Source organism: Cherax quadricarinatus, chromosome 3 (assembly GCF_038502225.1).
Source record: "Cherax quadricarinatus isolate ZL_2023a chromosome 3, ASM3850222v1, whole genome shotgun sequence".
Taxonomy (NCBI): Eukaryota; Metazoa; Arthropoda; class Malacostraca; order Decapoda; family Parastacidae; genus Cherax; species Cherax quadricarinatus.
This window is the reverse complement of record NC_091294.1, coordinates 76,424,878-76,496,966: the sequence shown is the minus strand read 5'-3', so window position 1 is coordinate 76,496,966 and position 72,089 is coordinate 76,424,878. Positions and strand designations below refer to the sequence as shown.

Genomic DNA, 72,089 nt, shown 5'->3' with positions numbered 1-72,089 from the left:
TAGGTTAGGTTAGGTTAGGTTAGGTTAGGTTAGGTTAGGTTAGGTTAGGTTAGGTTAGGTTATGTTAGGTTAGGTTAGGTTAGGTTAGGTTAGGTTAGGTTATGTTATGTTATGTTATGTTAGGTTAGGTTAGGTTAGGTTAGGTTAGGTTAGGTTAGGTTAGGTTAGGTTAGGTTAGGTTAGGTTAGGTTAGGTTAGGTTAGGTTAGGTTAGGTTAGGTTAGGTTAGGTTAGGTTAGGTTAGGTTAGGTTAGGTTAGGTTATGTTATGTTATGTTAGGTTAGGTTATGTTAGGTTAGGTTAGGTTATGTTATGTTAGGTTATGTTAGGTTAGGTTAGGTTAGGTTAGGTTAGGTTATGGTAGGTTAGGTTAGGTTAGGTTAGGTTATGTTATGTTATGTTAGGTTAGGTTAGGTTAGGTTATGTTATGTTATGTTATGTTATGTTATGTTATGTTAGGTTAGGTTAGGTTAGGTTAGGTTAGACTGTGTTAGATTATGTTAGGTTAGATTGTGTTAGATCATATTAGGTTAGGCTAGGTTATGTTATGTTATGTTATGTTATGTTATGTTAGGTTAGGTTAGGTTAGGTTAGGTTAGGTTATGTTAGGTTAGGTTAGGTTAGGTTAGGTTAGGTTAGGTTAGGTTAGGTTAGGTTAAGTTAGGTTAGGTTAGGTTAGGTTAGGTTAGGTTAGGTTAGGTTAGTTAGGTTAGGTTAGGTTAGGTTATGGTTAGGTTAGGTTAGGTTAGTTTATGTTATGTTATGTTAGGTTAGGTTAGGTTAGGTTAGGTTATGTTATGTTATGTTATGTTAGGTTAGGTTAGTTTATGTTATGTTATGTTATGTTATGTTATGTTATGTTAGGTTAGGTTAGGTTAGGTTAGGTTAGTTTATGTTATGTTATGTTATGTTATGTTATGTTAGGTTAGGTTAGGTTAGGTTAGGTTAGGTTAGGTTAGGTTAGGTTAGGTTAGGTTAGGTTAGGTTAGGTTAGGTTAGGTTAGGTTAGGTTAGGTTAGGTTAGGTTAGGTTAGATTATGTTAGGTTAGGTTAGGTTAGGTTAGGTTAGGTTAGGTTAGGTTAGGTTAGGTTAGGTTAGGTTAGGTTAGGTTAGGTTAGGTTAGGTTATGTTAGGTTAGGTTAGGTTAGGTTAGGTTAGGTTAGGTTAGGTTAGGTTAGGTTAGGTTAAGTTAGGTTAGGTTAGGTTAGGTTAGGTTAGGTTAGGTTAGGTTAGGTTAGATTATGTTAGGTTAGGTTAGGTTAGGTTAGGTTAGGTTAGGTTAGGTTAGGTTAGGTTAGATTATGTTAGGTTAGGTTAGGTTAGGTTAGGTTAGGTTAGGTTAGGTCAGGTCAGGTCAGGTCAGGTCAGGTTAGGTTAGGTTAGGTTAGGTTAGGTTAGATCAGGTCAGGTCAGGTCAGGTCATGTCAGGTCAGGTCAGGTTATGTTAGGTTAGGTTAGGTTAGGTTAGGTTAGGTTAAGTTAGGTCAGGTTAGGTTAGGTTAGGTTAGGTCAGGTTAGGTTAGGTTAGGTTAGGCTAGGTTAGGTTAGGTTAGGTTAGGTCAGGTCAGGTTAGGTTAAGTTAGGTTAGGTCAAGTTAGGTTTGGTTAGGTCAAGTTAGATTAGGTTAGGTTAGGTTAGGTTAGGTTAGGTTAGGTTAGGTCAGGTTAGGTTAGGTTAGGTTAGGTCAGTTTAGGTTAGGTTAGGTTAGGTTAGGTTAGGTTAGGTTAGGAAACAGGTCAAGTGTTTCCCGACACTGGTCTTAGACATATAACAACTCACCAATGGAACAATTGGTCGTCTGACCGAGGCCTTACATATCAATTTACATATAAACTTACATATCCACTTACATGTTAACTTACACATTAAAATTTAAGACTCATGTATAACATGTTAGTTGGCCACGGAGACTCCAGAGCCAGGAACAAGAGCACGCTCTCTTCCCTTGACAATACTAATCTGGAGGTACAATACTGTAAATCCACAGTACAAAATCCTCACTCGTGTCAAGGACACAGGAGTCCATAATACATAATTGTCACTCGTGTCAAGGATACAGGAGTCCATAATACATAATTGTCACACGTGTCAAGGATACAGGAGTCCATAATACATAATTGTCACTCGTGTCAAGGATACAGGAGTCCATAATACATAATTGTCACACGTGTCAAGGATACAGGAGTCCATAATACATAATTGTCACTCGTGTCAAGGATACAGGAGTCCATAATACATAATTGTCACACGTGTCAAGGATACAGGAGTCCATAATACATAATGGTCACTCGTGTCAAGGATACAGGAGTCCTTAATACATAATAGTCACACGTGTCAAGGATACGTGTATCGGGGAGCCGGTCAGTGGTCCGACTTGGATCATTTACTGGCTCCCTCACTCTTTTGTGTTAGTGTGACTCTGTAAATGATCCAAGTTGGCTCCCTCACTCTTTTGTGTTAGTGTGACTCTGTAAATTATCCAAGTTGGCTACCTCACTCTTTTGTGTTAGTGTGACTGTAAATGGTCCAAGTTGGCTCCCTCACTCTTTTGTGTTAGTGTTACTTTGTAAATGGTCCAAGTTGGCTACCTCACTCTTTTGTGTTAGTGTTACTTTGTAAATGGTCCAAGTTGGCTCCCTCACTCTTTTGTGTTAGTGTGACTCTGTAAATGATCCAAGTTGGCTACCTCACTCTTTTGTGTTAGTGTGACTTTGTAAATGGTCCAAGTTGGCTACCTCACTCTTTTGTGTTAGTGTGACTCTGTAAATTATCCAAGTTGGCTCCCTCACTCTTTTGTGTTAGTGTGACTCTGTAACTTATCCAAGTTGGCTCCCTCACTCTTTTGTGTTAGTGTGACTCTGTAAATTATCCAAGTTGGCTACCTCACTCTTTTGTGTTAGTGTGACTCTGTAAATTATCCAAGTTGGCTCCCTCACTCTTTTGTGTTAGTGTGACTCTGTAACTTATCCAAGTTGGCTCCCTCACTCTTTTGTGTTAGTGTGACTCTGTAAATTATCCAAGTTGGCTACCTCACTCTTTTGTGTTAGTGTGACTCTGTAAATTATCCAAGTTGGCTACCTCACTCTTTTGTGTTAGTGTGACTCTGTAAATTATCCAAGTTGGCTACCTCACTCTTTTGTGTTAGTGTGACTCTGTAAATTATCCAAGTTGGCTCCCTCACTCTTTTGTGTTAGTGTGACTCTGTAAATTATCCAAGTTGGCTACCTCACTCTTTTGTGTTAGTGTGACTCTGTAAATTATCCAAGTTGGCTACCTCACTCTTTTGTGTTAGTGTGACTCTGTAAATTATCCAAGTTGGCTACCTCACTCTTTTGTGTTAGTGTGACTGTAAATGGTCCAAGTTGGCTCCCTCACTCTTTTGTGTTAGTGTGACTCTGTAAATTATCCAAGTTGGCTCCCTCACTCTTTTGTGTTAGTGTGACTCTGTAAATTATCCAAGTTGGCTCCCTCACTCTTTTGTGTTAGTGTGACTCTGTAAATTATCCAAGTTGGCTCCCTCACTCTTTTGTGTTAGTGTGACTCTGTAAATTATCCAAGTTGGCTCCCTCACTCTTTTGTGTTAGTGTGACTCTGTAAATTATCCAAGTTGGCTACCTCACTCTTTTGTGTTAGTGTGACTTTGTAAATAGTCCAAGTTGGCTACCTCACTCTTTTGTGTTAGTGTGACTCTGTAAATGATCCAAGTCGGTCCAAAACGTCGTTATAAGCTCTTCTCTTCCTCATGTGCGGGTTATTTATTGTAGTATCAAGAATATAGGCACCATAGATCACCCTATAAAATTCCAACCTTCCTCAATTATACATTTTGAATATTCATATTAATATGGCAAGTGCTTCCACTTGCCATGTTAATACGAATATTCTACAAGGTATGGCAAAAGTAATAATATTTGTAGTGCTGTGGTGGAGTGTGTTTTGCCAAACGTTGCCCAGGGAATTACCGAACTCTTAGACATTAGGGATCAGTGACCCCAGTGAACAAGTGAAGTGGATTGGGACTGATGCAGGCGACTTGTCTGGCACTGCCCTATTATCCAGATAAGCCGAAGCAGCTTAGAATGAGCTGTTTCCCAAGACGGTAATATATGGAGGCCACCCTATCATGAAGGATGATACACAGGCCGAGGGCCGTGACGCTGGCCAGTGGGGTGCTAACCTTTAGACTAGCGTACTAGAAGGTAGTCTCCCCATAAATGATGATACACAGGCCGAGGGCCGTGACGCTGGCCAGTGGGGTGCTAACCTTTAGACTAGTGTACTAGAAGGTAGTCTCCCCATAAATGATGATACACAGGCCGAGGGCCGTGACGCTGGCCAGTGGGGTGCTAACCTTTAGACTAGCGTACTAGAAGATAGTCTCCCCATAAATGATGATACACAGGCCGAGGGCCATGACGCTGACAAGTGCCACGCCGACCTAAACTACAACGATAAGGTCGAGTTTCTCTTTAAATTCAGGAAAGTGGCAAGCATTTTTATCTTATGTTGCTTGATGATTTCTGCCGCTCATCCCGTAATTGCAGTGTATAAAGTGTTAGGTAGGTACGAGATGATCTCTCCTAAGAGACGAACGTCTGCCTGCATGGAGACGGTAGACTACAACCAGCACGATTAGTATTCTTGGGCAATACACGTTGATGATAGGTGAACTGAAACTAGTATACGGCAAAACAGGCACCTGATGAGTGTACCTAATCCCTACCTGAGGTAAACTAACACTAACGCTTATGGTATCATATAGTGAGAATGATGAGAGGCATTGCCTTATGTAGTGGAAATGATGAGACACATTGCCTTGTATAATGAGGATGATGAGAGGCATTGCCTTATGTAGTGAGAATAATGAGATACACTTCATTAATTTCAGATGAAAGCACAGGAGAATTATATAAATGATATATATAAATGATATATATATATATATATATATATATATATATATATATATATATATATATATATATATATATATATAAATAATGGGGTCCACCTCTGGTGGGACCCACAGCCTCGGAGAAGTGGATAAAAAGGCTTCAAGGAAGAATACTTGGATTTCTTCCTGAAGCCGTAAGTAGAAAGCTGTAAGCTTTTTTTTGAAAGCTGGCGGCCTTGGATCAACGTGTAGCGCAAGCTGCACGCCAAGGTATTGTCCAGTGTGGGTAGATTGGTATAGCACTGCGTACCTTGCTCCAAGGTTCGTAGGTTCGAGTCTCCTTCAGCCAGAGATCAGTGTTTGTGTGTGTGTATATATATATATATATATATATATATATATATATATATATATATATATATATATATATATATATATATATATAGTGAGACAAGATTTATAGCGAGTAGTGTTTATAGTGACTGTTTAACAAACAGGTCTACGGGCCATTATAGTCCTGGATAATAATTATAGTGAATTGTGTAGTGTTGTAATTATAGTGAGGATGTTGTGTTGTAATTATAGTGAAGGTGTTGTGTTGTAATTATAGTGAAGGTGTTGTGTTGTAATTATAGTGAAGGTGTTGTGTTGTAATTATAGTGAAGGTGTTGTGTTGTAATTATAGTGAAGGTGTTGTGTTGTAATTATAGTGAAGGTGTTGTGTTGTAATTATAGTGAAGGTGTTGTGTTGTAATTATAGTGAAGGTGTTGTGTTGTAATTATAGTGAAGGTGTTGTGTTTTAATTATAGTGAAGGTGTTGTGTTGTAATTATAGTGAGGGTGTTGTGTTGTAATTATAGTGAGGATGTTGTGTTGTAATTATAGTGAGGATGTTGTGTTGTAATTATAGTGAGGGTGTTGTGTTGTAATTATAGTGAGGATGTTGTGTTGTAATTATAGTGAAGATGTTGTGTTGTAATTATAGTGAAGGTGTTGTGTTGTAATTATAGTGAGGATGTTGTGCTGTAATTATAGTGAGGGTGTTGTGTTGTAATTATAGTGAGGGTGTTGTGTTGTAATTATAGTGAGGATGTTGTGCTGTAATTATAGTGAGGATGTTGTGTTGTAATTATAGTGAGGATGTGCTGTAATTATAGTGAGGGTGTTGTGTTGTAATTATAGTGAGGGTGTTGTGCTGTAATTATAGTGAGGATGTTGTGTTGTAATTATAGTGAGGATGTTGTGTTGTAATTATAGTGAGGATGTTGTGTTGTAATTATAGTGAGGATGTTGTGTTGTAATTATAGTGAGGATGTTGTGTTGTAATTATAGTGAGGATGTTGTGTTGTAATTATAGTGAAGGTGTTGTGTTGTAATTATAGTGAGGGTGTTGTGTTCTAATTATAGTGAGGATGTTGTGTTGTAATTATAGTGAGGATGTTGTGTTGTAATTATAGTGAGGATGTTGTGTTGTAATTATAGTGAGGATGTTGTGTTGTAATTATAGTGAGGGTGTTGTGTTGTAATTATAGTGAGGGTGTTGTGTTGTAATTATAGTGAGGGTGTTGTGTTGTAATTATAGTGAGGATGTTGTGTTGTAATTATAGTGAGGGTGTTGTGTTGTAATTATAGTGAGGATGTTGTGTTGTAATTATAGTGAGGATGTTGTGTTGTAATTATAGTGAGGATGTTGTGCTGTAATTATAGTGAAGGTGTTGTGTTGTAATTATAGTATATATGTACAGCATGTATATGACTTTAGTGTGAGGATTATGTATATTTTTGGTAAGTTTTATTGGTAACTAGCAGTTATCTGTCATCCTACTCAGAGTTTTAGCAGTCAACGCCCTCTATCATCCCGGGGAAGAACTGCTGGTGTTTACCTACTAGCCAGAGTAGCTAGTAAAGCCACTTTGCTTCCGTCTCTCCTCTCGGTAAGTAGTCCTCGGGATTGATCATTTTAATAATAATAATCTTTAAGTCTACAAGTACATGATACAACTTATAAATACCATAGTTGACATCAATGACATACTACTGTATAAAAAGCCCTTTATTATGCAGAGCATTTCCCGCAAATTAGGTTAATTTTCTCCCCAGAATGCGACCCACACCAGTCAGCTAGCACCCAGGTACCTATTTGCTGCTAGGTGTCTTAAGGAAATACTTTCCCACTGTTTCCTCCCGTTTCGCTTACACAGTAGGCTTCTTCAGTCGAGTACAGAAAAGTTGATAGAAGCAGAAGAGACTTGAAGACGATGTAATCAGTCCACCACCCTTAAAGTTTTGAGGTGGTCAGTCCCTCAGTCTGGAGAAGAGTATTGTTCCATAGTATGGAACAATATGGAGTTGAAGTGACAGGATGGAGCCTTATACAACACCAGGAGGTGAGACGTAGGTCACTAGAACCTGTCGATATTTTATACCATTTTAATGTTCAATCTGTCAGACACTGCAACACAAGGGTATCTTGGTACAGACCTGCAATCAACTTCGACAACCTCTACTAGTGAGAACGGCTGGATTTGAGAGGGACCTGACCTCCCAACATCTGCGTTCTTACTTCTACTAGTGACCTACGTCTCACCTCCTGGCGCTATATAAGGCTCCATCCTGTCACTTCAACTCCATATTGTTTCAGACTATGGAACAATGCTCTTCTCCAGACTGAGGGCCTCTTCAAGGGGGGCTCCTTGGCGTGGTGAAGAGGCTCTTGGTCTGAGGAATTAGCCCTGTCGGTCTTCTTCCTCAGACCGAACCTAATTACCCCCCATTCTCCCCTCCCCTATCCCATCCTCCCCATCCTCCCCTTTTTCCATTCCTCCTCCTCCTCCTCACCCCTCCCTTTTGCCCTTCCTCTTTTTAGCCTTCGTGATTTCTCCCACAGGCGCGCTAGTTCCTAGGTAGGGGAAAGGACACCGGGGTCCATCCCATTCCGTTGAGGTTTCTTGGCGGTGGCGTAGTTTGCCGTGGAATCTGGATTGCCTAGGGATGTCCCGATCCCTCTCCGGTATCCCGGAGTAGCTTTGGGTGTCTTTTGGGCGACGGGTGTATCTCTGGAAGCCACCTTTCGGATTCCGGGGGTGGTGGCTGAAGGAGGTATGCTTTGTGGCGGATATCCGGCCGCCCTCTCTTTTGTCCACCGAGGTAGCTCGGCAGATGTGAGGTTGCTATCCCAGATTGCTGGTTTACTGGCATGAAGGGTAGGGTATGGCACGGGTTCCATGCTGCATCTGCGCTACTAGCGGTGTCGAGTCCTCTTGGGCGCGGAGGGAGATTTCTGGCCCTTTCATTCCTCCTAGGAACTATCCCTCCCCGGTCCCCCCCTTTTTTTTTATTTTTTTTATTTTTATTTTATTTTATTATTTATTTTTTTTTATTAAAAACAAAAAGAAAGAAGTAACCTAAACAAGGCAGCCCTACTCCAAGAACCAGGTACCCCCCGGGCCCCTTCTTGATACCGCACCCCGTTCTGACCCCGCCTCGTCTTTGGACCACTCTTCAGACATTCCTCATGCCTCTGTACCTATTGCCGGTGCTGTTTCCTCACCCGCTTCAGGTACTGAGGCCTCGACTGACTCCTTCGATTTATCAGACCTTCGCTCTCCTCTGACTATGCTTCCGGCCTCTCCCTCTACGGTGCGGCAATTTTCAAATCGCCGACCCGTTCCACGTCGGACCAACTCTGGTCCCACGCCTAAACGTCAACGACAATTACCTGCTGATGATACTTCTCCACCTTCACCTTCTCGTTCTTCTCAGAAACGATTGACACGTCCTTCACTACCTTTCCACGCTCAGTTTCAGACTGAACAGTGGACTAAATTCTTCACTTTACGACCAACTTCCTCTACTGCCTATCTTTCTGACCATAGTATTGGCAAGGCACTCCTACGCCATGTTGGTAAAGATATTTCTTTTCATGCTCTTAAGAGCGGTACGCGCATCATTACCGTACAGAATGCTACCCAGGCTCGTGAGCTCTCTCGTCTTTCCCATATAGATACTGTTCCTGTCACCCTTGAAAAACATCATTCCCTCAATTCTTGTAGTGGTACCGTTATTCTGCCCCATACCATAGTTCAACAAAATTTCCAGACATGTGGCACCGACATTCTCGAACAGCTGGAACTCCAAGATCTCCCAATCCTCAAGGTAGACACTTACGTTCTTCCTGCCCGTGGGCGGAGACGATACCCTAGCAATGTGGCTCGTTTAACTTTTGACAGCCGAGAACTCCCATCCTCCGTTTATATAGCAGGACATCGGTTACAAGTTCGAAAGGTGATCCCTACACCACAACAGTGTAGAAATTGCTGGCGATTTGGCCATCCAGCGAAATATTGCAGATCTATCGCCGAATGCCCAGTCTGTGGTGCCGATGACCATTCTAATACGTCTTGCAATCGATCTCCCTCTTGCCTTAACTGTCATGAGGCTCACCCTTCGTACTCTCGCCGTTGTCAGGTCTATTTAAACGAGCGGGAAATCCGTTACCTCAAAGAGACAGAAGGTCTCCCTTATGCCATGGCAGTTTCTCATCTCCGCCTCCAAGGGAGACTCCCACGTGTTTCTTATTCCCGTGTTTCAAAACGTCCCCCCACTTCTGGTATCCCATCTTCTACACCCACCTCTGTGGTTACCTCTCCCATAATCACTCCTGTATCTAATCCTTTTGCTGTCCTCGGCTCAGACGTCCCTACTTCAACGCCTCAGTCTAATCTCGCTTCTTCGAGTTCTCTCTTACAAGCCTCAGTATCGACGAGACCTCGTACGACACCTCTTCCCAATCGTCCCTCTACTTCTCAAAAGTCAAAAAAAGGTCCGGTAACACCTCCTACCCATCTTCCACCTCCTCATTTTACCCTCCCTGTCTCTGTCCCTAGTTCTTCCCCTCTCACTGGCTCGGTTACAAGTGCAGAGGTTCACCCTCCTCCTCGTAATGTACCTTCCTCCCCTGTTCCCTCCCAAGTTTCTTCCTCTTCTGCCACCTCCCAGGTTCCTGTCTCTTCTGTCCCCTGCCACGCTTCTCCAGTTCCCTCCACCCTTTCGCCCCCCTCTACCTTGGTACAGTCCAATACAGTTCCAATCTTTACTCATCCTCCCCCTACCATTCCCAATATTGTCTCCCATACGACATCTCTGAATTCCGAAACACTTGAAGCAATCTCTGAATATATTGCAGAGACCAAACCATCAATGGACACTGATCCACCTTCCGCTCTTTCTCTCTCCTCTGCTCCATCTGCGCAACTCCTTTCTTCACAGCGCACCGTTCCTTCGCTGCTTGAACATTTTCCACTGCCTCCGCATGTGGACTTTTCTAACCCTTCTAGTCCGTAGGAACCCTTACCTGCGGATTTCAAGTATCTTTATCATTGCCAATCATGGCCTTTTTACAGTGGAATATACGCGGCCTCAGGGGTAATCGGGGTGAGCTTCAGATGTTACTCTCCCAGTTTGCCCCTGTTGGTGTTTGCTTACAGGAACCAAAATTACACTCTGCTGTTATTTCTCACATCTCAGGCTATAATTTGTTGTATTCTTCAGATCCTTTTCCTGATGGGACCTTTAATGAAAGTGCCCTTCTTCTCCGCACTGATATTCCGTACCATCAACTATTTATTCATACTTCGCTGCATTACACAGCAGCCCGTATCCACTTACATAGGTGGTATACGCTCTGTTCTTTATATCTCTCTCCTTCTCGGGCATTATCTATTCCGGATTTTGCCTTCCTTGTTTCGTCATTACCGCCACCGATTCTGTTACTTGGTGATTTTAATGCCCACCATTTCCTCTGGGGAGGGTCTCACTGTGATTCCCGTGGAATTCAGTTAGAGGCTTTTCTTGCCACCCACCCCCTCCATGTTTTAAATACAGGTACTCACACCCATTTTGATCCTCGGACTCATACTCTCTCTTGCATCGATCTCTCAGTTTGCTCTTCCTCCGCCGCATTAGACTTTACTTGGTCTGTTCTCCCGGACTTACATGACAGTGATCATTTCCCAATCATTCTTTCTTCCCCTTCATATTCGCCACCTCTTCGCACCCCACGCTGGCAATTTAATCGGGCAAATTGGAACCTTTACTCACACCTGACTGTTTTTAAAGAGGTTCCTTCTTCGTCCTCCATCGATGAGCTTTTACACCTCTTCTCGTCCTCCGTTTTCACCGCAGCTTCTCATTCTATACCCCAAACTTCGGGCAGGCATTCTCAGAAATGCGTGCCTTGGTGGTCTCCTGCTTGTGCTCGTGCAGTACGTTTGAAACGCGCTGCATGGGGCAGGTACCGGTACAATAGAACCACAGAGCGACTCCTTGATTTTAAACAGAAGCGTGCGATCGCTCGCCGTGTCATCCGTGACGCTAAACGCACTTGCTGGCGAGATTATGTCTCCACCATCACCTCTGCTTCCTCTATGAGTGCAGTCTGGAAAAAAGTACGAAAACTGAGTGGTAAATATTCTCCTGACCCGGCTCCTGTTCTGCGAGTTGCCGGTGTTGATATAGCAAACCCACTAGATGTTGCCAATGAAATTGGCAATCATCTGGTCCGTATTTCTCAGGGACTCCATCTATGCCCCTCATTTCTTTCCTCAAAGTCTGCCAGAGAGTTAGCACCCTTGGACTTTTCTTCTCTCAGAGAAGAACAGTATAATGTGCCTTTTACACTTCAAGAACTGGAGGCAACACTCTCAGCTTGTCGATCATCGGCAGCTGGGCCCGACGACATTCATATTCGTATGCTACAACATTTACATCAGTCAGCCCTTGCAGTCCTATTACGCCTTTACAAACTTATTTGGTCACAAGGAGTTCTTCCACAGCTGTGGAAATCCGCCATTGTTCTCCCTTTCCGCAAACCAGGCACTACGGGACATGAAACCTCCCACTATCGTCCCATTGCTCTTACCAGTGCAGTTTGCAAAGTAATGGAACGTCTAGTAAATAGACGTTTAGTGTGGTATTTAGAGACACACAACAGTCTCTCCACTCGTCAATATGGCTTTCGTAAGGGACGTTCTACCATAGACCCCTTACTGCGCTTGGATACGTATGTTCGTAATGCCTTTGCGAATAACCACTCAGTTATTGCCATATTTTTTGACCTTGAGAAGGCATATGACACAACTTGGAGGTATAATATTTTAGCCCAAGTCCACTCCTTAGGCCTTCGAGGCAATCTACCATCCTTCCTTAAGAACTTTTTAACTGACAGGCATTTCCGTGTTCGGGTTAATAATGTGCTCTCCCCGGACTTTGTCCAAGCTGAAGGTGTCCCCCAGGGATGTGTTCTGAGCACAACACTTTTTCTCCTTGCTATTAATGATTTGGCCTCTAGTCTTCCATCAAATATTTGGTCATCACTCTATGTTGATGACTTCGCTATTGCCTGTGCAGGCGCTGACTGTCACCTCCTTACAGTTTCTCTCCAGCATGCAGTCGACCGTGTTTCCAATTGGGCCACCACACATGGGTTTAAATTTTCCAGCACTAAAACCCACCAAATCACTTTCACTAGACGCTCTGTCATCTCTGATCATCCTTTGTACCTCTATGGCTCACGTATCCCTGAACGTGATACAGTCAAGTTTCTGGGCCTCCTCTTTGATCGTAGGTTATCCTGGAAACCTCACATTACCTCTCTGAAGGCAACTTGTCACAGCCGGCTGAACCTTCTTAAAACCCTTGCTCATCTTTCGTGGGGAGCTGATCGTCGAACCCTCCTTCACCTACATTCCACCCTTATTTTATCGAAACTTGATTATGGTGACCAGATCTATTCAGCGGCATCTCCTGCTACTCTCTCTAGCCTTAACCCCATTCATCACCAAGGATTACGTTTATGCCTTGGTGCTTTTCGCTCTTCCCCTGTCGAAAGCCTCTATGCAGAAGCGAACGTTCCATCCTTATCCGATCGCCGTGATGCCCATTGCCTGCGCTACTATGTACGCTCTCATGATCTCCGCAATCCTTCCATTTATAGAATGGTCACTGATATTAGTAGACATTCTTTATTTGTTCGCCGCCCCTGCTTACTCCGTCCCTTCTCTCTTCGCCTTCATTCGCTCTTGTCTTCTCTTCAACTACCACCTTTCTATGTACATGTAGCATCTCACTTTTCCCTACCCCCCTGGGAAGTTCCAGCTGTTCGAGTCTGTTCTTTCTCCCTCCCTTGCTCGAAAGCCCAACTGTCTACGGTCGCTTCCCGCTCTCTTTTTCTTGACCACTTTCACTCTCATTCTCATGCCATTGCTGTGTACACAGATGGCTCTAAGTCTTCTGACGGCGTAGGATTCGCAGCAGTGTTTCCGGACAGCGTCGTACAAGGGCATTTACTATCTTCAGCTAGTATTTTTACTGCTGAATTATATGCCATCCTTACAGCACTTATCCGTATTGCATCTATGCCTGTGTCATCATTTGTGGTTGTCTCAGACTCCCTTAGTGCTTTACAGGCTATACAAAAATTTGATACACCTCACCCCTTAGTCCTCCGTATCCAACTTTGGCTACGCCGCATCTTTACTAAGCATAAAGATATTGTTTTTTGTTGGGTCCCTGGTCATGTTGACGTACAGGGCAATGAACAGGCAGACACTGCTGCGCGGTCAGCAGTACATGACCTACCAGTTTCTTATAGAGGTATTCCATGTACGGACTATTTTGCTGTAATATCTTCCCACCTTCACACCCGTTGGCAACAACGTTGGTCTACTATGCTCGGCAACAAACTTCAGTCTATTAAACCGAGTATAGGTTACTGGCCGTCTTCTTATCACCAGTGTCGAGGTTGGGAGACTACTCTCTCCCGTCTTCGCATTGGCCATACTCGTCTTACTCATGGATATCTCATGGAGAGGCGTCTTGCTCCTCTCTGTGAGAATTGCCAAGCTCCATTATCAGTCAGCCACATTCTGTTGGACTGCCCACTTTATCAACGAGCACGCAGAATTTACCTCTGTCGTCGTCTTCGCCCCGCTGCTCTCTCTTTACCTTCCCTTCTCGCTGATGGACCCACCTTTCATCCGGACTCTCTCATTGACTTTTTGACAACGACTGACTTACTTCACAAATTCTGATACTTTCAGCCCTTTCTACTTGTATCTCTTGCTACCCTCTACCCCCGTACTATCCCCTGCCCCGCTGTTTTCTGTAACCTGCTGATCATCCCCCCTCCCTTCTGCCATCCAATTCCCTTGCTTCCTTCCCTACCCTGCAGCGCTGTATAGCCCTTGTGGCTTAGCGCTTCTTTTTGATTATAATAATAATAATCCAGACTGAGGGACTGACCACCTCAAAACTTTAAGGGTGATGGACTGATTACATCGTCTTCAAGTATCTTCTGCTTCTATCAACTTTTCTGTACTCGACTGAAGAAGCCTACTGTGTAGGCGAAACGTTTCGAAATAAAGATACGTAACTGTTGCATATGTGTCTAACCTAACAACCTCTGGTTACCTTTGTTCGCTACAAAGTTACCTCTGGTTACCTTTGTTCGCCACAAAGTTACCTCTGGTTACCTTTGTTCGCCACAAAGTTACCCCTGGTTACCTTTGTTCGCCACAAAGTTACCCCTGGTTACCTTTGTTCGCCACAAAGTTACCCTTGGTTACCTTTGTTCGCCACAAAGTTACCCCTGGTTACCTTTGTTCGCCACAAAGTTACCCCTGGTTACCTTTGTTCGCCACAAAGTTACCCCTGGTTACCTTTGTTCGCCACAAAGTTACCCCTGGTTACCTTTGTTCGCCACAAAGTTACCTCTGGTTACCTTTGTCCGCCACAAAGTTACCCCTGGTTACCTTTGTTCGCCACAAAGTTACCCCTGGTTACCTTTGTTCGCCACAAAGTTACCCCTGGTTACCTTTGTTCGCCACAAAGTTACCCCTGGTTACCTTTGTTCGCCACAAAGTTACCCTTTTGTGTTAGTGTGACTTTGTAAATGGTCCAAGTTGGCTCCCTCACTCTTTTGTGTTAGTGTGACTCTGTAAATGATCCAAGTTGGCTACCTCACTCTTTTGTGTTAGTGTGACTCTGTAAATGATCCAAGTTGGCTACCTCACTCTTTTGTGTTAGTGTGACTCTGTAAATGATCCAAGTCGGTCCAAAACGTCGTTATAAGCTCTTCTCTTCCTTATGTGCGGGTTATTTATTGTAGTATCAAGAATATAGGCACCATAGATCACCCTATAAAATTCCAACCTTCCTCAATTATACATTTTGAATATTCATATTAATATGGCAAGTGCTTCCACTTGCCATGTTAATACGAATATTCTACAAGGTATGGCAAAAGTAATAATATTTGTAATGCTGTGGTGGAGTGTGTTTTGCCAAATGTTGCCCAGGGAATTACCGAACTCTTGGACATTAGGGATCAGTGACCCCAGTGAACAAGTGAAGTGGATTGGGACTGATGCAGGCGACTTGTCTGGCACTGCCCTATTATCCAGATAAGCCGAAGCAGCTTAGAATGAGCTGTTTCCCAAGACGGTAATATATGGAGGCCACCCTATCATGAAGGATGATACACAGGCCGAGGGCCGTGACGCTGGCCAGTGGGGTGCTAACCTTTAGACTAGCGTACTAGAAGGTAGTCTCCCCATAAATGATGATACACAGGCCGAGGGCCGTGACGCTGGCCAGTGGGGTGCTAACCTTTAGACTAGCGTACTAGAAGGTAGTCTCCCCATAAATGATGATACACAGGCCGAGGGCCGTGACGCTGGCCAGTGGGGTGCTAACCTTTAGACTAGCGTACTAGAAGATAGTCTCCCCATAAATGATGATACACAGGCCGAGGGCCATGACGCTGACAAGTGCCACGCCGACCTAAACTACAACGATAAGGTCGAGTTTCTCTTTAAATTCAGGAAAGTGGCAAGCATTTTTATCTTATGTTGCTTGATGATTTCTGCCGCTCATCCCGTAATTGCAGTGTATAAAGTGTTAGGTAGGTACGAGATGATCTCTCCTAAGAGACGAACGTCTGCCTGCATGGAGACGGTAGACTACAACCAGCACGATTAGTATTCTTGGGCAATACACGTTGATGATAGGTGAACTGAAACTAGTATACGGCAAAACAGGCACCTGATGAGTGTACCTAATCCCTACCTGAGGTAAACTAACACTAACGCTTATGGTATCATATAGTGAGAATGATGAGAGGCATTGCCTTATGTAGTGAGAATAATGAGATACACTTCATTAATTTCAGATGAAAGCACAGGAGAATTATATAAATGATATATATATATATATATATATATATATATATATATATATATATATATATATATATATATATATATATATATATATATATAATGGGGTCCACCTCTGGTGGGACCCACAGCCTCGGAGAAGTGGATAAAAAGGCTTCAAGGAAGAATACTTGGATTTCTTCCTGAAGCCGTAAGTAGAAAGCTGTAAGCTTTTTTTTGAAAGCTGGCGGCCTTGGATCAACGTGTAGCGCAAGCTGCACGCCAAGGTATTGTCCAGTGTGGGTAGATTGGTATAGCACTGCGTACCTTGCTCCAAGGTTCGTAGGTTCGAGTCTCCTTCAGCCAGAGATCCGTGTTTGTGTGTGTATATATATATATATATATATATATATATATATATATATATATATATATATATATATATATATATATATAGTGAGACAAGATTTATAGCGAGTAGTGTTTATAGAGACTGTTTAACAAACAGGTCTACGGGCCATTATAGTCCTGGATAATAATTATAGTGAATTGTGTAGTGTTGTAATTATAGTGAAGGTGTTGTGTTGTAATTATAGTGAGGATGTTGTGTTGTAATTATAGTGAGGATGTTGTGTTGTAATTATAGTGAGGATGTTGTGTTGTAATTATAGTGAGGATGTTGTGTTGTAATTATAGTGAGGGTGTTGTGTTGTAATTATAGTGAGGATGTTGTGTTGTAATTATAGTGAGGGTGTTGTGTTGTAATTATAGTGAGGATGTTGTGTTGTAATTATAGTGAGGATGTTGTGTTGTAATTATAGTGAGGATGTTGTGTTGTAATTATAGTGAGGATGTTGTGTTGTAATTATAGTGAGGATGTTGTGTTGTAATTATAGTGAGGATGTTGTGTTGTAATTATAGTGAGGATGTTGTGTTGTAATTATAGTGAGGATGTTGTGTTGTAATTATAGTGAAGGTGTTGTGTTGTAATTATAGTGAGGGTGTTGTGTTGTAATTATAGTGAGGATGTTGTGTTGTAATTATAGTGAGGATGTTGTGTTGTAATTATAGTGAGGATGTTGTGTTGTAATTATAGTGAGGATGTTGTGTTGTAATTATAGTGAGGGTGTTGTGTTGTAATTATAGTGAGGATGTTGTGTTGTAATTATAGTGAGGGTGTTGTGTTGTAATTATAGTGAGGATGTTGTGTTGTAATTATAGTGAGGATGTTGTGTTGTAATTATAGTGAGGATGTTGTGTTGTAATTATAGTGAGGATGTTGTGTTGTAATTATAGTGAGGATGTTGTGTTGTAATTATAGTGAGGATGTTGTGTTGTAATTATAGTGAGGATGTTGTGTTGTAATTATAGTGAGGGTGTTGTGTTGTAATTATAGTGAGGATGTTGTGTTGTAATTATAGTGAGGATGTTGTGTTGTAATTATAGTGAGGATGTTGTGTTGTAATTATAGTGAGGATGTTGTGTTGTAATTATAGTGAGGATGTTGTGTTGTAATTATAGTGAGGATGTTGTGTTGTAATTATAGTGAGGATGTTGTGTTGTAATTATAGTGAGGATGTTGTGTTGTAATTATTGAGGATGTTGTGTTGTAGTGAGGATGTTGTGTTGTAATTATAGTGAGGATGTTGTGTTGTAATTATAGTGAGGATGTTGTGTTGTAATTATAGTGAAGGTGTTGTGTTGTAATTATAGTGAGGGTGTTGTGTTGTAATTATAGTGAGGATGTTGTGTTGTAATTATAGTGAGGATGTTGTGTTGTAATTATAGTGAGGATGTTGTGTTGTAATTATAGTGAGGATGTTGTGTTGTAATTATAGTGAGGATGTTGTGTTGTAATTATAGTGAGGATGTTGTGTTGCAATTATAGTATATATGTACAGCATGTATATGACTTTAGTGTGAGGATTATGTATATTTTTGGTTAGTTTTATTGGTAACTAGCAGTTATCTGTCATCCTACTCAGAGTTTTAGCAGTCAACGCCCTCTATCATCCCGGGGAAGAACTGCTGGTGTTTACCTACTAGCCAGAGTAGCTAGTAAAGCCACTTTGCTTCCGTCTCTCCTCTCGGTAAGTAGTCCTCGGGATTGATCATTTTAATAATAATAATCTTTAAGTCTACAAGTACATGATACAACTTATAAATACCATAGTTGACATCAATGACATACTACTGTATAAAAAGCCCTTTATTATGCAGAGCATTTCCCGCAAATTAGGTTAATTTTCTCCCCAGAATGCGACCCACACCAGTCAGCTAGCACCCAGGTACCTATTTGCTGCTAGGTGTCTTAAGGAAATACTTTCCCACTGTTTCCTCCCGTTTCGCCTACACAGTAGGCTTCTTCAGTCGAGTACAGAAAAGTTGATAGAAGCAGAAGATACTTGAAGACGATGTAATCAGTCCATCACCCTTAAAGTTTTGAGGTGGTCAGTCCCTCAGTCTGGAGAAGAGCATTGTTCCATAGTCTGAAACAATATGGATTTGAAGTGACAGGATGGAGCCTTATATAACACCAGGAGGTGAGACGTAGGTCACTAGAACCTGTCGGTATTTTATACCATTTTAATGTTCAATCTGTCAGACACTGCAACACAAGGGTATCTTGGTACAGACCTGCAATCAACTTCGACAACCTCTACTAGTGAGAACGGCTGGATTTGAGAGGGACCTGACCTCCCAACATCTGCGTTCTTACTTCTACTAGTGACCTACGTCTCACCTCCTGGCGCTATATAAGGCTCCATCCTGTCACTTCAAATCCATATTGTTTCAGACTATGGAACAATGCTCTTCTCCAGACTGAGGGACTGACCACCTCAAAACTTTAAGGGTGATGGACTGATTACATCGTCTTCAAGTATTTTCTGCTTCTATCAACTTTTCTGTACTCGACTGAAGAAGCCTACTGTGTAGGCGAAACGTTTCGAAATAAAGATACGTAACTGTTGCATATGTGTCTAACCTAACAACCTCTGGTTACCTTTGTTCGCTACAAAGTTACCCCTGGTTACCTTTGTTCGCTACAAAGTTACCCCTGGTTACCTTTGTTCGCTACAAAGTTACCCCTGGTTACCTTTGTTCGCTACAAAGTTACCCCTGGTTACCTTTGTTCGCCACAAAGTTACCCCTGGTTACCTTTGTTCGCCACAAAGTTACCCCTGGTTACCTTTGTTCGCCACAAAGTTACCCCTGGTTACCTTTATTCGCCACAAAGTTACCCCTGGTTACCTTTGCTCGCCACAAAGTTACCCCTGGTTACCTTTGTTCGCCACAAAGTTACCCCTGTTTACCTTTGTTCGTCACAAAGTTACCCCTGGTTACCTTTGTTCGCCACAAAGTTACCCCTGGTTACCTTTGTTCGCCACAAAGTTACCCCTGGTTAATTTTGTTCGCCACAAAGTTACCCCTGGTTACCTTTGTCCGCCACAAAGTTACCCCTGGTTACCTTTGTTCGCCACAAAGTTACCCCTGGTTACCTTTGTCCGCCACAAAGTTACCTCTGGTTACCTTTGTTCACCACAAAGTTACCCCTGGTTACCTTTGTTCGCCACAAAGTTACCCCTGGTTACCTTTGTTCGCCACAAAGTTACCCCTGGTTACCTTTGTTCGCCACAAAGTTACCCCTGGTTACCTTTGTTCGCCACAAAGTTACCCCTGGTTACCTTTGTTCGCCACAAAGTTACCCCTGGTTACCTTTGTTCGCCACAAAGTTACCCCTGGTTACCTTTGTTCGCCACAAAGTTACCCCTGGTTAATTTTGTTCGCCACAAAGTTACCCCTGGTTACCTTTGTCCGCCACAAAGTTACCCCTGGTTACCTTTGTCCGCCACAAAGTTACCCCTGGTTACCTTTGTTCGCCACAAAGTTACCCCTGGTTACCTTTGTCCGCCACAAAGTTACCCCTGGTTACCTTTGTTCGCCACAAAGTTACCCCTGGTTACCTTTGTTCGCCACAAAGTTACCCCTGGTTACCTTTGTTCGCCACAAAGTTACCCCTGGTTACCTTTGTTCGCCACAAAGATACCCCTGGTTACCTTTGTTCGCCACAAAGTTACCCCTGGTTACCTTTGTTCGCCACAAAGTTACCCCTGGTTACCTTTGTTCGCCACAAAGTTACCCCTGGTTACCTTTGTTCGCCACAAAGTTACCTCTGGTTACCTTTGTCCGCCACAAAGTTACCCCTGGTTACCTTTGTCCGCCACAAAGTTACCCCTGGTTACCTTTGTCCGCCACAAAGTTACCTCTGGTTACCTTTGTTCGCCACAAAGTTACCCCTGGTTACCTTTGTTCGCCACAAAGTTACTCCTGGTTACCTTTGTTCGCTACAAAGTTACCCCTGGTTACCTTTGTTCGCCACAAAGTTACCCCTGGTTACCTTTGTTCGCCACAAAGTTACCCCTGGTTACCTTTGTTCGCCACAAAGTTACCCCTGGTTACCTTTGTTCGCCACAAAGTTACCCCTGGTTACCTTTGTTCGCCACAAAGTTACCCCTGGTTACCTTTGTTCGCCACAAAGTTACCCCTGGTTACCTTTGTTCGCCACAAAGTTACCCCTGGTTACCTTTGTTCGCCACAAAGTTACCCCTGGTTACCTTTGTTCGCCACAAAGTTACCCCTGGTTACCTTTGTTCGCCACAAAGTTACCCCTGGTTACCTTTGTTCGCCACAAAGTTACCCCTGGTTACCTTTGTTCGCCACAAAGTTACCCCTGGTTACCTTTGTTCGCCACAAAGTTACCTCTGGTTACCTTTGTTCGCCACAAAGTTACCTCTGGTTACCTTTGTTCGCCAAAATTTCTTTTTTTTCAGTTTTGATTCTCTCAGGTCCAGTAAATTTCATATTTTTTTCCCATTTATAATTAAAATCTTATTTTTTTCTCTCAAATTTTATATCTTTTTTAATTATTAACTGATTTTAAAAAGTTTTTGGAGAAGTATAATTTTTTAAGGGAGTTTGAGCCCCTATTTGCGCCATTACTTTTATATTTGTCTAGCATCTAATTTGACCCTCTGGGAGGTTCCATTATTATTATAATTAAGGGGAATCGCTAAACCCGTAGGATTATACAGCGCCTGGGGGGGGGGGAATGTGGAAGGCATTCAGGCTTAATTCGGGGAACTGGAGCACAGATCCAATTCCCTAAATCAAGAGCCCCTCACCAACACCAAGGAACCTTCCCTGAGGTGTGGGAGGTTCCAACAGTGCACGTCTGTTATTCCCCGCTGTTGTGCGACATAGATCAAATACCTACAGTTGCTTCTCTCTCCGTTTTTATCAAGCGTTTCTGGTCTCTTTCTCGTGATTCACGAAATCGTAATGACACGATTGCAAGCAAACCATACCCCGGGAGGGGACTGAACTCGTGGCTTAAAACTCCAGGCCAGCGCATAAACCACTGAGCCGGGGGTTACAGACTGGTCTGGAACTTTACGACTCTCCACCAGTTCAATCCCCGTCCATGGTATAGTTTCTATTTATCACGCCATTGCAGTGTACACTGATGGTTGTAAATCCTGTGACGGTGTCGGGTTCGCAGCAGTGTTCCTGGACAGTGTTGTGCCACGCTAGTTATTACACTTCGTTAGCATTTTTACAGCCAAATTGTATGCAGTTCTCGTTGCAGTATTGTATCTATGCCTACCTCAACGTCTGTAGTAATCTTACATCCCATTAGTGCGTTTACAAGCTATTAAAAAAAATTTAATTCGCCTCATTCCCCAGTTCTTCAAATATAACTTTGGTTGTGCCACATTTTTAGCAAAAAACAAAAATCGCTTATGCTGGTTGTTGATGTTGAGGGCGACGAGCAGGTGGACTCTGTTGTGCAGTCAGCGGTACATGACCTTCCTGTTTCAGGCTATTTACACAAATAACCCGCACATAAAAGACAGAAGCTTACGACGATGTTTCGGTCCGACTTGGACCATTGGCAATGGTCCAAGTCGGACCGAAACGTCGTCGTAAGCTTCTGTCTTTTATGTGCGGGTTATTTGTGTATCGTTCCAGTCACGGTATTGTGCCTTTTTGTTATTTATTTCAGGCTATTTCGCTGTAATTTCTAACCGTCTTCGAAACCGTTGGCAACAACGTTGGTCCGATATGACTCGTAACAAATTATATTCCATCAAACCAATTTTAGATTTCTGGCCATCTTGTCGATACCGGGGTTGGGAGATGACTCTCCCATCTTGACATCGGACACACTCGTCTTACTCACGGGTGTCTCATGGAGAGGCGCCCTGTTCCACTCTGTGAGAACTGTCTGGTTCTAGTTTCAGTCAGCCATATTCTACTGGACTGTCCAGTCTATTAGCTAGCACGCAGAATTTACCTCCAACGTCGTCACTGCTCTAACAACCTTACTTTATCTACCCTCCTTGCTGACAGCCCCACCATTGCCTTTTAGTCAGCAACCTATTTATTACTCAAGACTTCCTTTTAACACTCCTCACAGCGCTTTTTGATTCTACCTTAGTTATCCTCTCCACCCCAGCCTCTGTTGTCCTCTCCACCCCAGCCTCTGTTATCCTCTCCACCCCAGCCTCTGTTGTCCTCTCCACCCCAGCCTCTGTTGTCCTCTCCACCCCAGCCTCTGTTGTCCTCTCCACCCCAGCCTCTGTTATCCTCTCCACCCCAGCCTCTGTTGTCCTCTCCACCCCAGCCTCTGTTGTCCTCTCCACCCCAGCCTCTGTTATGCTCTCCACCCCAGCCTCTGCTATCCTCTCTGCCCCAGCCTCTGTTATGTTCTCCACCCCAGCCTCTGTTATGCTCTCCACCCCAGCCTCTGTTATCCTCTCCACCCCAGCCTCTGTTATCCTCTCCACCCCAGCCTCTGTTATCCTCTCCACCCCAGCCTCTGTTATCCTCTCCACCCCAGCCTCTGTTGTCCTCTCCACCCCAGCCTCTGTTGTCCTCTCCACCCCAGCCTCTGTTGTCCTCTCCACCCCAGCCTCTGTTATGCTCTCCACCCCAGCCTCTGCTATCCTCTCTGCCCCAGCCTCTGTTATGTTCTCCACCCCAGCCTCTGTTATGCTCTCCACCCCAGCCTCTGTTATCCTCTCCACCCCAGCCTCTGTTATCCTCTCCACCCCAGCCTCTGTTATCCTCTCCACCCCAGCCTCTGTTATCCTCTCCACCCCAGCCTCTGTTATTCTCTCCACCCCAGCCTCTGTTATCCTCTCCACCCCAGCCTCAGTTATCCTCTCTGCCCCAGCCTCTGTTATGCTCTCCTCCCCAGCCTTTGTTATCCTCTCCACCCCAGCCTCTGTTATCCTCTCCACCCCAGCCTCTGTTATGCTCTCCACCCCAGCCTCTGTTATGCTCTCCACCCCAGCCTCTGTTATGCTCTCCACCCCAGCCTCTGTTACACCCCAGCCTCTGTTATCCTCTCGGCCCCAGCCTCTGTTATGCTCTCCACCCCAGCCTCTGTTATGCTTTCCACCCCAGCCTCTGTTATCCTCTCCACCCCAGCCTCTGTTATCCTCTCCACCCCAGCCTCTGTTATCCTCTCCACCCCAGCCTCTGTTATGCTCTCCACCCCAGCCTCTGTTATCCTCTCCACCTCGGCCTCTGTTATGCTCTCCACCCCAGCCTCTGTTATGCTCTCCACCCCAGTTTCTGTTATCCTCTCCACCCCAGCCTCTGTTATCCTCTCCACCCCAGCCTCTGTTATGCTCTCCACCCCAGCCTCTGTTATCCTCTCCACCCCAGCCTCTGTTATCCTCTCCACCCCAGCCTCTGTTATCCTCTCCACCCCAGCCTCTGTTATCCTCTCCACCCCAGCCTCTGTTATCCTCTCCACCCCAGCCTCTGTTATCCTCTCCACCCCCTCTGTTAGCCTCTGTTATCCTCTCCACGCCAGCTTCTGTTATCCTCTCCACCCCAGCCTCTGTTATCCTCTCCACCCCAGCCTCTGTTATCCTCTCCACCCCAGCCTCTGTTATCCTCTCCACCCCAGCCTCTGTTATCCTCTCCACCCCAGCCTCTGTTATGCCTCTCCACCCCAGCCTCTGTTATCCTCTCCACCCCATCCTCTGTTATCCTCTCCACCCCCTCTGTTATCCTCTCCACCTCAGCCTCTGTTATCCTCTCCACCTCAGCCTCTGTTATCCTCTCCACCCCAGCCTCTGTTATCCTCTCCACCCCAGCCTCTGTTATCCTCTCCACCCCAGCCTCTGTTATCCTCTCCACCTCAGCCTCTGTTATCCTCTCCACCCCAGCCTCTGTTATCCTCTCCACCCCAGCCTCTGTTATCCTCTCCACCCCAGCCTCTGTTATCCTCTCCACCCCAGCCTCTGTTATCCTCTCCACCCCAGCTCTCCTCTCCACCCCAACCTCTGTTATCCTCTCCACCCCAGCCTCTGTTATGCTCTCCACCCCAGCCTCTGTTATCCTCTCCACCCCAGCCTCTGTTATCCTCTCTGCCCCAGCCTCTGTTATGCTCTCCTCCCCAGCCTCTGTTATCCTCTCCACCCCAGCCTCTGTTATCCTCTCCACCCCAGCCTCTGTTATCCTCTCCACCCCAGCCTCTGTTATCTCCACCCCAGCCTCTGTTAAGCTCTCCACCCCAGCCTCTGTCTCCACCCCAGCCTCTGTTATCTCTCCACCCCAGCCTCTGTTATCCTCTCCTCTGTTATGCTCTCCACCCCAGCCTCTGTTATGCTCTCCACCCCAGCCTCTGTTATCCTCTCCACCCCAGCCTCTGTTATCCTCTCCACCCCAGCCTCTGTTATCCTCTCCACCCCAGCCTCTGTTATCCTCTCCACCCCAGCCTCTGTTATCCTCTCCACCCCAGCCTCTGTTATCCTCTCCACCCCAGCCTCTGTTATCCTCTCCACCCCAGCCTCTGTTATCCTCTCCACCCCAGCCTCTGTTATCCTCTCCACCCCAGCCTCTGTTATCCTCTCCACCCCAGCCTCTGTTATGCTCTCCACCCCAGCCTCTGTTATCCTCTCCACCCCAGCCTCTGTTATCCTCTCCACCCCAGCCTCTGTTATCCTCTCCACCCCAGCCTCTGTTATGCTCTCCACCCCAGCCTCTGTTATCCTCTCCACCCCAGCCTCTGTTATCCTCTCCACCCCAGCCTCTGTTATCCTCTCCACCCCAGCCTCTGTTATGCTCTCCACCCCAGCCTCTGTTATCCTCTCCACCCCAGCCTCTGTTATCCTCCTCTGTTATCACCCCAGCCTCTGTTATCCTCTCCACCCCAGCCTCTGTTATGCTCTCTCCACCCCCTCTGTTAGCTCTCTGTTATGCTCTCCACCCCAGCCTCTGTTATCCTCTCCACCCCAGCCTCTGTTATCCTCTCCACCCCAGCCTCTGTTATGCTCTCTCCCTCTCCACCCCAGCCTCTGTTATCCTCTCCACCCCAGCCTCTGTTATCCTCTCCACCCCAGCCTCTGTTATGCTCTCCACCCCAGCCTCTGTTATCCTCTCCACCCCAGCCTCTGTTATCCTCTCCACCCCAGCCTCTGTTATGCTCTCCCCACCCCAGCCTCTGTTATCCTCTCCACCCCAGCCTCTGTTATGCTCTCCACCCCAGCCTCTGTTATGCCTCTGTTATCCTCACCCCAGCCTCTGTTATGCTCTCCACCCCAGCCTCTGTTATCTGTTATCCTCTCCACCCCAGCCTCTGTTATGCTCTCCACCCCAGCCTCTGTTATGCTCTCCACCCCAGCCTCTGTTATCCTCTCCACCCCAGCCTCTGTTATGCTCTCCACCCCAGCCTCTGTTATGCTCTCCACCCCAGCCTCTGTTATGCTCTCCACCCCAGCCTCTGTTATGCTCTCCACCCCAGCCTCTGTTATCCTCTCCACCCCAGCCTCTGTTATCCTCTCCACCCCAGCCTCTGTTATCCTCTCCACCCCAGCCTCTGTTATCCTCTCCACCCCAGCCTCTGTTATCCTCTCCACCCCACCCTCTGTTATGCTCTCCACCCCAGCCTCTGTTATCCTCTCGGCCCCAGCCTCTGTTATGCTCTCCACCCCAGCCTCTGTTATGCTTTCCACCCCATCCTCTGTTATCCTCTCCACCCCAGCCTCTGTTATCCTCTCCACCCCAGCCTCTGTTATGCTCTCCACCCCAGCCTCTGTTATGCTCTCCACCCCAGCCTCTGTTATGCTCTCCACCCCAGCCTCTGTTATGCTCTCCACCCCAGCCTCTGTTATCCTCTCCACCCCAGCCTCTGTTAAGCTCTCCACCCCAGCCTCTGTTAAGCTCTCCACCCCAGCCTCTTATGCTCTCCTCCCCAGCCTCTGTTATCCTCTCCACCCCAGCCTCTGTTATCCTCTCCACCCCAGCCTCTGTTATGCTCTCCACCCCAGCCTCTGTTATGCTCTCCACCCCAGCCTCTGTTATGCTCTCCACCCCAGCCTCTGTTATCCTCTCCACCCCAGCCTCTGTTATCAGCTCTCTGTTATCCTCTCCACCCCAGCCTCTGTTATCCTCTCCACCCCAGCCTCTGGTATCCTCTGCACCCCCGCCTCTGTTGTTATCCTCTCCACCCCAGCCTCTGTTCCACCCCAGCCTCCTCTCCACCCCAGCCTCTGTTATCCTCTCCACCCCAGCCTCTGTTATCCTCTCCACCCCAGCCTCTCCACCCCCGCCTCTGTTATGCTCTCCACCCCAGCCTCTGTTATCCTCTCCACCCCAGCCTCTGTTATCCTCTCCACCCCAGCCTCTGTTATCCTCTCCACCCCAGCCTCTGTTATCCTCTCCACCCCAGCCTCTGTTATCCTCTCCACCCCAGCCTCTGTTATCCTCTCCACCCCAGCCTCTGTTATCCTCTCCACCCCAGCCTCTGTTATGCTCTCCACCCCAGCCTCTGTTATCCTCTCCACCCCAGCCTCTGTTATCCTCTCCAGCCTCTGTTATGCTCTCCACCCCAGCCTCTGTTATGCTCTCCACCCCAGCCTCTGTTCCTCTCTGCCCCATCTGCTCTCTGTTATGCTCTCCACCCCAGCCTCTGTTATCCTATCCACCCCAGCCTCTGTTATCCTCTCCACCCCAGCCTCTGTTATCCTCTCCACCCCAGCCTCTGTTATCCTCTCCACCCCAGCCTCTGTTATCCTCTCTGTTATCCTCTCCACCCCAGCCTCTGTTATGCTCTCCTCCCCACCCCAGCCTCTGTTATCCTCTCTCTGTTATGCTCTCCACCCCAGCCTCTGTTATCCTCTCCACCCCAGCCTCTGTTATCCTCTCCACCCCAGCCTCTGTTATCTCTCCACCCCAGCCTCTGTTATCCACCCCAGCCTCTGTTATCCTCTCCACCCCACCCTCTGTTATGCTCTCCACCCCAGCCTCTGTTATCCTCTCCACCCCAGCCTCTGTTATCCTCTCCACCCCAGCCTCTGTTATCCTCTCCACCCCAGCCTCTGTTATGCTCTCCACCCCAGCCTCTGTTATCCTCTCCACCCCAGCCTCTGTTATCCTCTCCACCCCAGCCTCTGTTATCCTCTCCACCCCAGCCTCTGTTATCCTCTCCACCCCAGCCTCTGTTATCCTCTCCACCCCAGCCTCTGTTATGCTCTCCACCCCAGCCTCTGTTATCCTCTCCACCTCGGCCTCTGTTATGCTCTCCACCCCAGCCTCTGTTATGCTCTCCATCCCAGCCTCTGTTATCCTCTCCACCCCAGCCTCTGTTATCCTCTCCACCCCAGCCTCTGTTATCCTCTCCATCCTCTCCACCCCAGCCTCTGTTATGCTCCCTGTTATGCTCTCCAGCCTCTGTTATCCTCTCCACCCCAGCCTCTGTTATCCTCTCCACCCCAGCCTCTGTTATCCTCTCCACCCCAGCCTCTGTTATCTCTCCACCCCAGCCTCTGTTATGCTCTCCACCCCAGCCTCTGTTATCCCTCCAGCCTCTGTTATCCTCTCCACCCCAGCCTCTGTTATCCTCTCCAGCCTCTGTTATCCTCTCCAGCCTCTGTTATCCTCTCCACCCCAGCCTCTGTTATCCTCTCCACCCCAGCCTCTGTTATCCTCTCCACCCCAGCCTCTGTTATCCTCTCCACCCCAGCCTCTGTTATCCTCTCCACCCCAGCCTCTGTTATTCTCTCCACCCCAGCCTCTGTTATCCTCTCCACCCCAGCCTCTGTTATCCTCTCCACCCCAGCCTCTGTTATCCTCTCCACCCCAGCCTCTGTTATCCTCTCCACCCCAGCCTGTTATCTCTCCACCCCAGCCTCTGTTATCCTCTCCACCCCAGCCTCTGTTATCCTCCACCCCAGCCTCTGTTATGCTCTCCACCCCAGCCTCTGTTATCCTCTCCACCCCAGCCTCTGTTATCCTCTCCACCCCAGCCTCTGTTATCCTCTCCACCCCAGCCTCTGTTATCCTCTCCACCCCAGCCTCTGTTATCCTCTCCACCCCAGCCTCTGTTATGCTCTCCACCCCAGCCTCTGTTATCCTCTCCACCCCAGCCTCTGTTATGCTCTCCACCCCAGCCTCTGTTATCCTCTCCACCCCAGCCTCTGTTATCCTCTCCACCCCAGCCTCTGTTATCCTCTCCACCCCAGCCTCTGTTATCCTCTCCACCCCAGCCTCTGTTATCCTCTCCACCCCAGCCTCTGTTATCCTCTCCACCCCAGCCTCTGTTATCCTCTCCACCCCAGCCTCTGTTATCCTCTTTACCCCAGCCTGTTATCCAGCCTCTGTTATGCTCTCCACCCCAGCCTCTGTTATGCTCTCCACCCCAGCCTCTGTTATGCTCTCCACCCCAGCCTCTGTTATCCCCAGCCTCTGTTATGCTCTCCACCCCAGCCTCTGTTATCCTCTCCACCCCAGCCTCTGTTATCCTCTCCACCCCAGCCTCTGTTATGCTCTCCACCCCAGCCTCTGTTATCCTCTCCACCCCAGCCTCTGTTATCCTCTCCACCCCAGCCTCTGTTATCTCTCCACCCCAGCCTCTGTTATCCTCTCCACCCCAGCCTCTGTTATCCTCTCCACCCCAGCCTCTGTTATGCTCTCCACCCCAGCCTCTGTTATCTCTCTGTTATCCTCTCCACCCCAGCCTCTGTTATCCTCTCCACCCCAGCCTCTGTTATCCTCTCTGTTATCCTCTCCACCCCAGCCTCTGTTATGCTCTCCACCCCAGCCTCTGTTATCCTCTCCACCCCAGCCTCTGTTATCCTCTGTTATGCTCTCACCCCAGCCTCTGTTATGCTCTCCACCCCAGCCTCTGTTATGCTCTCCACCCCAGCCTCTGTTATCCTCTCCACCCCAGCCTCTGTTATCCTCTCCACCCCAGCCTCTGTTATCCTCTCCACCCCAGCCTCTGTTATCCTCTCCACCCCAGCCTCTGTTATCCTCTCCACCCCAGCCTCTGTTATCCTCTCCACCCCAGCCTCTGTTATCCTCCACCCCAGCCTCTGTTATCCTCTCCACCCCAGCCTCTGTTATGCTCTCCACCCCAGCCTCTGCTATCCTCTCAGCCTCTGTTATGCTCTCCACCCCAGCCTCTGTTATGCTCTCCACCCCAGCCTCTGTTATCCTCTCCACCCCAGCCTCTGTTATCCTCTCCACCCGAGCCTCTGTTATCCTCTCCACCCCAGCCTCTGTTATGCTCTCCACCCCAGCCTCTGTTATCCTCTCCACCCCAGCCTCTGTTATGCTCTCCACCCCAGCCTCTGCTATCCTCTCTGCCCCAGCCTCTGTTATGTTCTCCACCCCAGCCTCTGTTATGCTCTCCACCCCAGCCTCTGTTATCCTCTCCACCCCAGCCTCTGTTATCCTCTCCACCCCAGCCTCTGTTATCCTCTCCACCCCAGCCTTTGTTATCCTCTCCACCCCAGCCTCTGTTATCCTCTCCACCCCAGCCTCTGTTATGCTCTCCACCCCAGCCTCTGTTATGCTCTCCTTCCCAGCCTCTGTTATCCTCTCCACCCCAGCCTTTGTTGTCCTCTCCACCCCAGCCTCTGTTATCCTCTCCACCCCAGCCTCTGCTATCCTCTCTGCCCTAGCCTCTGTTATGCTCTCCACCCCAGCCTCTGTTATCCTCTCCACCCCAGCCTCTGTTATCCTCTCCACCCCAGCCTCTGTTATCCTCTCCACCCCAGCCTCTGTTATCCTCTCCACCCCAGCCTCTGTTATCCTCTCCACCCCAGCCTCTGTTATGCTCTCCACCCCAGCCTCTGTTATGCTCTCCACCCCAGCCTCTGTTATCCTCTCCACCCCAGCCTCTGTTATCCTCTCCACCCCAGCCTCTGTTATCCTCTCCACCCCAGCCTCTGTTATCCTCTCCACCCCAGCCTCTGTTATTCTCTCCACCCCAGCCTCTGTTATCCTCTCCACCCGAGCCTCTGTTATCCTCTCCACCCCAGCCTCTGTTATGCTCTCCACCCCAGCCTCTGTTATCCTCTCCACCCCAGCCTCTGTTATCCTCTCCACCCCAGCCTCTGTTATCCTCTCTGCCCCAGCCTCTGTTATGCTCTCCTCCCCAGCCTCTGTTATCCTCTCCACCCCAGCCTCTGTTATCCTCTCTGCCCCAGCCTCTGTTATGCTCTCCACCCCAGCCTCTGTTATCCTCTCCACCCCAGCCTCTGTTATCCTCTCTGCCCCAGCCTCTGTTATGCTCTCCTCCCCAGCCTCTGTTATCCTCTCCACCCCAGCCTCTGTTATCCCCTCCACCCCAGCCTCTGTTATCCTCTCCACCCCAGCCTCTGTTATCCTCTCCACCCCAGCCTATGTTATCCTCTCCACCCCAGCCTATGTTATCCTCTCCACCCCAGCCTCTATTATGCTCTCCACCCCAGCCTCTGTTATCCTCTCCACCCCAGCCTCTGTTATCCTCTCCACTTTAGCCTCTGTTATCCTCTCCACCCCAGCCTCTGTTATCCTCTCCTCCCCAGCCTCTGTTATCCTCTCCACCCCAGCCTCTGTTATCCTCTCCACCCCAACCTCTGTTATGCTCTCCACCCCAGCCTCTGTTATCTCTCTCCTCCTCCCAGCCTCTGTTATCTCTCTCCACCCCAGCCTCTGTTATGCTCTCCACCTCAGCCTCTGTTATGCTCTCCACCCCAGCCTCTGTTATGCTCTCCACCCCAGCCTCTGTTATGCTCTCCACCCCAGCCTCTGTTATGCTCTCCACCCCAGCCTCTGTTATGCTCTCCACCCCAGCCTCTGTTATGCTCTCCACCCCAGCCTCTGTTATCCTCTCCACCCCAGCCTCTGTTATCCTCTCCACCCCAGCCTCTGTTATGCTCTCCACCCCAGCCTCTGTTATCCTCTCCACCCCAGCCTCTGTTATCCTCTCCACCCCAGCCTCTGTTATGCTCTCCACCCCAGCCTCTGTTATCCTCTCCACCCCAGCCTCTGTTATCCTCTCCACCCCAGCCTCTGTTATGCTCTCCACCCCAGCCTCTGTTATCCTCTCCACCCCAGCCTCTGTTATCCTCTCCACCCCAGCCTCTGTTATCCTCTCCACCCCAGCCTCTGTTATCCTCTCCACCCCAGCCTCTGTTATCCTCTCCACCCCAGCCTCTGTTATCCTCTCCACCCCAGCCTCTGTTATCCTCTCCACCCCAGCCTCTGTTATCCTCTCCACCCCAGCCTCTGTTATGCTCTCCACCCCAGCCTCTGTTATGCTCTCCACCCCAGCCTCTGTTATCCTCTCCACCCCAGCCTCTGTTATCCTCTCCACCCCAGCCTCTGTTATCCTCTCCACCCCAGCCTCTGTTATGCTCTCCACCCCAGCCTCTGTTATGCTCTCCACCCCAGCCTCTGTTATGCTCTCCACCCCAGCCTCTGTTATCCTCTCCACCCCAGCCTCTGTTATGCTCTCCCACCCCACCCCAGCCTCTGTTATCCTCTCCACCCCAGTCTCTGTTTTCCTGTCGACCCCAGCCTCTGTTATCCTCTCCACCCCAGCCTCTGTTATGCTCTCCACCCCAGCCTCTGTTATGCACCCCAGCCTCTGTTATCCTCTCCACCCCAGCCTCTGTTATCCTCTCCACCCCAGCCTCTGTTATCCTCTCCACCCCAGCCTCTGTTATCCTCTCCACCCCAGCCTCTGTTATCCTCTCCACCCCAGCCTCTGTTATCCTCTCCACCCCAGCCTCTGTTATCCTCTCCACCCCAGCCTCTGTTATCCTCTCCACCCCAGCCTCTGTTATCCTCTCCACCCCAGCCTCTGTTATCCTCTCCACCCCAGCCTCTGTTATCCTCTCCACCCCAGCCTCTGTTATCCTCTCCACCCCAACCTCTGTTATGCTCTCCACCCCAGCCTCTGTTATGCTCTCCACCCCAGCCTCTGTTATGCTCTCCACCCCAGCCTCTGTTATGCTCTCCACCCCAGCCTCTGTTATCCTCTCCACCCCAGCCTCTGTTATGCTCTCCACCCCAGCCTCTGTTATCCTCTCCACCCCAGCCTCTGTTATCCTCTCCACCCCAGCCTCTGTTATCCTCTCCACCCCAGCCTCTGTTATGCTCTCCACCCCAGCCTCTGTTATGCTCTCCACCCCAGCCTCTGTTATGCTCTCCACCCCAGCCTCTGTTATCCTCTCCACCCCAGCCTCTGTTATGCTCTCCACCCCAGCCTCTGTTATGCTCTCCACCCCAGCCTCTGTTATCCTCTCCACCCCAGCCTCTGTTATCCTCTCCACCCCAGCCTCTGTTATCCTCTCCACCCCAGCCTCTGTTATGCTCTCCACCCCAGCCTCTGTTATGCTCTCCACCCCAGCCTCTGTTATGCTCTCCACCCCAGCCTCTGTTATGCTCTCCACCCCAACCTCTGTTATGCTCTCCACCCCAGCCTCAGTTATGCTCTCCAACCCAGCCTCTGTTATGCTCTCCACACCAACCTCAGTTATGCTCTCCACCCCAGCCTCTGTTATGCTCTCCCCCCCAGCCTCTGGTATGCTCTCCACCCCAACCTCCGTTATGCTCTCCACCCCAGCCTCTGTTATGCTCTCCACCCCAGCCTCTGTTATGCTCTCCACCCCAGCCTCTGTTATGCTCTCCACCCCTGGCTACCCTGATCCAGCAACACCCCCAGCCCTGCAGTGCTGTATAACCCAACTGGGTTTAACGCTCGGTTTTTATAACAAGGGAGTTTGGCCTTTCGGCAAGTTTGGCTTAATAGACGTGCGCGCACACATACATATATACACACATACACCCACACATATATATATATATATATATATATATATATATATATATCTAATGTCGTGCTAAATAGGTCAAACTGGTCAATTAGCAAGAACTTTCTAAAATTTTCTCTCATAATATATATATTATGATGTTTTTTTTTTCATTTCTGTAAATGTAAAAATTGATTATTTTGTACCAAAAAAACCTTAGAAAATTTACCTGACCTTATTCCAACAAGTGCAATTTAATTTAATCTAGATCGTCTAAATATATTTTAGATAAGTTTACAATGATTTAATAAAGAACAAAATGAAATATATTTTTTCGTTAGGTTCAAAAAGATTTTTGCGAAATTATTGCATCATAAATTTTAGCTTGCCTTATTCGGCAAGAAGATCGTTCCTCCGTAAGCCAAAACCACGAGTTGAATTTGAAAAAATAATGGCGTAGAGTGTTAGTAATAGTAGCCATAGTAGTTATAGGGATACTAGTATACTAGTACACTAGTATACTAGTACACTAGTATACTAGTACACTAGTACACTAGTATACTAGTATACTAGTACACTAGTATACTAGTACACTAGTATACTAGTATACTAGTGTACTGGTATACTAGTATACTAGTGTACTGGTATACTAGTATACTAGTGTACTGGTATACTGGTATACTAGTACACTAGTATACTGGTATACTAGTATACTAGTGTACTGGTATACTAGTATACTAGTGTACTGGTATACTGGTATACTAGTACACTAGTATACTAGTACACTAGTATACTAGTATACTAGTATACTAGTACACTAGTATACTAGTACACTAGTATACTAGTACACTAGTATACTAGTATACTAGTACACTAGTATAATAGTATACTAGTACACTAGTGGTAGTATTGCAGATAGTCCATAAGATGAGAACTGAGTAGTTCCACGTTCCAACTATTTGTTCAACTTTCAATTATCAAACTCGACTTGATGTCGAGTTATTGTCTGTTAATTCCGGGTTATTTAAGGATGGATGAGACACATGTGGCAACACTTGGTTGCAGAAATGTTATGTTGGTACCAACAACATGGGGATAAACACACGTGTGTACACCTCAGGCAGTTAAAGGAAACGTTTCGCCACGAGTGACTACTTTAGTCCTAATAGAAGCCACTCTGGGCGAAACGTTTCCTTTAATGAATGTCCTGAACTGTATATATCTTTTTCCACAATACTTGGGTGTCTCTATACTAGAAAAGTTTCGCCAGCTAGTGACTTCGTCAGTCCAATGGGGAGGATAACACTGGGAGACGACGAGAAGTTTGGTGTAATCAGTCCCTCAGCCACTAGACTTTTCTTTATAGCAAGATTTGCTATAGAGGGAAATCTAAATAATATAGCTGACAGATATATTTCTAAGACACGTCAATGGTTGTTATATAAAGACCTTAACACGTATGGGCTTTTCACTTACTGTAAATAAAGGAGACGCCGGACTGCTCACTGTTGATTGATAATAAAGACAAATATTGATAATTTTGTTAGTAATTAAGATAATGCTAGATAAGATACTTTATTAGCTAAGATAGTAATAAGGACAACGTTGTCAAGAGTAACGGCGCTTTGATGGGAACGTTAGTTACTGTATTTGTCAATAGAGTAGTACGTGTTTTATTCGTGGTCAAGATTGTGATTGTTACTTATTGTTTCTGTACAGTCATCACCTCTCAAGGGAGGTTCCTTGACGCTGGTGAGGGGCTCTTGATCCAGGGAATTGAATCTGTGCTCCAGTTCCCTGAATCAAGTCTGAATACCTTCAATTCCCCCCCCCCCCATGTACACTGTGTAATCCTACAGGTTTAGCGCTCTCTCATAATTTCTTACTTCATATATAGTCAGGATTCTGATTGTACTTTTATCAGTCAAGATAGTAATGGATATCTTATTGTGGCTGAAGATAATGATAGCCTGACAGATCACGTGTGTTCCTGGTCCCTGGACCAGGCTTGTGTGGTTCTTGTATGGTCAACCATGATGCTACTGCTGGTGGTCCTGGACAAGGTCTCTCTGGTCAGTCCGCTTGTTTCTGCCCGTGGTCTTGGACCGGGCTTGTCTGGTATTACGAACACAGTTCGTAACATGGCATGCGTGTCCTGAAACTATTGTCTACTGCACAACGTTTGTGCTTCGGACCTGATTATATTGTCTGCTTGCTACTGGTTACAACACTTGCAATGTGAACAGACCGGCTTGGTTACAAGTACTGACTGATGTAGTGGCCAGGCTTAGGCTTGGTTACAAGTACTGACTGATGTAGTGGCCAGGCTTAGGCTTGGTTACAAGTACTGACTGATGTAGTGGCCAGGCTTAGGCTTGGTTACAAGTACTGACTGATGTAGTGGCCAGACTTAGGCTTGGTTACAAGTACTGGCTGATGTAGTGGCCAGGCTTAGGCTTGGTTACAAGTACTGACTGATGTAGTGGCCAGACTTAGGCTTGGTTACAAGTACTGGCTGATGTAGTGGCCAGGCTTAGGCTTGGTTACAAGTACTGACTGATGTAGTGGCCAGACTTAGGCTTGGTTACAAGTACTGGCTGATGTAGTGGCCAGACTTAGGCTTGGTTACAAGTACTGACTGATGTTGTAGTGGCCAGACTTAGGCTTGGTTACAAGTACTGACTGATGTTGTAGTGGCCAGGCTTAGGCTTGGTTACAAGTACTGACTGGTGTTGTAGTGGCCAGACTTAGGCTTGGTTACAAGTACTGACTGATGTTGTAGTGGCCAGACTTAGGCTTGGTTACAAGTACTGACTGATGTTGTAGTGGCCAGACTTAGGCTTGGTTACAAGTACTGACTGATGTTGTAGTGGCCAGACTTAGGCTTGGTTACAAGTACTGACTGATGTTGTAGTGGCCAGACTTAGGCTTGGTTACAAGTACTGACTGATGTTGTAGTGGCCAGACTTAGGCTTGGTTACAAGTACTGACTAATGTTGTAGTGGCCAGACTTAGGCTTGGTTACAAGTACTGACTAATGTTGTAGTGGCCAGACTTAGGCTTGGTTACAAGTACTGACTAATGTTGTAGTGGCCAGACTTAGGCTTGGTTACAAGTACTGACTAATGTTGTAGTGGCCAGGCTTAGGCTTGGTTACAAGTACTGACTGATGTTGTAGTGGCCAGGCTTAAGCTTGGTTACAAGTACTGACTGATGTTGTAGTGGCCAGACTTAGGCTTGGTTACAAGTACTGACTGATGTTGTAGTGGCCAGACTTAGGCTTGGTTACAAGTACTGACTGATGTTGTAGTGGCCAGACATAGGTTTGGTTACAAGTACTGACTGATGTTGTAGTGGCCAGGCTTAGGGTTGGTTACAAGTACTGACTGATGTTGTAGTGGCCAGGCTTAGGCTTGGTTACAAGTACTGACTGATGTTGTAGTGGCCAGGCTTAGGCTTGGTTACAAGTACTGGCTGATGTTGTAGTGGCCAGACTTAGGCTTGGTTACAAGTACTGACTGATGTTGTAGTGGCCAGACTTAGGCTTGGTTACAAGTACTGACTGATGTTGTAGTGGCCAGACTTAGGCTTGGTTACAAGTACTGACTGATGTTGTAGTGGCCAGACTTAGGCTTGGTTACAAGTACTGACTGATGTTGTAGTGGCCAGGCTTAGGCTTGGTTACAAGTACTGACTGATGTTGTAGTGGCCAGACTTAGGCTTGGTTACAAGTACTGACTGATGTTGTAGTGGCCAGGCTTAGGCTTGGTTACAAGTACTGACTGATGTTGTAGTGGCCAGGCTTAGGCTTGGTTACAAGTACTGACTGATGTTGTAGTGGCCAGACTTAGGCTTGGTTACAAGTACTGACTGATGTTGTAGTGGCCAGACTTAGGCTTGGTTACAAGTACTGACTGATGTTGTAGTGGCCAGACTTAGGCTTGGTTACAAGTACTGACTGATGTTGTAGTGGCCAGGCTTAGGCTTGGTTACAAGTACTGACTGATGTTGTAATGGCCAGACTTAGGCTTGGTTACAAGTACTGACTGATGTTGTAGTGGCCAGGCTTAGGCTTGGTTACAAGTACTGACTGATGTTGTAGTGGCCAGGCTTAGGCTTGGTTACAAGTACTGACTGATGTTGTAGTGGCCAGACTTAGGCTTGGTTACAAGTACTGACTGATGTTGTAGTGGCCAGACTTAGGCTTGGTTACAAGTACTGACTGATGTTGTAGTGGCCAGACTTAGGCTTGGTTACAAGTACTGACTGATGTTGTAGTGGCCAGGCTTAGGCTTGGTTACAAGTACTGACTGATGTTGTAGTGGCCAGGCTTAGGCTTGGTTACAAGTACTGACTGATGTTGTAGTGGCCAGACTTAGGCTTGGTTACAAGTACTGACTGATGTTGTAGTGGCCAGACTTAGGCTTGGTTACAAGTACTGACTGATGTTGTAGTGGCCAGACTTAGGCTTGGTTACAAGTACTGACTGATGTTGTAGTGGCCAGGCTTAGGCTTGGTTACAAGTACTGACTGATGTTGTAGTGGCCAGACTTAGGCTTGGTTACAAGTACTGACTGATGTTGTGGCCAGGCTTAGGCTTGGTTACAAGTACTGACTGATGTTGTAGTGGCCAGGCTTAGGCTTGGTTACAAGTACTGACTGATGTTGTAGTGGCCAGACTTAGGCTTGGTTACAAGTACTGACTGATGTTGTAGTGGCCAGACTTAGGCTTGGTTACAAGTACTGACTGATGTTGTAGTGGCCAGACTTAGGCTTGGTTACAAGTACTGACTGATGTTGTAGTGGCCAGGCTTAGGCTTGGTTACAAGTACTGACTGATGTTGTAGTGGCCAGGCTTAGGCTTGGTTACAAGTACTGACTGATGTTGTAGTAGCCAGACTTAGGCTTGGTTACAAGTACTGACTGATGTTGTAGTGGCCAGACTTAGGCTTGGTTACAAGTACTTCTGGCAGTTTGGGAGACACACAGATGATGATCAAACTAAATGTAAATTATGTGATCAGGCATATGGTCACTGTCTTGAACACTATGTGCTTAATTGTCCACTTATTGAGGAATACAGAGACAGACAGTATAATAACCTATGTGACATGTCAAGATATCTTATTAATGAAAATAAGATACCAGATATACTAAGCAAATTTCCTAAATTTGCTTGTAACAGATAACTGAACTATAGATATGTAGATATAAATTCATATGTACTCCTGTTAACCCTTTGGGGCCTATTTCCTGGGCCTTTTGTGTATCCATATGCTCTCGCGCTACCGTCCACAGGATGGATATGGAGTGCACAATAAACTAGCCAATTCGGTGGCAAAATCTAAATCTGGTTACAAGCTGTCTAAGCTTAGTGCATTGCTAAGCTTTGTAAAGTGTTGACCTGTTACGCCACCTGTGTGTGTTGGGCGTTTAGTGAGGGAGTATTCTTTACACAACTTGCCCAGACTGAGAGTGCCAATTGAACCACTAACTCGCTGTTGGTGAATTGGGGGTTCTATTGGTACTGAGTATGAAGGTACTCTTTCTGCTGCGCAACTTCGTGAGTGTTTACAAATTAAAGTCCGAATAGTACAGTATAGTCTTCCAGAAAGAACACAAACTCACAATACCGTGATTGGAACAATACATAAATAACCAGCACATAGGAGAAAGGAGTTTACAACGACGTTTTGGTCCGACTTGGACCATTTACAAAGTCACATTTTGTAAATGATCCAAGTCGGACTGACACGTCGTGGTAAGCTCCTCTCTATGTGCGGTTTATTCATGTATGGTCTTCCAACCCGGTGCTTCAGCTCGTGTTAGAAAAGTTCCACTTACTGCTTCATTTTCTAGTTCATACTGAAACGGGTCGTACTCCTGTACGTCTGCCTGACAACCTTCCACCTGTACAAACAGATGGGGAGCCAAGTTTATCTCAAGGTCAGTTTCGTTGGTTCGTGAAATAGCCAAAATTACTCTTGAATAACCTAGGGAATAGCGTGCAATTGCGAATAAGGAATGTAATAGGAGAGGAGACAATTTCGGCGTACTGGTGATGACTAGACTTGAGATCTGCGATGGCCATTCGGACACTGGGCAGCACTGGTTCATACATTGTTGTATGGTAAAGCATAGAGGTTCATAACTGGTTTGAGTGATGAAGACTTCTCTGATTACAACGTTGTGACGGCGACTTTGCTAGGCACATAGCGTATTCCTGCCAAATATCGTAGAGTTGAACAAGAGTCAGTCCGGCCAGTCTTGTGGCGACTCTGTGAGGCTCCAGACCAAGATCTTCACCAAGCAAGTGGTATAGAGCATCTGGTGTTTCAAACTGTAGCGAACTGGTGCAATTATTCATGGATGATAATCTTGAGTCAGGTGATCAGGAGGTGAAGTCCTGTCTGGAAGATCAGTAGCAACTGGTATCGGCTAAGCTAGCCGATACCTTTGAAGCTAACCGGTTTTTGGGTGACAGATCTACTACACTTTTCTCCCAAAAGCTTGGTATGACAGAGGTCGTCAGGGAAAGACCCCTTGTGATTAAATAAAGGACTGAAGCTGAGTGGGAGATACCAGAAAGGCATATAAGACAATATTCCCGAGCCAGTATCTTGTCACTACTGCCGTAGGCTTGGCCAAGTCAAGGCCAACTGTTATAATATCAATAGGTCTAGTACCAGTGGTAAATCTTGTTTACGACAACCATTGGGGAACATTATTCTACTTCAGAAAATCACAACTAATCAGAGTAAAATTGATGTCTGTATGGCACCTTTGTTTTGTGCCAGTCAGATATTTCTAAACAAGCATGATTGCCCCGTTAAAGTAGTTAGTTTGAGAGACACAAGGATTTACTGCTTCCTCTTACGAGAGTGTAATTCCAGCTCACAAGCAGACTTCATTATGGTCCTCTGTCTTGTTAGAAGCTTGTGGAGAAGCAGTTTTCTTAATTCCTCTACATAGAATCTGTTTTAGGAGCCAGAATTACACTGGTTATTTAACTGTAGATGTATAAGGGAGTTTTCCCATGAAGGATGTTTCACATTTGCTTGGTACTGCTGTCATTAGTTCCAGATTGTCTCAGTCCTATTGTGACTACAGAAAGCTATACCTTTTCACTCGTTCTGGCCGTAACTTGGGGAATATCCAAGGGAAAGTGTAACGAGAATGCTGACTCTACTTTGGGGAAGAGGCTTTACGATGTCAGCTGACCAGGGTTTCGTAAATAAAGTGAAACACCCCTGATCCAGCCCTCCAATACCTGGGTAGCAAGATTGCTAGATGTTACCTTCCCCATGCGCGAAGGACCACCTTAGGGATCATTCTCCAGCTTCGGCTACCACTGGAGTCTACTCTGTACACCCTGGGTCTACCTACGCCTTTCAGTCTTCAACAACAGCTTTCTGACAGCAGTAATAAAGGGGAAAAGTGCAGAAAGGCTGTTGTTAACTCAGGTGAAGGTGACTGTATCCTTTCCAGTGTGTTATGACACTCCAGAAACTGTGATTACACTTGTGATCACACCAACACACCACACATCAACACACCACACATCAACACACCACACATCAACACACTACACATCAACACACCACACATCAACACACCACACATCAACACACCACACATCAACACACCACACATCAACACACCACACATCAACACACTACACATCAACACACCACACATCAACACACCACACATCAACACACCACACATCAACACACCACACATCAACACACCACACATCTACACACCACACATCTACACACCACACATCAACACACCACACATCTACACACCACACATCTACACACCACACATCTACACACCACACATCAACACACCACACATCAACACACCACACATCAACACACCACACATCAACACACCACACATCTACACACCACACATCTACACACCACACATCAACACACCACACATCAACACACCACACAACACATCACTATGTGGTCATTAATAACCCACATAAATTATCTAGAACTAATCCAGTAAGATACAACACAGAAGGAACAGTGATCACGCCTCTCTGGTCATTAATATCCTTCCGGATCTTGATTAAACCTTACCTGCTGGACAATAAACCGCACCATCTCCCTGGCCATTAATAAACCCACTGGCTGTAAGAACACCAATACGTTCTTACACGAGATAAATGTTCCTTCGGTAAGGTTTACTGGATGAATTTCCTGGTTTAGATTGGGTCGTTAACGTTTTTAATAACTCCAGATCATTTAACGTTCTCTAAGAGACATAACAACTTGTGTTCTTCACTTAAACAGGTGTTTGTACTGTGTTCTACTCCATAACGTGTGTTCATAACATGTACCTATACTGTTCTTCACTATAACATGTACCTACCCTGTTCTTCACTACACCATGTACCCACCCTGTTCACTATAACGTGAATCTACCCTGTTCTTCACTAACATAGGCCTACCCTGTTCACTATAACATAGGCCTACCCTGTTCTTCACTATAACATGTACCTACCCTGTTCTTCACTAACATGTACCTACCCTGTTCTTCACTAACATGTACCTACACTGTTCTTCACTATAACATAGGCCTACCCTGTTCTTCACTATAACATGTACCTACCCTGTTCTTCACTATAACATAGGCCTACCCTGTTCTTCACTATAACATAGGCCTACCCTGTTCTTCGCTATAACATAGGCCCACCCTGTTCTTCACTATAACATGTACCTACCCTGTTCTTCACTATAACATGTACCTACACTGTTCTTCACTATAACATAGGCCTACCCTGTTCTTCACTATAACATAGGCCTACCCTGTTCTTCGCTATAACATAGGCCTACCCTGTTCTTCACTATAACATGTACCTACCCTGTTCTTCACTATAACATAGGCCTACCCTGTTCTTCGCTATAACATAGGCCTACCCTGTTCTTCACTATAACATGTACCCACCCTGTTCTTCACTATAACATGTACCTACCCTGTTCTTCACTACAACATATGCCTACTCTATTAAAGTAGGTCTGTTTTATTTATAATTCAAAACAGCCTGAGTTACCTTCATAACTACTAATCAACAACAAAACATTCACTATGTCATATCTCCTTCAAATTCTCATTTATTTGAATTAATAACGCAAGTAATTGCGTTATTACAAACTAACAATAAATTCGGTGGGTTAATTTTTCGTGTGTTCCGGCGACGTTATTGGTAATTTATCATCTCCTGTCTGTTCTTATACAGTGTTAAACTTGCTAACATCTGTTAGTTTAGATTAGTTGAAATGTTAGACTTGTTAGCTAGACAGCTTAGAAGTTATTAGCAACTTGGGACTCACAGGAATTTGTTGTTCTCCTGACGTTATTTTAAGCCACGAATTATCACAAAAGTGGGAGGACTCGAACTTGTGGCGAGTGGGTTCTAAAACTGAAATGACGTTGCCACTTGTGAATCATATTTTGGTCATCATTGTCCTAATTACTTCTACAGTAGGTGTAAAGTAACTAACACCCAGGTACCTACTTATTCTTAGGTGAACAAGGACAGCACATGTAATGCGAATATCACACAAGTACCTACTTACTACTAATTGAACAGGGGCAGCATGTTTAAGGTGAATAACACCTAGTTACCTACTTACTGTTTTGTGAACAGTGATAGTAGGTGTAAGGTAACTAACACCCAGGTACCTGCTTACTGCTGGGTGAACAGGGACAGCAGAAGTAAAGTGAATAACACCCAGGTACCTATTTACTAGGTGAACAGGGACAGCACGTTTAATGTAACTAACACTCAGGTACCTACTTATTACTAGTTGAACAGGGGCTGCAGATGTAATGTGATTAGCACCCAGGTACCTACTTACTGCTAAGTGAACAGGGATAGAAGATGTAACTAACATCGAGGTACCTAAGTACTGTTTGGTGAACAGGGATAGCAGGAGTAAATAATACCCAGGTACCTAGTTACTGCTAGGTGAAGAGGGACATAAAATGTATGGTAACTAACACCCAGGTACCTACTTAAACTTAGGTGAACAAGGACAGCTGATTTAAGATGAATAACTCCCAGGTACCTACTAACTGCTAAATGAACAGGGACAGCAGGTGTAAGGAGACTAATACCCAGGTACCTACTGTCTGCTAGGTGAACAGAAAAGAAGGTTCTAGGTAACTGACACCCAGGTACCTATTTACTGCCAGTTGAGCAGGGACAGTTGCGTAAGAATACTAACACCTACTTACTGTTAGGTGAACAGGACAATAGGTATAATTCTACTAACACCTACTTCTAGGTGAGTAAGGACAGCAGGTATAAGGAAACATGACCAATGGGTCACCCGTGCTGGGGATCGAACCAATGATATTTAGTGTTTGTGGCGAGTGCGCTACCAACTGAGCCACCAGTACTATTCCAATCCTGATTTCCTTGACCTAGATTTCAACTCGTCAATTCTTGTATATTTTATATACCTATATATTCGACTGAATGAGACTTGACCAAGGATATACCAGACTGAGGTATAACTTGAAGTCTCCTGTTATTTATACTTCTTAGTACGAGGCCAAGAATTATAGTGTTAATTATACATTTCGTCAACAATTATTTCTTACAGATCATTTACGTCTATGATTTCATTGAATAATTCACCTCTTCGATTTTTGTCAATACGAAATATTTCAGGGGAAAATGAGTGGCGGAATGCAGATAATAGTGATCATGGCATTGACTGGGATGCTGTGGGTGTCAGCAGCCATGATCTTGTACGAGATGAAAGGCATTGGTCGTTGTGGTGATGGTGCCACCAATGTTTATGCCAACAGTGATGTTATATGTGCTCTCTACTGCACCAACAGTAAGTATATAATGTACCTCAAAACTTTCTACAATTTTAATAATCTTACACACACACACACACACACACACACACACACACACACACACACACACACACAACCTCAACTAGGTGAGTACACACACACACACACACACACACACACACACACACACACACACACACAACCTCAACTAGGTGAGTACACACACACACACACACGCACCAGTGTCACTGACATGCATAGTATACAGAGTCATGGAGAAGATTATCAGGAGAGTGGTGGAACACCTACAAAGGAATGAGCTTATTAACGACAGCCAGCACGGTTTCAGGGACGGGAAATCAAGTGTCACAAACCTACTGGAGTTCTATGACAGGGTGACAGCAGTAAGACAAGAGAGAGAGGGGTGGGTAGATTACATGGGACACAGCAACAAGGGGTCACAGTTGGTCGTTGAAACCAGAGGAATCGCAGGGATGTTAGGAAGTATTTCTTCAGTCACAGAGTAGTCAGGAACTGGAATAGTTTGGGAAACTATGTAGTGGAGGCAGGATCCATTTGTAGCTTTGAGCAGAGGTATGATAAAGCTCATGGTGCAGGTAGTGACCCAGTAGCGGCCAGTGAAAAAGCGGGGCCAGGAGCTATGGCTCGTGTGGTGTAAGATGTTCTGAGTGTGTGATCTCCCAACAGATGTGTGGTGCAAAGGCTTCAACTTCGAAGCCAGCTCATCAATCGCGACCTCTGGCGGGCTGTGTCAACTACACCAGATGCTGAATTCGCCAGATGGTAGCGCTGACAGCACTTGCTTCGTAGCTGGTGAGTATCTGCCTTGTCATGAATATACTAACATGATGATAATAATAATAGTGTATTTCTACAAGTACGTGATACAACTTATAAAGACCATAGCTGATATCAGTGACATACTATACAGAAAGCCCTTTGTTACGCAAAGCATTTCGGACAATTTAGGTTAATTTTGTCCCTAGGATGCGACCCACAGCAGTCAATCAATCAAGTTTATTCTCTATAAGGATTACAATGCGGGGTTTACAGATTTTGGATATTGTGTGGTTTACATGTTATAAAATACTAATTGCAGAGGGGGCCACTAGGGCACCTAGCATGGCTAGGCATTTCGGGCAGACTTAGATTAATTCTTAACTCTAAATTATTACAAATTAAGGAGTAAGTTGGTATTATGGCTAAGCTACTAAATTATAGTTTGTGAGTTTAGCAATGTGAATGCTTTTGTTTTGGCACAATACATAGTTTCTATACTGGAGTATCACAGGCAAACTTATGACTAGTTAGAATTCATTATTTTAAGATTAAGATTCGTATTTTTGTGCTTATAGTCAAATGGGTGAGTGAGTGTAAGTGTGAACCACCAGGTGGTATTCGTGTAGTTAGTTGACGGGGTGTATCAGGGAGATAAGATGTTTTCTAACGGTAGTTTTGAAGGTGATGAATGTGTCTGCAGTTCTAGAGTTTTCAGGTAGGGTGTTCCAGATTTTAGGGCCTTTGACATACATTGAATTTTTGTAAAGGTTTAGTCTGGTGTTATGCCTGTGGATCCTGTCACAACTATCAAGAAAGTTTTAGGTCAAGGTTAATATTGGAATTTAAGGTCCTGTAGATATAGATTGCACAGTAGTAAGTGTGGATGTTCTGAACAGGGAGTAAGTTTAGATCTATTAAGAGTGGGGATGGGGGGGTGTTGCCAGGGATTGTGTTTAGTGATTATTCTTACTGTGGCTTTTTGTTGGGTTATTATTGGCTTTAGGTGTGTTGCTGCAGTTGCTCCCCAAGCACAAATAGCATAGGTGAGGTATGGATAAATGAGTAAATGGTATAGTGTGAGAAGAGCATTTTGCGGCACGTAGTATCGTATCTTGGAAAGGATCCCAACCGTTTTGGATACTTTTTGTTATGTGTTGGATATGGGTGCTGAAATTCAGGCTGTTGTCGAGGTATAGGCCTAGGGATTTGCCCTCAATGTCTGGCAATTAGAGTGTTGTCGATCTTAATGTTAGGTTGTGCAACACCTGCTCTGCTACTAAACATAATATAGTAGGTTTTGTCAGTGTTAAGTGTAAGTTTATTGGCTATCATCCAAGTCGATATTTTGAGCAGCTCCTCGTTAACAATGGTGTTGAGGGTGGCAAGATTAGGGTGAGAGATGACAAGTGTGGTCAGCAAAGAATGGGTTTCAGGTGTTGAGATACATTTGGAAGATCATTGATGTAAATGAGGAAGAGCAGGGAACCAAACTCCAGTATCAAGTGGCCGTGTTGTTGATGCTGTGTCTTTAATGGTGACATACTGATACCTATTAGTAAGGTAAGATTTGATATATGGAAGCGCATGGTGACTAACACCCAGGTACTTTTTATTGCTAGGCGAACAGGGATAGCAGGTGTCTTCAGGAAACACGCCCAATGTTTGCACCCGTACCGGGGATCGAACCACGGACAATCAATTTGTGAGATTTACAAACTGATGTACCATCAATGTAATTGTTATAGGCATAAATTGATGGTCTACTGGTAAATATAATCTGGCATAAGTCAAGACCATTAGTGATTGTACCACATGTTGGTATTATACCACATGTTGGTATTATACCACATGTTGGTATTATACCACATGTTGGTATTATACCACATGTTGGTATTATACCACATGTTGGTGTTATACCACATGTTGGTATTATACCACATGTTGGTATTATACCACATGTTGGTATTATACCACATGTTGGTATTATACCACATGTTGGTATTATACCACATGTTGGTATTATACCACATGTTGGTATTATACCACATGTTGGTATTATACCACATGTTGGTATTATACCACATGTTGGTATTATACCACATGTTGGTGTTATACCACATGTTGGTATTATACCACATGTTGGTATTATACCACATGTTGGTGTTATACCACATGTTGGTGTTATACCACATGTTGGTGTTATACCACATGTTGGTATTATACCACATGGTGAGTATTATACCACATGGTGAGTATTATACCACATGGTGAGTATTATACCACATGTTGGTATTATACCACATGTTGGTATTATACCACATGTTGGTGAGTATTATACATGTTGGTATTATACCACATGTTGGTGAGTATTATACCACATGTTGGTATTATACCACATGTTGGCGAGTATTATACCACATGTTAGTGAGTATTATACCACATGTTGGTATTATACCACATGTTGGTGAGTATTATACCACATGTTGGTATTATACCACATGTTGGTGAGTATTATACCACATGTTGGTATTATACCACATGTTGGTATTATACCACATGTTAGTGAGTATTATACCACATGTTGGTATTATACCACATGTTGGTATTATACATGTTGGTATTATACCACATGTTGGTATTATACCACATGTTGGTATTATACCACATGTTAGTGAGTATTATACCACATGTTGGTATTATACCACATGTTGGTATTATACCACATGTTAGTGAGTATTATACCACATGTTGGTATTATACCACATGTTGGTATTATACCACATGTTAGTGAGTATTATACCACATGTTGGTATTATACCACATGTTGGTATTATACCACATGTTAGTGAGTATTATACCACATGTTGGTGAGTATTATACCACATGTTGGTATTATACCACATGTTGGTATTATACCACATGTTAGTGAGTATTATACCACATGTTGGTATTATACCACATGTTGGTATTATACCACATGTTGGTATTATACCACATGTTAGTGAGTATTATACCACATGTTGGTGAGTATTATACCACATGTTGGTATTATACCACATGTTGGTATTATACCACATGTTAGTGAGTATTATACCACATGTTGGTATTATACCACATGTTGGTATTATACCACATGTTAGTGAGTATTATACCACATGTTGGCGAGTATTATACCACATGTTGGCGAGTATTATACCACATGTTGGTATTATACCACATGTTGGCGAGTATTATACCACAAGTTGGTATTATACCACATGCTGGCGAGTATTATACCATATGTTGGTATTATACCACATGTTGGTATTATACCACATGTTGGTATTATACCACATGTTGGCGAGTATTATACCACATGTTGGTATTATACCACATGTTGGTATTATACCACATGTTGGTATTATACCACATGTTGGCGAGTATTATACCACATGTTGGTATTATACCACATGTTGGTATTATACCACATGTTGGCGAGTATTATACCACATGTTGGTATTATACCACATGTTGGTGAGTATTATACCACATGTTGGTATTATACCACATGTTGGCGAGTATTATACCACATGTTGGTATTATACCACATGTTGGTATTATACCACATGTTGGTATTATACCACATGTTGGTATTATACCACATGTTGGTATTATACCACATGTTGGTATTATACCACATGTTGGTATTATACCACATGTTGGTGAGTATTATACCACATGTTGGTATTATACCACATGTTGGTATTATACCACATGTTGGTGAGTATTATACCACATGTTGGTATTATACCACATGTTGGTGAGTATTATACCACATGTTGGTATTATACCACATGTTGGTATTATACCACATGTTGGCGAGTATTATAACACATGTTGGTATCATACCACATGTTGGTATTATACCACATGTTGGTATTATACCACATGTTGGTATTATACCACATGTTGGTATTATACCACATGTTGGCGAGTATTATACCACATGTTGGTATACCACATGTTGGCGAGTATTATACCACATGTTGGTATACCACATGTTGGTGAGTATTATACCACATGTTGGTATACCACATGTTGGCGAGTATTATACCACATGTTGGTATTATACCACATGTTGGTATTATACCACATGTTGGTATTATACCACATGTTGGTGAGTATTATACCACATGTTGGCGAGTATTATACCACATGTTGGTATTATACCACATGTTGGCGAGTATTATACCACATGTTGGTATTATACCACATGTTGGCGAGTATTATACCACATGTTGGTATTATACCACATGTTGGTATTATACCACATGTTGGTGAGTATTATACCACATGTTGGTATTATACCACATGTTGGCGAGTATTATACCACATGTTGGTATTATACCACATGTTGGTATTATACCACATGTTGGTATTATACCACATGTTGGTATTATACCACATGTTGGTGTTATACCACATGTTGGCGAGTATTATACCACATTTTGGTATACCACATGTTGGCGAGTGTTATACCACATGTTGGTATTATACCACATGTTGGTGTTATACCACATGTTGGCGAGTATTATACCACATGTTGGTATACCACATGTTGGTGAGTATTATACCACATGTTGGTATACCACATGTTGGCGAGTATTATACCACATGTTGGTATTATACCACATGTTGGTGAGTATTATACCACATGTTGGTATTATACCACATGTTGGTATTATACCACATGTTGGTATTATACCACATGTTGGTATTATACCACATGTTGGTATTATACCACATGTTGGTATTATACCACATGTTGGTGAGTATTATACCACATGTTGGTATTATACCACATGTTGGCATTATACCACATGTTGGTATTATACCACATGTTGGTATTGTACCACATGTTGGTATTATACCACATGTTGGTGAGTATTATACCACATGTTGGTAATATACCACATGTTGGTATTATACCACATGTTGGTATTATACCACATGTTGGTGAGTATTATACCACATGTTGGTATTATACCACATGTTGGTATTATACCACATGTTGGTATTATACCACATGTTGGTGAGTATTATACCACATGTTGGTATTATACCACATGTTGGTGAGTATTATACCACATGTTGGTATTATACCACATGTTGGTAATATACCACATGTTGGTATTATACCACATGTTGGTATTATACCACATGTTGGTATTATACCACATGTTGGTATTATACCACATGTTGGTGAGTATTATACCACATGTTGGTATTATACCACATGTTGGCGAGTATTATACCACATGTTGGTATTATACCACATGTTGGTATTATACCACATGTTGGTGAGTATTATACCACATGTTGGTATTATACCACATGTTGGCGAGTATTATACCACATGTTGGTATTATACCACATGTTGGTGTTATACCACATGTTGGTATTATACCACATGTTGGTGTTATACCACATGTTGGCGAGTATTATACCACATGTTGGTATACCACATGTTGGCGAGTATTATACCACATGTTGGTATTATACCACATGTTGGTGAGTATTATACCACATGTTGGTATTATACCACATGTTGGCGAGTATTATACCACATGTTGGTATTATACCACATGTTGGCGAGTATTATACCACATGTTGGTATTATACCACATGTTGGTATTATACCACATGTTGGTATTATACCACATGTTGGTGAGTATTATACCACATGTTGGTGAGTATTATACCACATGTTGGTATTATACCACATGTTGGTGTTATACCACATGTTGGCGAGTATTATACCACATGTTGGTATACCACATGTTGGTGAGTATTATACCACATGTTGGTATACCACATGTTGGTGAGTATTATACCACATGTTGGTATACCACATGTTGGCGAGTATTATACCACATGTTGGTATTATACCACATGTTGGTGAGTATTATACCACATGTTGGTATTATACCACATGTTGGCGAGTATTATACCACATGTTGGTATTATACCACATGTTGGTATTATACCACATGTTGGTATTATACCACATGTTGGTATTATACCACATGTTGGTATTATACCACATGTTGGTATTATACCACATGTTGGTATTATACCACATGTTGGTATTATACCACATGTTGGTATTATACCACATGTTGGTATTATACCACATGTTGGTATTATACCACATGTTGGTATTATACCACATGTTGGTATTATACCACATGTTGGTATTATACCACATGTTGGTATTATACCACATGTTGGTATTATACCACATGTTGGTATTATACCACATGTTGGTATTATACCACATGTTGGTATTATACCACATGTTGGTATTATACCACATGTTGGTATTATACCACATGTTGGTATTATACCACATGTTGGTATTATACCACATGTTGGTATTATACTACATGTTGGTATTATACCACATGTTGGTGAGTATTATACCACATGTTGGTATTATACCACATGTTGGTATTATACCACATGTTGGTGAGTATTATACCACATGTTGGTATTATACCACATGTTGGCGAGTATTATACCACATGTTGGTATTATACCACATGTTGGTATTATACCACATGTTGGTATTATACCACATGTTGGTGAGTATTATACCACATGTTGGTATTATACCACATGTTGGTATTATACCACATGTTGGTGAGTATTATACCACATGTTGGTATTATACCACATGTTGGCGAGTATTATACCACATGTTGGTATTATACCACATGTTGGTATTATACCACATGTTGGTGAGTATTATACCACATGTTGGTATTATACCACATGTTGGCGAGTATTATACCACATGTTGGTATTATACCACATGTTGGTATTATACCACATGTTGGTATTATACCACATGTTGGTGTTATACCACATGTTGGCGAGTATTATACCACATGTTGGTATTATACCACATGTTGGTGTTATACCACATGTTGGCGAGTATTATACCACATGTTGGTATACCACATGTTGGTATTATACCACATGTTGGTATACCACATGTTGGTGAGTATTATACCACATGTTGGTATACCACATGTTGGCGAGTATTATACCACATGTTGGTATTATACCACATGTTGGTGAGTATTATACCACATGTTGGTATTATACCACATGTTGGTGAGTATTATACCACATGTTGGTATTATACCACATGTTGGCGAGTATTATACCACATGTTGGTATTATACCACATGTTGGTATTATACCACATGTTGGTATTATACCACATGTTGGTATTATACCACATGTTGGTATTATACCACATGTTGGTATTATACCACATGTTGGTATTATGCCACATGTTGGTATTATACCACATGTTGGTATTATGCCACATGTTGGTATTATACCACATGTTGGTATTATACCACATGTTGGTATACCACATGTTGGCGAGTATTATACCACATGTTGGTATACCACATGTTGGTATACCACATGTTGGAGAGTATTATACCACATGTTGGTATACCACATGTTGGAGAGTATTATACCACATGTTGGTATACCACATGTTGGAGAGTATTATACCACATGTTGGTATTATACCACATGTTGGTGAGTATTATACCACATGTTGGTATACCACATGTTGGAGAGTATTATACCACATGTTGGTATACCACATGTTGGAGAGTATTATACCACATGTTGGTATTATACCACATGTTGGTGAGTATTAAGTAGGTACCTAACCTGCTGTCCTCATTCGTCAAAAAGTAAGTAGGCACCCGAGTATCAGTCACCTTACACCTGCTGCCACTGTTCACCTAGCAAGAACTAGGTACTTGGTTGTTAGTCACCTATCAGCTGCTGTCCCTGATCACCTAACAGTGAGTAGGTACCTGGGTGTAAGTCACCCTAACACTTCCTGTCACCGTTCACCTAGAAGTAGGTACCTGTGACTTAGTAAACTGGTATGAGTGGCATCCTGGGGGTGGTAGTATACGTAATATAAGGATATATATATATATATATATATATATATATATATATATATATATATATATGTATATATGTATATATATATATATATATATATATATATAGTTCCTTTGTATAAAGGCAAAGGGGATAAAAGAGAGTGCAAAAATTATAGGGGGATAAGTCTGTTGAGTGTACCTGGTAAAGTGTATGGTAGAGTTATAATTGAAAGAATTAAGAGTAAGACGGAGAATAGGATAGCAGATGAACAAGGAGGCTTTAGGAAAGGTAGGGGGTGTGTGGACCAGGTGTTTACAGTGAAACATATAAGTGAACAGTATTTAGATAAGGCTAAAGAGGTCTTTGTGGCATTTATGGATTTGGAAAAGGCGTATGACAGGGTGGATAGGGGGGCAATGTGGCAGATGTTGCAAGTGTATGGTGTAGGAGGTAGGTTACTGAAAGCAGTGAAGAGTTTTTACGAGGATAGTGAGGCTCAAGTTAGAGTATGTAGAAAAGAGGGAAATTTTTTCCCAGTAAAAGTAGGCCTTAGACAAGGATGTGTGATGTCACCGTGGTTGTTTAATATATTTATAGATGGGGTTGTAAGAGAAGTAAATGCGAGGGTCTTGGCAAGAGGCGTGGAGTTAAAAGATAAAGAATCACACACAGGGTGGGAGTTGTCACAGCTGCTCTTTGCTGATGACACTGTGCTCTTGGGAGATTCTGAAGAGAAGCTGCAGAGATTGGTGGATGAATTTGGTAGGGTATGCAAAAGAAGAAAATTAAAGGTGAATACAGGAAAGAGTAAGGTTATGAGGATAACAAAAAGATTAGGTGATGAAAGATTGAATATCAGATTGGAGGGAGAGAGTATGGAGGAGGTGAACGTATTCAGATATTTGGGAGTGGACGTGTCAGCGGATGGGTCTATGAAAGATGAGGTGAATCATAGAATTGATGAGGGAAAAAGAGTGAGTGGTGCACTTAGGAGTCTGTGGAGACAGAGAACTTTGTCCTTGGAGGCAAAGAGGGGAATGTATGAGAGTATAGTTTTACCAACGCTCTTATATGGGTGTGAAGCATGGGTGATGAATGTTGCAGCGAGGAGAAGGCTGGAGGCAGTGGAGATGTCATGTCTGAGGGCAATGTGTGGTGTGAATATAATGCAGAGAATTCGTAGTTTGGAAGTTAGGAGGAGGTGCGGGATTACCAAAACTGTTGTCCAGAGGGCTGAGGAAGGGTTGTTGAGGTGGTTCGGACATGTAGAGAGAATGGAGCGAAACAGAATAACTTCAAGAGTGTATCAGTCTGTAGTGGAAGGAAGGCGGGGTAGGGGTCGGCCTAGGAAGGGTTGGAGGGAGGGGGTAAAGGAGGTTTTGTGTGCGAGGGGCTTGGACTTCCAGCAGGCATGCGTGAGCGTGTTTGATAGGAGTGAATGGAGACAAATGGTTTTTAATACTTGACGTGCTGTTGGAGTGTGAGCAAAGTAACATTTATGAAGGGATTCAGGGAAACCGGCAGGCCGGACTTGAGTCCTGGAGATGGGAAGTACAGTGCCTGCACTCTGAAGGAGGGGTGTTAATGTTGCAGTTTAAAAACTGTAGTGTAAAGCACCCTTCTGGCAAGACAGTGATGGAGTGAATGATGGTGAAAGTTTTTCTTTTTCGGGCCACCCTGCCTTGGTGGGAATCGGCCAGTGTGATAATAAAAAAAATAAAAATAATAATAATATATATATATATATATATCGGCTTTGTGGACTAAGTTACTGTTGATTTAGACTAACCAACATACAATATCTTTTTAAGTCTACTTACACTGTCTACTTATCCATTTTATTAACCCTAGACTATCTACTTACATCTTTGACCTATATTATCCATGTGCGGATTCCATGGGAAGTGCCAAACCCGCAGGGGATACAGCACTTCAGAAATGGGAGGCAATAGGGGTTGATCCGTGGAAGGGGAAGGAAACTATCAGTTTCCTGGATAGTTGGATAAACTCCGACGCTCCTGAAGCTTTATCCACACCTGAAGCTTTATCCACTCCTGAAGCTTTATCCACACCTGAAGCTTTATCCACACCTGAAGCTTTATCCACTCCTGAAGCTTTATCCACTCCTGAAGCTTTATCCACTCCTGAAGCTTTATCCACTCCTGAAGCTTTATCCACTCCTGAAGCTTTATCCACACCTGAAGCTTTATCCACGCCTGAAGCTTTATGCACTCCTGAAGCTTTATCCACGCCTGAAGCTTTATCCACACGTGAAGCTTTATCCACGCCTGAAGCTTTATCCACTCCTGAAGCTTTATCCACACCTGAAGCTTTATCCACTCCTGAAGCTTTATCCACACCTGAAGCTTTATCCACACCTGAAGCTTTAACCACACCTGAAGCTTTATCCACTCCTGAAGCTTTATCCACACCTGAAGCTTTATCCACACCTGAAGCTTTATCCACACCTGAAGCTTTATCCACTCCTGAAGCTTTATCCACTCCTGAAGCTTTATCCACACCTGAAGCTTTATCCACACCTGAAGCTTTATCCACACCTGAAGCTTTATCCACTCCTGAAGCTTTATCCACACCTGAAGCTTTATCCACACCTGAAGCTTTATCCACACCTGAAGCTTTATCCACACCTGAAGCTTTATCCACTCCTGAAGCTTTATCCACACCTGAAGCTTTATCCACACCTGAAGCTTTATCCACATCTGAAGCTTTATCCACACCTGAAGCTTTATCCACACCTGAAGCTTTATCCACTCCTGAAGCTTTATCCACACCTGAAGCTTTATCCACTCCTGAAGCTTTATCCACACCTGAAGCTTTATCCACACCTGAAGCTTTATCCACACCTGAAGCTTTATCCACACCTGAAGCTTTATTCACTCCTGAAGCTTTATCCACACCTGAAGCTTTATCCACACCTGAAGCTTTATCCACACCTGAAGCTTTATCCACACCTGAAGCTTTATCCACTCCTGAAGCTTTATCCACACCTGAAGCTTTATCCACACCTGAAGCTTTATCCACACCTGAAGCTTTATCCACACCTGAAGCTTTATCCACTCCTGAAGCTTTATCCACACCTGAAGCTTTATCCATTCCTGAAGCTTTATCCACACCTGAAGCTTTATCCACACCTGAAGCTTTATCCACACCTGAAGCTTTATCCACACCTGAAGCTTTATCCACACCTGAAGCTTTATCCACACCTGAAGCTTTATCCACTCCTGAAGCTTTATCCACACCTGAAGCTTTATCCACACCTGAAGCTTTATCCACTCCTGAAGCTTTATCCACTCCTGAAGCTTTATCCACACCTGAAGCTTTATCCACACCTGAAGCTTTATCCACACCTGAAGCTTTATCCACTCCTGAAGCTTTATCCACTCCTGAAGCTTTATCCACTCCTGAAGCTTTATCCACTCCTGAAGCTTTATCCACACCTGAAGCTTTATCCACACCTGAAGCTTTATCCACACCTGAAGCTTTATCCACTCCTGGAGCTTTATCCACTCCTGAAGCTTTATCCACACCTGAAGCTTTATCCACACCTGAAGCTTTATCCACTCCTGAAGCTTTATCCACTCCTGAAGCTTTATCCACACCTGAAGCTTTATCCACACCTGAAGCTTTATCCACACCTGAAGCTTTATCCACTCCTGAAGCTTTATCCACACCTGAAGCTTTATCCACACCTGAAGCTTTATCCACACCTGAAGCTTTATCCACTCCTGAAGCTTTATCCACTCCTGAAGCTTTATCCACTCCTGAAGCTTTATCCACACCTGAAGCTTTATCCACACCTGAAGCTTTATCCACTCCTGAAGCTTTATCCACTCCTGAAGCTTTATCCACACCTGAAGCTTTATCCACACCTGAAGCTTTATCCACACCTGAAGCTTTATCCACTCCTGAAGCTTTATCCACACCTGAAGCTTTATCCACACCTGAAGCTTTATCCACACCTGAAGCTTTATCCACACCTGAAGCTTTATCCACTCCTGAAGCTTTATCCACTCCTGAAGCTTTATCCACACCTGAAGCTTTATCCACACCTGAAGCTTTATCCACTCCTGAAGCTTTATCCACACCTGAAGCTTTATCCACTCCTGAAGCTTTATCCACTCCTGAAGCTTTATCCACACCTGAAGCTTTATCCACACCTGAAGCTTTATCCACTCCTGAAGCTTTATCCACTCCTGAAGCTTTATCCACACCTGAAGCTTTATCCACACCTGAAGCTTTATCCACTCCTGAAGCTTTATCCATTCCTGAAGCTTTATCCACACCTGAAGCTTTATCCACACCTGAAGCTTTATCCACACCTGAAGCTTTATCCACACCTGAAGCTTTATCCACACCTGAAGCTTTATCCACTCCTGAAGCTTTATCCACTCCTGAAGCTTTATCCACACCTGAAGCTTTATCCACACCTGAAGCTTTATCCACACCTGAAGCTTTATCCACTCCTGAAGCTTTATCCACACCTGAAGCTTTATCCACACCTGAAGCTTTATCCACACCTGAAGCTTTATCCACTCCTGAAGCTTTATCCACTCCTGAAGCTTTATCCACACCTGAAGCTTTATCCACACCTGAAGCTTTATCCACACCTGAAGCTTTATCCACTCCTGAAGCTTTATCCACACCTGAAGCTTTATCCACTCCTGAAGCTTTATCCACTCCTGAAGCTTTATCCACACCTGAAGCTTTATCCACACCTGAAGCTTTATCCACTCCTGAAGCTTTATCCACACCTGAAGCTTTATCCACACCTGAAGTTTTATCCACTCCTGAAGCTTTATCCACTCCTGAAGCTTTATCCACACCTGAAGCTTTATCCACACCTGAAGCTTTATCCACTCCTGAAGCTTTATCCACTCCTGAAGCTTTATCCACTCCTGAAGCTTTATCCACTCCTGAAGCTTTATCCACACCTGAAGCTTTATCCACACCTGAAGCTTTATCCACTCCTGAAGCTTTATCCACTCCTGAAGCTTTATCCACTCCTGAAGCTTTATCCACTCCTGAAGCTTTATCCACACCTGAAGCTTTATCCACACCTGAAGCTTTATCCACTCCTGAAGCTTTATCCACTCCTGAAGCTTTATCCACACCTGAAGCTTTATCCACACCTGAAGCTTTATCCACTCCTGAAGCTTTATCCACTCCTGAAGCTTTATCCACACCTGAAGCTTTATCCACACCTGAAGCTTTATCCACTCCTGAAGCTTTATCCACTCCTGAAGCTTTATCCACACCTGAAGCTTTATCCACACCTGAAGCTTTATCCACACCTGAAGCTTTATCCACACGCACAACGTCACACTGTCAGTGGAACGCCTTCCATCTGAGCAAAAAACTAAGGGAAATAAATATAAAAATAAAGAAACGACTCTAGAAATAATGTCTTTTGCGGATTTTACTTAAAATTTAAATATAATCAAATTGGCCGTTGGTTGTGGCGGCGCGGGTAAGTCCCTGGATGGAGCCGGTAAGTCCCTGGATGGAGCGGGTAAGTCCCTGGATGGAGCGGGTAAGACCCTGGATGGAGCGGGTAAGTCCCTGGATGGAGCGGGTAAGTCCCTGGATGGAGCGGGTAAGACCCTGGATGGAGCAGGTAAGTCCCTGGATGGAGCGGGTAAGACCCTGGATGGAGCGGGTAAGTCCCTGGATGGAGTGGGTAAGTCCCTGGATGGAGCGGGTAAGACCCTGGATGGAGCGGGTAAGTCCCTGGATGGAGCGGGTAAGTCCCTGGATGGAGCGGGTAAGTCCCTGGATGGAGCGGGTAAGTCCCTGGATGGAGCGGGTAAGTCCCTGGATGGAGCGGGTAAGTCCCTGGATGGAGCGGGTAAGACCCTGGATGGAGCGGGTAAGACCCTGGATGGAGCGGGTAAGACCCTGGATGGAGCGGGTAAGACCCTGGATGGAGCGGGTAAGACCCTGGATGGAGCGGGTAAGTCCCTGGATGGAGCGGGTAAGACCCTGGATGGAGCGGGTAAGTCCCTGGATGGAGCGGGTAAGACCCTGGATGGAGCGGGTAAGTCCCTGGATGGAGCGGGTAAGTCCCTGGATGGAGCGGGTAAGACCCTGGATGGAGCGGGTAAGACCCTGGATGGAGCGGGTAAGACCCTGGATGGAGCGGGTAAGACCCTGGATGGAGCGGGTAAGTCCCTGGATGGAGCGGGTAAGACCCTGGATGGAGCGGGTAAGTCCCTGGATGGAGCGGGTAAGACCCTGGATGGGAGCGGGTAAGTCCCTGGATGGAGCGGGTAAGTCCCTGGATGGAGCGGGTAAGACCCTAAGTCCCTGGATGGAGCGGGTAAGTCCCTGGATGGAGCGGGTAAGTCCCTGGATGGAGCGGGTAAGTCCCTGGATGGAGCGGGTAAGTCCCTGGATGGAGCGGGTAAGACCCTGGATGGAGCGGGTAAGACCCTGGATGGAGCGGATAAGACCCTGGATGGAGCGGGTAAGACCCTGGATGGAGCGGGTGAGACCCTGGATGGAGCGGGTGAGACCCTGGATGGAGCGGGTAAGTCCCTGGATGGAGCGGGTAAGACCCTGGATGGTTCTCTGATGTTGAAGACGATGTAGGTAATCCTGGGCTGATGGTACCAGTCCGATGTTTTGGAGTCTCCTGAACCTCTTGGTTGGAGTACCACAAGTAGGATAAATAAGGGCTGGTAGCAGTGGGACAATGTTAATTAGTCCAATTAACAAGTATGTCACTCCCTTATCTGGCGTCTACCCTGGATGACCACGCCACGAGCAGAGTTGGTAATTAGAAAAAATAAATTGGTTACCAACAGTTAGGCAAATATAATATTTAAGAATAAAAAAAAGAGTGGTATTAAATGCCAAAATCATTACTGGTAACCAACAAAAAATACAACGAACAGTAATATTCCTGGTACATCACCTTACTTGATCAGGAGAAGAGTGGAGGTGAAGTGACTCTCCAAGCTTCAGCTCACACCAGGTAAGGTCAGTACTACCAGGAGTAGAAATTGAAACACATCAGACACCAGGAACTACAGTTTTGCCCCAGTCCGCCAGATGGGAGTGTGCGACGTAACTCTCTAATGGTGCCTGGTTGCCTGAACAACCCTAACCCCACTTGTAACCCACTTTTCCCTCACACCTACAACGTCACCCACACCTGCAAGTTTGCCTACTATAAGTGAACTTCTCACCTTCACTTGTTTCTCTTCAGCTACGTCAGAAACCACAACAGCTGCTGCTGTTACAGCTGCACCTGCAACTGCTTCTAGCACTACAGCTGCGCCTGTAGCTGCTACAACCAAGTCTGCAGCAGATACAACTATGACAGCAGCACATTCAGCTGCTACAACTAAGCCTACAACTACTACAACCATTACAGCAGCACACTCAGCTGCTACAACCAAGCCTACAACTACTACAACCATTACAACTACAACTACGACTACCACCACGGTAGGTATCACCATAGCCAGTGAGAGCTCCTATCATGTAATATATATTATTGATCTTAGAATCTGTGTACTTTTAAAATTTGAGTTGATATTCAGCATTTGTTTTTAAACTTCAGATCAATATTGATTAGTTAGTAATAAGATTATATACCGAATCTTGAATGGGTAGATTTTTTCCGTCTTTCTGGATGGACCCTTACAGGTCAGGGTGGTTCAGGAGGCTCAGGGTGGTTCAAGAGGCCTACCCAAGTAAACTGGTTTACCACTTGGTGTTAGGTTCAAGACAGTCTGCCCTGGGCAATTACACTGACTACCCTGGGCTTGGTTGCCAATACTAGCAATAATGAGAAGTTATACGTGAAGTAGCCATGAGAAAATATCAGTCATAATGACATTAGCAAACTGAAGGTTGTGAGAGGTGGTTAGACAGATTTAATCTCCAATAATGAGAGTCTGAATATATAAACGTGTCATAAAGGGTGAAATTATCACTGTGATCTCTGAGTCACACATCATTCAGGAGTTATGGGGGAGAGCCACTGGAATAAATACCAACATCTCACTTAATGCTGGTCAGTACAGAGGTGCTGCTGATCATAGGGATGGTCATTCTCAACAAGTAAAGGGACATTGCCATTTGGGATCACTATTGGATCAGACACCTTTTGCTTGTGGGGGAAATTGCCATGGCTTTCCCCAGGAAGTTGGTCTCCAGGCTCACTACATCCACCAGAGACTCGAAGGCTGCTATCTTTCTCTTGTAGTGCCTCAGTGTGGTGATCTAGAGAGGCTACGCCTGCTGCATCTTGTGTCACCATCAGGCAGCTAACAAGTTAAAAGAGTTTATTCACAACAATTCTGCAAAATAGTGAACTTCTAAGTGATTTATTACATAATGACCTGCATAAATAATACAATGACAGAAAGATAAGGCTGAGATATCACCTGGCATACGACCTTTCACCTGACCCAGTACGATGTGGTTTGGAGTGTCAGGATTTATATCACCGACAATTTATGAAGCACCTCTCAGGCATATCTTAAATTCCTCACAGATTCTTTTAATTATAAATTAATCTAATTTATATAACCCTGAACTAATATTCATAATGGAATTAATGTTTTTTTTATGAACTACTTCCAATTATATTTCTCTTAACCACAGACCTGACTGATAAAAATTTTTCTAGACCTTTTAACAGTTGGATGATTAAAATCTCTCACATTAAGGAACAGAACATTACATTCTTGTTTAGTTTTAATGCTATATTTATGTTTTTGTAATCATAGTTCAAGATTTTTATCAGTTTGATTGTAATAAAATTTAACACATTTTTACAGGTAATCTTGTGCACACAGCCATCAACATTTTTAATCAGGTTTTTTTTTAATCAAGATTTTTAAATATAACTTTCATTTTATTATTAATTGGAGAATTTATATCAAGAAGGTTTTCATGGTAAGAGAGAACCAACATATATATATATATATATATATATATATATATATATATATATATATATATATATATATATATATATATATATATATGCAAAACAACCACTCTGAAAGAATAGAGAAATTCCAAGCGCTTTCGTGACTACTCACATTATCAAGGAACTATGAAAGTAAAGCATCCAAGGAAGGTATATAAGGGGTCTGGCCAACACCTCACTATCAGATCCCACAACAGTTAAACACCTGACGCGCGCCGGCCCAACTGGACAGGTCCTTCGCACAACCCACCAACAAACTATTCTACCCAAGAAAATTTTAAAAATTATTTGTCCAGTGTATTATTAAATTCTTCTCAAATTCTATTAATTATAAATGGATCTAATTTATATAAACCAAAGGAAATATTCATATTATTGTCAAAACTGCTTTTTATGAAACAAGATTCAATTATATTCCTGTCGACCATGGACTTGCTTGATACTACTTTCTCAACTTTTTGAAAATCAATTGGATGGTTAAAATCTCTTACATGAATAAATAGAGCATTGGAATCTTGTCCAGTTCTAATGCTATATTTATGTTGTTTTAATCTTAGTTCGAGATTTTTACCAGTTTGACCGTAATAAACTTTATCGCAAATTTTACAAGGAATCTTATAGACACATCCATCAGCATTTTGGGGGGAATTCTTTATCAAAAGTTTTTTTACTGTATCAAGATTTTTGAATACAACTTTAATATTAAAAGTCTTAAGAAGAGAAGGCATATCAACCAAGTTTTCATGGTAAGGGAGAACCAACATATTTTTAGTTGAATAAGGCTGGTTTTGAATAAGGCAATGTTTTTGAGAGCTTTACGAATTTGTAGTCCTGAGTTCATAGATGAGGAAATATTTAAAATACCCAAGAAATGTAATTGATAAATCTTTTAAAGTTGCTCCCCTCAAGGAAGGTTCCTTGATGTTGGTGAGGGGCTCTTGATTTAGGGAATTGGATCTGTGCTCCAGTTCCCCGAATTAAGCCTGAATGCCTTCCACATCCCCCCCCCAGGCGCTGTATAATCCTCCGGGTTTAGCGCTTCCCCTTGATTATAATAATAATAATTTTAAAGTTGCTAGAAATTCGTTTTATAATCCAAAAAGGGACAACCAGCCTTATTCAACTAAAAATATGTTGGTTCTCCCTTACCATGAAAACTTGGTTGATATGCCTTCTCTTCTTAAGACTTTTAATATTAAAGTTGTATTTAAAAATCTTGAAACAGTAAAAAACTTTTGATAGAGAATTCTCCCCAAAATGCTGATGGATGTGTCTATAAGATTCCTTGTAAAATTTGCGATAAAGTTTATTACGGTCAAACTGGTAAAAATCTCAAACTAAGATTAAAACAACATAAATATAGCATTAGAACTGGACAAGATTCCAATGCTCTATTTATTCATGTAAGAGATTTTAACCATCCAATTGATTTTCAAAAAGTTGAGAAAGTAGTATCAAGCAAGTCCATGGTCGACAGGAATATAATTGAATCTTGTTTCATAAAAAGCAGTTTTGACAATAATATGAATATTTCCTATGGTTTATATAAATTAGATCCATTTATAATTAATAGAATTTGGGAAGAATTTAATAATACACTGGACAAATAATAATTTTTAAAATTTTCTTGGGTAGAATAGTTTGTTGGTGGGTTGTGCGAAGGACCTGTCCAGTTGGGCCGGCGCGCGTCAGGTGTTTAACTGTTGTGGGATCTGATAGTGAGGTGTTGGCCAGACCCCTTATATACCTTCCTTGGATGCTTTATTTTCATAGTTCCTTGATAATGTGAGTAGTCACGAAAGCGCTTGGAATTTCTCTATTCGTTCACAGTGGTTGTTTTGCATATATATATATATATATATATATATATATATATATATATATATATATATATATATATATATTTATTTATTTCTACATATTTCTACCCCAGATAATATTTGTTTATATTTGACCAGGTTTCTCCAAGCACAGTAACAACAGCTCTGCCAGATGTGAACGTCAGTTCTGGTTACTTTACTCAGGTGTTGAGCAACAGCAGGTGTGGAGACAATGCTGCTGTCGTGGGCATGTACAATGCAGGTGCAAACTACTTTCTTATGTGCCTGTCTCCTCCGAGTAACCTGTATTTCTCCGGCTCCATTCCGATTAATGAATGTCCTTTCGTGTACATGAACATGAAGTGCATGACGGTGTCCTGTAATGAAAATGGCACTAAGAGTATTATGAATGGCTTTACCTCTGGTACTTACCCGTCAGAAGGTCCATGTGGCACCCCTTTCCCATTGGGAAAAGCAGATCTGAACATTTCTGATTGTCATGTGATTGACGGTGCCATGCAGACAGCCCCAGCAAACTCAGGATCATGGAACCAGTGGAGGATTTGTAAAGGAAACTCCCAGTATTTCTATGTCATGACAGGCGCTGTGGTTACTGCAACTAGTAATACCTCCTGGACCCTCACCAGTATCACCTGCTGTCGCCTTGTACCACTTAAGTAATCCACACCAGGAGATGATCACAGTGTCCCTTGTCCTGGTGGTTAAAGCTGTCGCTTCACACGGTGAGGGACTGGGTTCGATTCCCAGTGAGGGTAGAAACATTGGGTGTATTTCCTTACACCGGTTGTCCATGCTCACCCATCAGTAAAATGGGTACCTAGGTGTTAGTGGACTGGTGTGGGTCGCATCCTGGGACACAGTTGCCCTAATTTGCGGGAAATGCTCAGCATAACAAGGTACTTTCTATATAACTCACGAAATCGTAAAGACACGATTGCAAACAAACCATACCACGGGCGGGATTTGAACCAGCGACGGTCTGGAGTTTTGAGACTCTCTGACCGCGGGTTCAAATCCCGCCCGTGGTATGGTTTACTTTCTATATAGTAGTATGTAATTGATGTCATCTATGGTCTGTGTACCTTCTACATGTACTTTATTGTAGACGTTTCGCTATCCAGTAGCTTTATCACTGGAAATAAATGGTATAAAATACCGACACAATGGAAATATAAACACATATGCAGTATAATGTGATCCTTTATTGACAACGTTTCGCCCACACAGTGGGCTTTTTCAAGTCACAAACAGATCTACGTGGGTGGAAGGTACGCGAGTATTTATAGTCAGGTTCAGAATGTTGAGGTCAGGTGGAGAATGCTGCATCTGATGATGTACCGAGTGGGGTTATAGAGTCTAAAATCTTGGGTAGCTTGGAAAGGAGATTGGATAAGTTTGTGAGCAGACCTTCTACAGTGTTCTTCCATTCCTATGCTCTTATGTGGGATAGCGATGAAGTTTCTTGGCAAGTGGTTCAGCTATGTTATAGAAGCCATTATTCTGGTTGAAGTTGTCAGATATAGAGATAAGCGATGATTCCAGGATTCTTTGGTATTGAGTGTTGTCTTCTGTGGCGATAAGTCTTGAGTTTCTGTAGTTTATTAAATGGTTGTGTGAATTACGGTGTTGTACACAGCCATTCCTTGTATCGTCAGACCTGCTTGCGTATTGGTGTTCTGAAATACGTGTTTGGAGGTCTCTTGATGTTTCGCCCACGTATAATTTGCTGCAGTCATTACAAGGGATTATGTATACCCCTGCAGAGGATGGAAGGTTGTCCTGTCTACTACTGGTGATGTCCTTGATGGTCGTGGTTGTGGAGGTAGATACTTGGAATGATGTATTGGAAAAGATGTTGGAAACGTGTTTGGCAATGGAGTTGGTGGGGAGGACTATGTATCTCTTCTCGGCAGTGTCTTCTCTGGGTGTGTTGAAGATGTTTAATGCCAGCCGTCTGCAGTCTCTGATGAAGTGACGAGGATAGTGGAGTTTGGAAAATACTTGTTCAATTATAGTGCATTCTTCCTCAAGGAAGTCATTGCTGCAGATTCTGAGTGCGCGCAGGAAGAAGCCTATAATTACACCACGTTTAGTTTTGGTGTCGTGGTGAGAGTAGAAGTAGAGAAGATCGTTTTGGTTGATGGGTTTTCGATAGACTTTAAAACGAAGTTCATGGTCAACTTTGCAGAGAAGAACATCAAGGAAAGGAAGAGTGTTGTTGATTTCTTCAAGTGTGAACTGGATTGAGGGCTCGACCTGGTTGAACTTGTCTTGGAGAGCTTGAACGTTGAAGCGTCTAGGAGTTATAAGGAGAATGTCGTCAACATAACGGAGCCAGGTGACAGACGAAGAAATAATGGTGGTGTTGAGAGCACCGTAGTGGTAGAGATTCTGAAGCAAAGGCAAGAAGACTGGCGGTTATTTAGGCGTCAGTGGATAGGGACGTGTAGCAGACGAGGGCATAGTCACTGGTAGGTGGGATTCCCCAGTGGAAGTAGGTCCTACCCCAGTGGAAGTAGGTCCTACCCCAGTGGAAGTAGGTCCTACCCCAGTGGAAATAGGTCCTACCCCAGTGGAAGTAGGTCCTACCCCAGTGGAAATAGGTCCTACCCCAGTGGAAGTAGGTCCTACCCCAGTGGAAGTAGGTCCTACCCCAGTGGAAGTAGGTCCTACCCCAGTGGAAGTAGGTCCTACCCCAGTGGAAATAGGTCCTACCCCAGTGGAAGTAGGTCCTACCCCAGTGGAAATAGGTCCTACCCCAGTGGAAGTAGGTCCTACCCCAGTGGAAATAGGTTCTACCCCAGTGGAAGTAGGTCCTACCCCAGTGGAAGTAGGTCCTACCCCAGTGGAAGTAGGTCCTACCCCAGTGGAAGTAGGTCCTACCCCAGTAGAAATAGGTCCTACCCCAGTGGAAGTAGGTCCTACCCCAGTGGAAGTAGGTCCTACCCCAGTGGAAGTAGGTCTTACCCGAAGGGACGAGATAGTTGTAGTAGCCGTGAAGAATGTCCTATAGATGTCCTGTGAACCAAGATTCCATGATGTTGTTGCAGTGTCTGACAAGTTGTTCACAAGTCTTACTTTCATCTTGTCGGTATTTTATACCCTTCTTGCACTACATGTACTTGTTGATATAAAGATATTATTATTATTATTATTATTATTATTATTATTATTATTATTATTATTATTATTATGAATACTGGTAAATTCCCAAATGTGATGAACACATCAAGATCACAGTTACACACACACATACATACACACATACATATATACATACACATACATACATACATACATACAGGGGGTTAATTATCATAACAGTGTTACTGAACAATTTTATTGTACAAATAAAGTTTTGTTCAGGATGTTCATATTGTTCATATTGTGTTTATAATGTTCATTATATTCATAATGTTCATTATGTTCGTAATGTTCATTATGTTCGTAATATTCATTATGTTCATAATGTTCATTATGTTCATAATGTTCATAATGTTCACTATGTTCATAATGTTCATTATGTTCGTAATGTTCATTATGTTCGTAATATTCATTATGTTCATAATGTTCATTATGTTCATAATGTTCATAATGTTCACTATGTTCGTAATGTTCATTATGTTCGTAATATTCATTATGTTCGTAATATTCATTATGTTCATAATGTTCATAATGTTCACTATGTTCGTAATGTTCATTATGTTCGTAATATTCATTATGTTCATAATGTTCATTATGTTCATAATGTTCATTATGTTCATAATGTTCATAATGTTCACTATGTTCGTAATGTTCATTATGTTCGTAATGTTCATTATGTTCGTAATATTCATTATGTTCATAATGTTCATTATGTTCACTATGTTCGTAATGTTCACTATGTTCGTAATGTTCACTATGTTCGTAATGTTCATTATGTTCATAATGTTCATAATGTTCACTATGTTCGTAATGTTCATTATGTTCGTAATATTCATTATGTTCGTAATATTCATTATGTTCATAATGTTCATAATGTTCACTATGTTCGTAATGTTCATTATGTTCGTAATATTCATTATGTTCATAATGTTCATTATGTTCATAATGTTCATAATGTTCACTATGTTCGTAATGTTCATTATGTTCGTAATGTTCATTATGTTCGTAATATTCATTATGTTCATAATGTTCATTATGTTCACTATGTTCGTAATGTTCACTATGTTCGTAATGTTCACTATGTTCGTAATGTTCATTATGTTCATAATGTTCATTATGTTCATAATGTTCATTATGTTCGTAATGTTCATTATGTTCATAATGTTCATTATGTTCATAATGTTCATAATGTTCACTATGTTCATAATGTTCACTATGTTCGTAATGTTCATTATGTTCGTAATATTCATTATGTTCATAATGTTCATTATGTTCATAATGTTCATTATGTTCATAATGTTCATTATGTTCATAATGTTCATAATGTTCACTATGTTCATAATGTTCATTATGTTTGTAATGTTCATTATGTTCATTATGTTCATAATGTTCATTATGTTCATAATGTTCATAATGTTCACTATGTTCATAATGTTCATAATGTTCACTATGTTCATAATGTTCATTATGTTCATAATGTTCATAATGTTCACTATGTTCATAATGTTCACTATGTTCATAATGTTCACTATGTTCATAATGTTCATTATGTTCATAATGTTCATTTATCTTCATATAAAAGTTCAACAAAGAACAAGTTGTTCACATATTGTTCAGATACAACTTAAAACACTGAACAATCTTGTTCATTGTACCCATTATATCTTCATTATATCTCCATTATATCTTCATTATATCTCCATTATATCTTCATTATATCTTCACTATATCTCCATTATATCTTCATTATATCTCCATTATATCTTCATTATATCTTCACTATATCTCCATTATATCTCCATTATATCTCCATTATATCTCCATTATATCTTCATTATATCTCCATTATATCTCCATTATATCTCCATTATATCTCCATTATATCTCCATTATATCTTCATTATATCTCCATTATATCTCCATTATATCTCCATTATATCTTCATTATATCTTCATTATATCTTCATTATATCTCCATTATATCTCCATTATATCTCCATTATATCTTCACTATATCTTCATTATATCTTCATTATATCTTCATTATAACTTCATTATATCTCCATTATATCTTCATTATATCTCCATTATATCTTCATTATATCTCCATTATATCTTCATTATATCTTCATTATATCTTCATTATATCTTCATTATATCTCCATTATATCTTCATTATATCTCCATTATATCTTCATTATATCTCCATTATATCTTCATTATATCTCCATTATATCTCCATTATATCTTCACTATATCTTCATTATATCTTCATTATATCTTCATTATAACTTCATTATATCTTCATTATATCTTCATTATATCTCCATTATATCTTCATTATATCTCCATTATATCTTCATTATATCTCCATTATATCTTCATTATATCTTCATTATATCTCCATTATATCTTCATTATATCTCCATTATATCTTCATTATATCTCCATTATATCTTCATTATATCTTCATTATATCTTCATTATATCTTCATTATATCTCCATTATATCTCCATTATATCTTCATTATATCTCCATTATATCTTCATTATATCTTCATTATATTTCCATTATATTTCCATTATATCTCCATTATATCTTCATTATATCTTCATTATATCTCCATTATATCTTCACTATATCTTCATTATATCTTCATTATATCTCCATTATATCTTCATTATATCTTCATTATATCTTCATTATATCTTCATTATATCTCCATTATATCTTCATTATATCTCCATTATATCTTCACTATATCTTCACTATATCTTCATTATATCTTCATTATATCTCCATTATATCTCCATTATATCTTCACTATATCTTCATTATATCTCCATTATATCTTCACTATATCTCCATTATATCTTCACTATATCTCCATTATATCTTCATTATATCTCCATTATATCTTCATTATATCTCCATTATATCTTCATTATATCTCCATTATATCTCCATTATATCTCCATTATATCTTCATTATATCTCCATTATATCTTCATTATATCTTCATTATATCTCCATTATATCTTCATTATATCTTCATTATATCTTCATTATATCTCCATTATATCTTCATTATATCTTCATTATATCTCCATTATATCTTCATTATATCTTCATTATATCTCCATTATATCTCCATTATATCTCCATTATATCTTCACTATATCTTCACTATATCTTCACTATATCTTCATTATATCTTCACTATATCTTCATTATATCTTCACTATATCTTCACTATATCTTCATTATATCTTCACTATATCTTCACTATATCTTCATTATATTTTCACTATATCTTCATTATATCTTCACTATATCTTCACTATATCTTCATTATATCTTCATTATATCTTCATTATATCTTCATTATATCTTCACTATATCTTCACTATATCTTCATTATATCTTCACTATATCTTCATTATATCTTCACTATATCTTCATTATATCTTCACTATATCTTCTATATCTTCATTATATCTTCACTATATCTTCACTATGTCTTCATTATATCTTCACTATATCTTCACTATATCTTCATTATATCTTCACTATATCTTCATTATATCTTCACTATATCTTCACTATATCTTCATTATATCTTCACTATATCTTCATTATATCTTCACTATATCTTCATTATATCTTCACTATATCTTCACTATATCTTCATTATATCTTCACTATATCTTCACTATACCTTCACTATATCTTCACTATATCTTCATTATATCTTCACTATATCTCCATTATATCTCCATTATATCTTCACTATATCTTCATTATATCTTCACTATATCTTCACTATATCTTCACTATATATCTTCATTATATCTTCACTATATCTTCATTATATCTTCACTATATCTTCACTATATCTTCATTATATCTTCATTATATCTTCACTATATCTTCACTATATCTTCACTATATCTTCATTATATCTTCATTATATCTTCATTATATCTCCATTATATCTTCATTATATCTCCATTATATCTTCATTATATCTTCATTATATCTTCATTATATCTTCATTATATCTTCATTATAAAACATATAAAATATATTTCAGATAATATATTGATCAATGGTGAAGTATATTCAGACTAAAATTATGTATATCTATGTATATACTCTTGACAGATTATATTAATTATTTTATGGATTAAGGTAATCTTAACTGCTAGTGAACAGGCTAACTGCACTTTAATGCTGTAGTAGATAGGCTTCAAACCCCATTATCCAAATAAGTATATTTACACTCAAAAAATGTATATCTCAGTGTATATACTCTTGAGAGATTACCTTAATTACTAAAATAATTAATATAATCTTAAGTGGTAATGAACAGGCTAAATGCACCTTAATGACCATGGTGTAGTAGATAGGCTTCAAACCCCACCATCCAAATAAACTATAAGTGTATATCAGTGTGTATATCAGTGTGTATATATTCCTAAATCATATTAAATCACTATTTAAGGGAATAAATATAACTTGACAGGTATTTAAAATATTATATTAGTCTAGATTTTTTCAAGGCCTATCTAGCATACATATAATCTAGTTTAATATCTACCTAGTCTACCTACATTCTAGATTTTTCAAGGCCTACCTAGCATACATATAATCTAGTTTAATACCTACCTAGTCTACCTATATTCTAGATTTTTCAAGGCCTACCTAGCATACATATAATCTAGTTTAATACCTACCTAGTCTACCTATATTCTAGATTTTTTCAAGACCTACCTAGCATACATATAATCTAGTTTAATATCTACCTAGTCTACCTACATTCTAGATTTTTCAAGGCCTATCTAGCATACATATAATCTAGTTTAATACCTACCTAGTCTACCTATATTCTAGATTTTTCAAGGCCTACCTAGCATACATATAATCTAGTTTAATACCTACCTAGTCTACCTATATTCTAGATTTTTTCAAGACCTACCTAGCATACATATAATCTAGATTAATATCTACCTAGTCTACCTATATTCTAGATTTTTTCAAGGCCTACCTAGAGTACACTACATTTTTCAAGGTCTGTGTAGTGTACCTATAGTCTAGATTTCCTTTGCACCAGTTTTATTTCTAGTTAAAATAAACCAGTCAGGAGCTACCAGAGCAACTACTGCAATAAAACATTCACTAAAACAGTACGTTGTTTTATTACGTAAGTTATCACACAATAAAACACATCTCGCTTTTGTTATCTGCACTAAGACTGTTGTTTTTGTAAACCAGTTTTATTTAAAGATAATGTGAGAAGGATATGTGAGAAATAGTTTGGAATAAGA

The 72,089-nt window shown here is 42.9% G+C and overlaps 1 protein-coding gene across 1 annotated transcript; it reads left to right on the top strand.

The window, feature by feature from the left end:
* Positions 1-18,097: 18,097 nt before the first annotated feature.
* Positions 18,098-64,528, top strand: LOC128706633 (uncharacterized). The gene is made up of 5 exons (XM_053801583.2): positions 18,098-18,197; positions 43,909-44,080; positions 44,754-44,879; positions 60,040-60,281; positions 63,735-64,528. Exons 2-5 carry the CDS (start codon positions 43,915-43,917, stop codon positions 64,275-64,277), a joined length of 1,077 nt encoding a protein of 358 aa, XP_053657558.1. The 5' UTR covers positions 18,098-18,197; positions 43,909-43,914; the 3' UTR covers positions 64,278-64,528.
* Positions 64,529-72,089: the final 7,561 nt, after the last annotated feature.

Coding starts and splice junctions, on each gene's coding strand:
- LOC128706633 (XM_053801583.2), top strand. CDS start 43,915: ATGAGTGGCGGAATGCAGATAATAGTGATCATGGCATTGACTGGGATG. Junction 44,081..44,753: donor TGCTCTCTACTGCACCAACA/GTAAGTATATAA, acceptor ATCTCCCAACAG/ATGTGTGGTGCAAAGGCTTC. Junction 60,282..63,734: donor CAACTACGACTACCACCACG/GTAGGTATCACC, acceptor ATATTTGACCAG/GTTTCTCCAAGCACAGTAAC.